Raw genomic sequence first — 71,540 nt, 5'->3', positions numbered from 1 at the left:
CCTAGGCTAATTAGTTCCTAGAAGAAAATAGAGAATGATGAAGAAGGACGAAGAAAGTTAGAGAGAAACATTCTTCTTGAGAGCAACAAGAGAAAGTAAGAAAAAGAAAAGAGAAATAGGAAGAAAATTAAAGGGAAATCAAATTCATTCGTTTGGACTTGAGAATTGAACACTTGGTGGTTTCGAAAACCTTAAATAAGGTGTTTAAGCTAAACTAAGATCGCTAAGCTAATATTACATTGAAAATTCTCCTTCTTAGAGTGTAAAAATGGTTAGTTTGAGCTAAACTGGCCACTTAAGCTAATGAAACCATTAGTGGCCTATGCTAATTAGTTCCTAGAATAAAATAGAGAAGGATGTAGAAGGACGAAGAAAGTAAGAGAGAAACTTTCTTCTTCAGAGCTAAAAAAGACAGTTATAGGAAATAAAAGAGAATTAGGAATAAAATCGAAGGGAATTCAAATTCATGCTTGTGGACTTAAGAATTCAACACTTTTTTGGGTGAATAAGAATTCAACACTTAGGTGATTAAGAATCCTTGAATCTGGTTCATAAGTTAAACTCAAATCGTTAAGCTACAATTACACAGAAAATTCTCTTTCCTAGAGGCTGTTCAAGGTTAGTTTGAGTTAAACTTCCCACTTAAGCTAATGAATCAGTTGGTGACCTAAGTTAATTAGTTCCTTGTACAAAATAGAGAAGGATGGAGAATGACGGAGAAGGTTAGAGAGAAACATTCTTCATGAGAGCCAGAAGAGAAAGTTAGATAAAAGAAAGAGAAATTGGAAGAAAATCAAAAGGAATTCAAATTCATCCTTTTGCACTTGAGAATTAAACACTTAGGCGGCTTAGAAAACCTTAAATAAGGTGCTTAAGTTAAAACTAATATCTTTAACCCTAATTAATCCAAAAATTCGCGTTCTTAGAGGCTAAAAGAATGTTATTTTGAGTCAAACAGGGCCACTTAAGCTTACAACGGAAACAATTAGTTGTCTAAGTTAATTAGGGCCTAAAACGAAATGGAGGATGGAGAAGGATGGAAAAAGTTAGATAGAAACTTTCTTCTTGAGAGCTAGAAGAGAAAGTTACAAAAAAATATAAAATAAATAAATAAAGAGTAGAAAATCAAATGGAATTGAAATTCATCGTTATGGACTTGAGAGTTCAACACTTAGGTGAGTGAGAAACCTTGAATGAGGTGCTTAAGTTAAACTAATATCGTTAAGCTACAATTACTCAGAAAATTCTCTTTCTTACAAGCTATTCAAGGTTAGTTTGAGTTAAACTTCCCAACTAAGCTAATGTATCAGTTGGTGACCTAATCTAGTTAGTTCCTAGAACAACATAGAGAAGTACGGACATGGACGAAGAAGGTTAGATACTAACATTCTTCTTGGGAGCTAGAATAGAAAGGTAGAGAAAAGAAAGAGAAATAGGAAGAAAATCAAAGGGAATTCAAATTCATCCTTTTGGACTTGAGAATTGAACACTTTGGTGATTTAGAAAACCTTAAATGATGTGGTTATATTAAATAGAGAAAGATGTAGAAGGACAGAGAAAGCAAGAGAGAAACGTTCTTCTTGAGATCTTGAAGAGAAAGTTAGAGAAAAAAAGGAGAAATAGGAAGGAAATCAAAGGGAATTCAAATTCATCCTTTTGTGCCTGAGAATTGAATACTTAAGTAATTTAAAAAACCTTAAATGAGGTGCTTATGTTAAACTAATAGCGTTAAGCTACAGTTTCTAAGAAAATTATTTTTCCTAAACGCTGAGCAAGGGTAGTTTGAGTTAAACTTCCCACTTAAGCTAATTAATCATTTAGTGGCCTAAGCTAATTACTTCATAGAACAAAATAGTGAAGGATGGACAAGGACAGAGAAGGTTATTGTGAAACATTCTTCATGAGAGCTAGAAAAGAAAGTTCGAGAAAAGAAAGAGAAATATGATGAAAATCAATTGGAATTCAAATTCATCATTTTTGACTTGAGAATTGAACGCTTTGGTGATTTGGAACACATTAAACAATGTGCTTAAGTTAAACTAATATCATTAAGCTCCAGTTAATCCGAAAATTCTCGTTCTCAGAGGAAAAGCAAGGTTGTTTTGAGTTAAACTTGGCCACCTAAGCTAATGAAACAATTAGTGGCCTAAGCTAATTAGTTCCTAGAACAAAATAGGGAAGGATGGAGAAGTATGGAGAAACTTAGAGAGAAACATTCTTCTTAAGGCAAGAAGAGAAACTTGGGGAAAGGAAAGAGATATAGGAAAAAAATCAAAGGGAATTGATGTTCATCCTTTTGGAATTTAGAATTGAACCCTTGGGTGTTTAAGAAGACCTTAAATAAGGTGGTTAGGTTAAACTAATATCATTAAGCTACGATTACTCATAAAATTCTCGTTCCTAGTGCCTATGCAAGGCTAGCTTGAGTTGAACTTTGCCACTTAAGCTAATGAAACAATTAGTGGCCTAGGCTAATTAGTTCCTAGAAGAAAATAGAGAATGATGAAGAAGGACGAAGAAAGTTAGAGAGAAACATTCTTCTTGAGAGCAATAAGAGAAAGTAAGAGAAACAAAAGAAAAATTGGAAGAAAATTAAAGGGAAATCAAATTCATTCGTTTAGACTTGAGAATTGAACACTTGGTGGTTTCGAAAACCTTAAATAAGGTGTTTAAGCTAAACTAAGATCGTTAAGCTTATATTACATTGAAAATTCTCCTTCTTAGAGTGCAAAGATGGTTAGTTTGAGCTAAACTTGGCCACTTAAGCTAATGAAACCATTAGTGGCCTATGCTAATTAGTTCCTAGAATAAAATAGAGAAGGATGTAGAAGGACGAAGAAAGTAAGAGAGAAACTTTCTTCTTCGGAGCTAAAAAAGACAGTTATAGGAAATAAAAGAGAATTAGGAATAAAATCGAAGGGATTTCAAATTCATGCTTGTGGACTTAAGAATTCAACACTTTTTTGGGTGAATAAGAATTCAACACTTAGGTGATTAAGAAACCTTAAATCTGGTTCATCACTTAAACTCAAATCGTTAAGCTACAATTACACAGAAAATTTTCTTTCCTAGAGGCTCTTCAAGGTTAGTTTGAGTTAAACTTCCCACTTACGCTAATGAATCAGTTGGTGACCTAAGTTAATTAGTTCCTTGTACAAAATAGAGAAGGATGGAGAATGACGGAGAAGGTTAGAGGGAAACATTCTTCATGAGAGCTAGAAGAGAAAGTTTGATAAAAGAAAGAGAAATTGGAAGAAAATCAAAAGGAATTCAAATTCATCCTTTTGCACTTGAGAATTGAACACTTAGGCGGCTTAGAAAACCTTAAATAAGGTGCTTAAGTTAAAACTAATATCTTTAAGCCCCAATTAATCCAGAAATTCTCGTTCTTAGAGGCTAAAGAAGGTTAGTTTGAGTTAAACAGGGCCACTTAAGCTTACTACAGAAACAATTAGTTGTCTAAGTTAATTAGTGCCTAAAACAAAATGGAGGATGGAGAAGGATGGAAAAAGTTAGATAGAAACTTTCTTCTTGAGAGCTAAAAGAGAAAGTTACAAAAAAATATAAAATAAATAAATAAAGAGTAGAAAATCAAATGGAATTCAAATTCATCCTTATGGACTTGAGAGTTCAACACTTAGGTGAGTGAGAAACCGTGAATGAGGCGCTTAAGTCAAACTAATGTCATTAAGCTACAATTACTCAGAAAATTCTATTTCCTATAAGCTATTCAAGGTTAGTTTGAGTTAAACTTGCCAACTAAGCTAATGAATCAGTTAGTGACCTAATCTAGTTAGTTCCTAGAACAAAATAGAGGGTGACTAACAGTGCTGAGGTCCATAACTCTTTTGTGGATTACTTCACTAATTTGTTCGGTAAGCCGTTTGTTGACAATTATCATGGGTCTGAGAGGATTAATGGTCTTATCACCAAGAGAGTGTCTGAAACTCAGTATCATAGTCTTCCTAGGGATGTTACTGAAAAAGAGATCATTGATGCTCTTAGGTCTCTAAAAACCAACAAAGCCCCCGGCCCTGATGGTTATTCTGCGGGTTTTTTTTTCTGAAAGCTTGGGACATTGTGGGGAGAGAGGTTGTTAAAGCTATCAAATCATTTTTCTCATCGGGAGAGCTTCTTCGGGAAATAAATAGCACCTCCATTGCTCTTATCCCGAAGATCCCCAATGCTGAAAAAGTGGGGGATTTTAGACCCATTTCTTGCTGTAATACTTTGTACAAGTGTATTTCTAAGATCATTGCTGATAGGATCAAATCTGTTCTGAATGATCTTATTGACCCTGTGCAATCAGCTTTTGTCCCCGGTAGGAGAATTGCTGACAATATTTTCCTTTCACAGGAACTTATGAGGGGGTATCATAAATTCTCTCATTCTCCCAGGTGTGCCATGAAAGTGGACATTATGAAAGCATATGATAATGTAAGATGGGAGTTTGTTCTTGATGTCCTTAATGCTATGGGTTTCACCTAGCCCTGCTAAGAGTCATATTTTCTTTTTGGGCTGTGATAATGAGTTGAGAGATGAGATTCTTGGGGTTTGTCAATTCAGTGAAGGCAAGTTGCCTATGAGATACTTGGGGGTTCCATTAGTCTCCACGAAACTTAAACTCAATTGATCCAATCTGTTTTTTTCTCGATGCAAGTGTATTGGACCTCTTTGTTCATTCTCCCAAAGAAGGTCATTCGGTCTATCGAGAGTCTTTTTAGGGCTTTTTTTTGGTTGGGTTGTGACTTGAAAACTCATGGGGCTAAGGTTTCTTGGGATAGAATTTGCTCTCCCAGGAAGGAAGGGGGTCTGGGGTTTATGTCTCTTTCTGTATGGAATAAAACTGCTATTGCTAAGCATGCTTAGTTCCTTCTTTCTAGGGGTGAGCAGTCTATGTGGTGTAGCTGGGTAAAGTCTTATCTCCTCAAAGGTAGGAGTTTTTGGAGAGTTAGGGTGCCAAATGACCCCTCTTGGGTCTGGAGGAAAGTTCTCTCCCTCAGGCCTATAATTTACCCCTTAATCAAATATAAGGTGGGAGATGGATCTGGAGTTTTCTTATGGTTTGATAATTGGCACCCTATGGGTTCTGTTTAGGATAAGTTTGGGATTCGTATTGTGTACGACACCGCCTTAAGCATAGATGCTAAGGTTAGTCAGATTGTGGAGGGTAATGCTTGGAGATGGCCATTTCCTTCATCTTGGGAGATTATGGACCTCATTAACAAAACTCCTTCAAATTTCCTCCCTACTGGTGGCCATGATAATGTTAGTTGGTGTCCTGCTCATGATGGGAAATTCACCATTCAATCCACTTGGAATGCGTTAAGGACTCACTTTGATCATGTGAATTGGTCTCATTTAATTTGGGGCCCCCACAATATCCCTAAAGTGAGTTTTGTGGTTTGGATGGCGATTCTTGGCCGTCTGAACACTGGGGATAGGTTGCACCTTTTTGGTGTGACGCAATCTGCTGTGTGTGCCTTTTGTCAGTACCATAATGAAGACCGTAACCACCTTTTCTTTGAATGTCCATTCTCGGAAAGGGTGTGATCTTGTATTAAAGGTAAAATCAATGTTGATTGGCCATCCCTCCTTTGGGATGATTTGGTCCAGCTCATTGCTAAATCTGTGAAAGGGAAATCCCTGGGGGCTATTATTTCCAAGCTTGCATTTACTTGTACTGTGTACCAGTTATGGGTTGCTAGGAATAATATAGTGTTTAGTAAAGATATGGTCCCTGAAGAGGTTGTTATTAAGTGTATTATGGATATGGTTAGATTCAGGGTAATGCATATTACCAATTTAAAGACTAACCATAATGACAGATGGTATCTTAGCTCATGGAAATTGCCTATACTATGCTGAAGCGTGCTGCTGCTGATGTGAGGATTGAGGGTTCACAAAATGTGGGTTGAGTGAAGGTTAGAAACTACATTGTGGGGTTTCTTAACGTTTGTTATTCATATAGGTGCTTGGAGTCCTGGAATACCGATGGATGAGTGTATGCCAATCAATCTGAGGGTTGAGTTTCGTGTGAGGAATAAACACTCCACAACCCCCAACTTACTAGCCACATTGAGAGGAACTGACATGCTTTTATATATTCTCTGTATATTTTCTTTTGCAGTTGTACGGAGCTGGTTTTTTCCGAGTGATGTGAGCATAGATACTTGTGGGTTGAGTGTAGTGAGCAATTATATGTGTGATGTTAACTGTTTCAGGTTTCTGAGTTTTGCAAAGTATTCTGTTGCTGACTATTTAATTCTGTTTGGTCTTTGCTGGATTACAGGGTCAACTATAATGTGTAGAATCTGTTCGGGTTACATGTGTTGGTTTGTTCTTCAATTCGGATTAACTCGAAGCTCGAAGCTGGATCTAACTGTGTTGATGGCTGCTATATGCGCCTCGTGTGTGAAGTCTGACTTTCTATTATGTTTGTATTCCTTAGAGTGTGTTGGTATTTTTGCCTACCCGTGTGGGATGTACACAGGTGTCCATGATCTTCTTGTTTTGCATCTAACCTTTGCTATTTGATATCGGGTGTGTTCATGCTCCTTATTACAGTTTCATGCAGCACATGAACACACTTTGGTTATTTCCTATTATGTATGGTTTATTTAGGTTAGGGTTTATTTTATTTATTTTGTCCAGATAGTTATGGTTTGTTCGTTAGTTTTTCTGGGTAATTCTGAAATGGCTTAGTTTTTTTGTTTTTTCTTTGGTTCTTGCATAGTGCTTTGGTTAGGGCCTGGGGTATGTCCCTTGTCGTGGTGTAAGTTTTTTGTCTTTTATTTTATGACTTATCCACCCAAAAAAAGAACAAAATAGAGAAGTACGGACATGGACGAAGAAGGTTAGATAGAAACATTCTTCATGAGAGCTAGAAGAGAAAGTTAGAGAAAAGAAAGAGAAATAGGAAGAAAATCAAAGGGAATTCAAATTCATCCTTTTGGACTTGAGAATTGAACACTTTGGTGATTTAGAAAACCTTAAATGATGTGGTTGTATTAAATAGAGAAAGATGTAGAAGGACAGAGAAAGCTAGAGAGAAACGTTCTTCTTGAGATCTTGAAGAGAAAGTTAGAGAAAAGAAGGAGAAATAGGAAGGAAATCAAAGGGAATTCAAATTCATCCTTTTGTGCCTGAGATTTGAACACTTAAGTAATTTAGAAAACCTTAAATGAGGTGCTTATGTTAAACTAATAGCGTTAAGCTACAGTTACTGAGAAAATTATTTTTCCTAAACGCTGAGCAAGGGTACTTTGAGTTAAACTTCCCACTTAAGCTAATGAATCTTTAGTGGCCTAAGCTAATTACTTCATAGAACAAAATAGAGAAGGATGGACACGGACAGAGAAGGTTATCGTGAAACATTCTTCATGAGAGCTAGAAAAGAAAGTTCGAGAAAAGAAAGAGAAATAAGATGAAAATCAAAGGGAATTCAAATTCATCATTTTTGACTTGAGAATTGAACACTTTGGTGATTTAGAACACCTTAAACAATGTGCTTAAGTTAAACTAATATCATTAAGCTGCAATTAATCTGAAAATTCTCGTTCTTAGAGGAAAAGCAAGGTTGTTTTGAGTTAAACTTGGCCACCTAAGCTAATGAAACAATTAGTGGCCAAAGCTAATTAGTTCCTAGAACAAAATAGGGAAGGATGGAGAAGTATGGAGAAAGTTAGAGAGAATGTAACGCCCTCAAAATAATGCACAATACCCATCATTTAGACATGCAGAAATATAATAAAATCAACGCCTTTCCATTTATCAGAGTAGTTCTTACAACAGTATTACATGTTAACGACAAAAGCAAATGCCCTACGGGCTTACAGCTTTGCAAGTTAACACTTGGTTACACAAAGAAGAGTACTAACTCTATACAAAATAAGCCCTTGGCTTGATATACATGTAATACAAACAAAAATAATCAAAAGAGTCTTCAACTCCCATAACCATCCAAGCTATGTCCTTGGAGGTGGCATGCTACCTGTACCTGAAAATAATGTCCCATATAAGGTGAGCCACAGCCCAGTAGAAATATGCTAAACACAGTATGAGCAATAACTAAGACATTAGCAATTGGTAAATATTCAATTTCCATAAATCAATTCATAATCCATTTCCATTTCATGACCACTATGTTCATGTTTCATTCCAGTTTCCATTTCTTATCAATTTCACAATTTACATCAACGGCTCAGAACTTGGCCAACCACTTATATGAGACAGCGACTCATATTAAACATTTCCCATTTTACAATAGATAAACATACTAGTTGTATCAACATCTCAACAGATAAGCATACAAGCTGTATCCACATTTCAACAGATATGCATATTAGCTATATCAACACTTCCAAAGATAAGCATATGAGCTGTATCAACACTTCCAAAGATAAGAATATGAGCTATATCAACACATTATCTGACAAGCATATAAGCTGTATCAATGGAGTCCATCCCCTATCTCCTCCCAAACAACATCCGGTTTAGAGGTGCATCCCCTATCTTCCCCTAAACCATGGAGTACATCCCCTATCTCCTCCCACACATACAACGTATCTACACAAAGGTCATATACACAATCAATCAATACATAACGTTAATGTATTCTATCAACCGTCATACTCTATGACATATCCAATTGATTAGTTTTAGTTTGCCTAATCATCATGCATTGTCTACAGCAATCAAAACTACCCTCCACCGGTAGTCCAAGCAATTATTTCTAAACAGATAATAAAAGCTTCAACAGGTAAAATATCAATGTTTTCAAAAGTGGACGATTAACAAATCCAACTCCACCATTCTACCATATAATGGGCCAATTTCATTATTTCCAACTCAATTCCATATAACCACGATTTTCCCAAATTAATTATACCAATTAACTTATACAACAAATTAGGGTTTTCTACCCCTCTTTCCAATAATGACCTAGTGGTTCAAATATCAACAACCAACATCAATACCATTATTTTGAAACCCAAATTACACATTTTAGAATCAAAATAACAAAACCCTCTTTTATCATTTTGAAACCCTAAGTCCCAAAATTTTCCAAATTCAACACTTTATCAAATTAACCAAAAATCTATGTCAAAGACCATAAGAGTGAGTATCCCTACCTCAAAAACCGGAGCTCAAGGAAAGAAAGTGAAGAAACTCAACGTGCTCCAAAACTCAATATTCTCGGATCAAAATGTAGCCCTCGACGATCAACCCAACTTTTACAAAGGCCGAAGGATAGAGAGACACTCTAGCTAGATCAAACCCTAGAGAGAAGAGAGTTTCTAGAGAGAGGAGCTCTCAAAATATCTTTTTAGAAAGTAAGAGAGAGAGAGAGAGAGAATGTAAAAAGTGATTTTAAAATGCCCAGCTGCCAACTGATATACGACATTCCCGCTCAAGCGAAAAACACAACGCTCAAGCGTCACGAACAAAAAACCAGGTACGCTCGAGCACAAGAAGGCCCGCTCGAGCGCCAAGACACAAGAATAAAGTATATCCGCTCTAGCGCGAAAACCAGTCCGCTCGAGCGTAGATTTCCCCCTCCCAGAACTTACACCAAAAGGTACTACCCGCTCGAGCACCAGAGTACCCACTCGAGCGCCACCGCTCGAGCGCAAGGAAACCCGCTCAAGCGTGAAAAACATACTTGCAGAAGTTCTGCAGAGCACCAAAATACTGGGAGCGTGCAATCTCCGCTCGAGCGCAAGAAGACCCGCTCGAGAGGACCTCCTAAAAACTGGGCAACAAGGAATTGAAACCAAAGCCTAACCAACTTGTAACAACTCTGCCCAATACATCCTAAAACCCGAACAAATGGAATTAAAGGATGACAACAAGATGGATACAACTACCAACTTCACGGAACCGAGTCCGGAATACAACAGAACAGTAAAGCGATAATCGGGATCATTATAGAGAAACATTCTTCTTGAGAGCAAGAAGAGAAACTTGGGGAAAGGAAAGAGATATAAGAAAAAAATCAAAGGGAATTGATGTTCATCCTTTTGGAATTTAGAACTGAACACTTGGGTGTTTAAGAAAACCTTAAATAAGGTGCCTAGGTTAAACTAATATCATTAAACTACGATTACTCATAAAATTCTCGTTCCTAGTGGCTATGCAAGGCTAGCTTGAGTTAAACTTTGCCACTTAAGCTAATGAAACAATTAGTGGCCTAGGCTAATTAGTTCCTAGAACTAATATCTTTAAGCCCCAATTAATCCAGAAATTCTCGTTCTTAGAGGCTTAAGAAGGTTAGCATGAGTTAAACAGGGCCACTTAAGCTTACTACAGAAACAATTAGTTGTCTAAGTTAATTAGTGCCTAAAACAAAATGGAGGATGGAGAAGGATGGAAAAAGTTAGATAGAAACTTTCTTCTTGAGAGCTAGAAGAGAAAGTTACAAAAAAATATAAAATAAATAAATAAATAAATAAATAAAGAGTAGAAAATCAAATGGAATTCAAATTCATCCTTATGGACTTGAGAGTTCAGCACTTAGGTGAGTGAGAAACCGTGAATGAGGTGCTTAAGTTAAACTAATATCGTTAAGCTACAATTACTCAGAAAATTCTCTTTCCTAGAATCTATTCAAGGTTAGTTTGAGTTAAACTTCCCAACTAACTAATGAATCAGTTGCTGACCTAATCTCGTTAGTTCCTAGAACAAAATAGAGAAGTATGGACATAGACGAAGAAGGTTAGATAGAAACATTCTTCATGAGAGCTAGAAGAGAAAGTTAGAGAAAAGAAAGAGAAATAGGAAGAAAATCAAAGGGAATTCAAATTCATCCTTTTGGACTTCAGAATTGAACACTTTGGTGATTTAGAAAACCTTAAATGATGTGGTTATATTAAATAGAGAAAGATGTAGAAGGACAGTATAGCGATTCCGGTTTTACCTTTCTGTGTTTATTGTTTTCCTGACTTTGGTTCTGTGATGTTGGTGGTTGTATACCTTGTTGTCATCCTTTAATTCCGCTTGATTGAGTTTTAGGATGTATTGGGTAGAGTTGTTACAGGTTGGTTAGGCTTTGGTTTCAATTCCTTGTTGCCCAGCTTTTAGGAGGTCCACTCGAGCGGGTCTTCTTGCGGTCGAGCGGAGATTGCACACTCCTTGTATTTTGGTGCTCTGCAAAACTTCTGCAAGCATGTTTTTCATGCTCGAGCGGGTACTCTGGCGCTCGAGCGGGTAGTACTGTCTTAGTGAAAGTTCTGGTAGAGGGAAATTTGCGCTCGAGCGGACTGGTTTTCTCGCTCGAGCGGATGTACTTTATTCTTGTGTCTTGGTGCTCGAGCGGGCCTTCTTGCGCTCGAGCGGATCTAGTTTTTGTTCTTGACGCTCGAGCGTTGTGTTTTCCACTCGAGCGGGAATGTCGTATATCAGTTGGCTGTGGGGCATTTTTAAATCACTTTTTCTCATTTCTTCTCTCTCTTACTTTTCCGAAAAAGCCATTAGAGAGCACCTCACTCTAAAACTCAAACTTCTCTCTAAGTATTGATCTAGTAGGAGTTGTTTCCTCACCTTTGGCCTTTGTAAAAGTTGGGTTGATCGTCGAGGGCTACATTTTGATCCGAGAAACTTGTGATTTGGAGCAACTTCGTTTTCGTCATCTTCTTCGTTGGGTGTCATCTTTTGAGGTACGGATTCCTACTTACTACTATGGGTTTTGACCTAGATATTTGGGTATTTTGTTAAATGGTTGATTTTGGGAAGTTAGGGTTTGAAAATGTTAAAAGGGGGTTTGGTTATTTTGATTCAAAAATATGTATTTTGGGTTTCAAAGTAATGATATTGTTGTTGGTTGTTGATATATAGGCCATTGGGTCAATATTGGGAAATGGGGTAGAAAACCCTAATTTGTTGTATAAATTAATTGGTATAATTAATTTGGGAAAATTGTGGACTTATGGAATTGAGTTGGAAATAATGAAATTGGCTCATTACGTTGTGAAATGGTGGAGTTGGATTTATAAATCGCTCACTTTTTTTTTTTTTTGGGTAAGTAAGTCATAAAATAAAGACAATGAAAGTATACAAGTTTACAAGGGGCATACCCCAGGCACGCCCAACAACAAAGAAGAAAAAAAAGCGAAACCAACTTGAACTACCACTACACCCCTAAAAAGGGTACACCAAAACAACAAAAAACACAAAAAAACAAAAAACCCAACTCTGCCCATATATCCTGTTTGCCCCCAAGTAACCGCTACCATCAGAGATAATAGATGGAAACTTGAGGTGAATATATGGGCAAAGATACAAAGATACCACAAAGCTTAAAAACACAACAGATACAAACACATTGCAACAAAACAACAACCCTCAAGCCGAATCTAACATGATAACCGACCCCACATGCCCCAGTCTCTGCTGCAGATAAACACATGGAATCTAATAAGCATCCCACTCCTCACAGCCGTGACATCCAAGCCACTTAACCAAAGCCGTGACGGAGGAAAAAGTCTACCCCATGAGGAATCGCAACAAAGTTACATGAAGCTAGCACGATCAGAAACCATAAGCCACGTACTTGGGAGTTGTAGTGAAAAACAATAGCCCCACAGCAACAAACCAAAATATAGCCAACAAAATCATGAGAGTAATCATCCCATCTCCCAGTCCCTTCCTTGGTAGATCGCAAGCCTTAAACCCCATGGCAGTGTGCCCTCCACTCCATGTCAGGCGTGGCAATACGATCAATTAGGATGGGTCACATGAAGACAAGAAGCGACTAGAAAATCAGTAGCTATCCTCCCGCTCATCTCCCAGTCTCGAACTCGGCTAGTAAATGAACCACTATTCCCCATAGCAGTGACTCCTCAATCACTCTTGGTGGAGATGGTTCAAAACCACCCTCATATCGAGTCACATGAGGATCACATGATCAAATCTCAAAAAATAATCAACTATAAATGATCCGTTGCAGAGAGACTAAACAACGAGAATTTTCCAAAACGAACCCAAAATTTATAGCGGGCCCACGCAAAAATATACATATATGAAGTTCAAGAACCCACCGTGGACCCAAAAAATAATACCCGTGGGTCAGGCCCACTAACTTACGCCCAAATTTGAATTTCACCCCTTACCTCTCCACGTGATGCACTTGCAGCTGGATAGCCCACATGGAACAAATTTAATGAATTTAAAATTTTATCCAACCCACTCCCCGTGTGATAACACGGCAGCAGTAGTAGACAAAATGGAAAAACATCAATCACATCTAGAATTGCACTGCCCAACAAGGGTAGGAATACCCAGGCCCTTCACGCGCCAATAGTGCGTGAAACATACATCATCTTCACAAACACAAGCCCACAGTCAAACGGCACCGGACCAATCTAGACCACGAAACTTAACTTACCAACGCCGGAGAAACGCATCCCGTGAATAAAGATACGTGCTCCACCAGTCTATTTAATCAACATGCAAGACAGTGCATGTGGCCCACGCACCTCCCACAAACCAGTCACGACTACCATGAATGCTGGGGAAGGAGAGCTTGAAAACACCCACCTCCACAATAAACTAGATGGCCGCAGCAATCCACAAGACTAGGCAGAAACGACACCCGTGGATGACACAGCTACGATCACGATGCTAGTCCCAAAACCTCAGCGATGAACTACATCCACCTTAACACAGACGCAACGACGCCGGAAAGCACCCCAGATCCGGGTAACACAAAACCAGTTATCACCGGTGATATAAATACCACCTCTGACAAACTAGTAAACCACCAAGTCATCTGAACAAAAGACAACCGGAAAACAGGGGCAGTGACCACTACCCTTCAAACCGTCCTGGAACAACAACCACAAAGGTGATGCCAGACCAACTCCCGCGCAACACCCAAACAAACCGTCGTCACGTAGACTCTCTGACAGCATCGGAAATAAAGCACACCATGAACTGAGTGCACGAGACCAAATCCGGAGTAGACTAAACCAGCAAACGCGCCGGAAGCGTGTATGCACCAGAAGCCTATGACGACCCAACCACCTTATCAACACTGAAACTCCACATCCTTGGGCCCAAGTTAGAACTCCATCCGAGAAAAGTGGAGCTTTTGATTACAATCTGAACAATAGTCTCAAGTCAACAACACAGGATCCCAACAGACTCGGTTTCCCCCATACATCACTCACTAAACACTCACACACTCGTACTCAAAGATGAGCTAACAGATTCACCATTGTTACACCCGAGGGGAGCTTTCTCTCTCTAGATTCTAGAGAGAGGAGCTCTACTTTCTTCCCCTTGTTCTCAAACTTTTGGAATCGCTCACTTTTGGAAACATAGATATTATATCTGTTGGAGCTTTTATTATCTGTTTAGAAATAATTGCTTGGGCTACCGGTGGAGGGTAGTTTTGATTGTTGTAGACAATGCATGATGATTAGGCAAACTAAAACTAATCAATTGGATATGTCATAGAGTATGACGGTTGATAGAATAGATTAACGTTCTGTATTGATTGATTGTGTATATGACCTATGTGTATATACGTTGTGTGTGGGGGAGGAGATAGGGGATGTACTCCATGGTTTAGGAGAAGATAGGGGATGGACCTCTAAACTGGATGTTGTTTGGGAGGAGATAGGGGATGGACTCCACTGATATAGCTCATATGCTTGTCAGATATTGTGGCGATACAGCTCATATGCTTATCTATGGAAGTGTTGATATAGCTCATATGCTTATCTGTTGAAGTGTGGATACAACTTGTATGCTTATCTGTTGAGATGTTGATATAGCTAGTAGGCTTATCTATTGTGTAATGAGAAACGTTTAATATGAGTCACCGTCTCATGAAAATTGTTGGCCAGGTTCTGAGTCGTTGTTGTAAATGGGAAACTGGATAGGAATGGAAAATGAAATGAAATATGGACATAGTGGTCATGTAATGGAAATGGGTTATGAATTGAGTTATGGGAATTAAACATTTATCATTTGCTAATGTCTTAGTTATTGCTCATACTGTGTTTAGCATATCTCTACTAGGCGTTGGCTCACCCTATATGGGACATTATTTTAAGATACAGGTAGTATGCCGCCTCCAAGGACATAGCTTGGATGATGATGAGAGTTGAAGACTTTTTTTTGTTTATTTTGTCTGTATTACATGTATATCAAGCCAAGGGCTTATTTTGTATAGAGTTAGTACTCTTCTTTTGTGTAACCAGGTGTTGACTTGGAAAGCTGTAAGCCCATAGGGCACTTGCTTTTGTTGTTAACATGTAATACTGTTGTAAGAACTACTCTGATGAATAGAAATGATTGGTTTCTTTTATATCAATGCATGTCTATAGTGATGGGTTTTATGTATTATTTTGAGGGTGTTACAGATAGAGAAAGCTAGAGAGAAACTTTCTTCTTGAGATCTTTGAGTTAAACTTCCCACTTAAGCTAATGAATCAGTTGGTGACCTAAGTTAATTAGTTCCTTGTAAAAAATAGAGAAGGATGGAGAATGACGGAGAAGGTTAGAGAGAAACATTCTTCATGAGAGCTAGAAGAGAAAGTTAGATACAAGAAAGACAAATTGGAAGAAAATCAAAAGGAATTCAAATTCATCCTTTTGCACTTGAGAATTGAACACTTAGGTGACTTAGAAAACCTTAAATAAGGTGCTTAGGTTAAAACTCATATCTTTAAGCCCCAATTAATCCAGAAATTCTCGTTCTTAGAGGCTAAAGAAGGTTAGCTTGAGTTAAACAGGGCCACTTAAGCTTACTACAGAAACAATTAGTTGTCTAAGTTAATTAGTGGCTAAAACAAAATAGAGGATGGAGAAGGATGGAAAAAGTTAGATAGAAACTTTCTTCTTGAGAGCTAGAAGAGAAAGTTTTGAAAAAATATAAAATTAATAAATAAATAAAAAAAAGAGTAGAAAATCAAATGGAATTCAAATTCATCCTTATGGACTTGAGAGTTCAACACTTGGGTGAGTGAGAAACTGTAAATGAGGTGCTTAAGTTAAACTAGTATTGTTAAGCTACAATTACTCAGAAAATTCTCTTTCCTAGAAGCTATTCAAGGTTAGTTTGAGTTAAACTTCCCAACTAAGCTAATGAATTAGTTGGTGACCTAATCTGGTTAGTTCCTTGAACAAAATAGAGAAGTACGGACATGGACGAAGAAGGTTAGATAGAAACATTCTTCCTGAGAGCTAGAAGAGAAAGTTAGAGAAAAGAAAGAGAAATAGGAAGAAAATCAAAGGGAATTCAAATTCATTCTTTTGGACTTGAGAATTGAACACTTTGGTGATTTAGAAAACCTTATATGATGTGGTTATATTAAATAGAGAAAGATGTAGAGGGACAGAGAAAGTAAGAGAGAAACTTTCTTCTTGAGATCTTTTTTTTTTTTTTGGGTGAATAAGAAATAAATAAAACAAGAAAATTTACATGATTACAAGGGGCAAACCCCAGAACCTAACACAGCTAAACAAGATACCAAAAAAAAAAAACAAAACAAAAGCCCAACAACCTGTTCACCATCCATATGTTCTAGCAGTAGGGAAAGTGAACAGGACATATAAACAACTGTAGCAGCCTAGATGAATTAGGAAAAAAATAAATCGAAACATTGATCTAGGAGGCTACGCCCATGACAAAAGAAGCCCCAGCTACTATTGCACCTACTAAGATAGATGAACCTGGATTCTGTATCCACAGGTGCAGGAGCCAAACAAATAAACCCAAAGAAAAGTATATAATTCCCTACACAACCCGTGGGGATAGGAGATAAGACCCAAAGAAAAACCAACCAGTACCACCGAGGGGCCAGCTGGGTTGGTAAGGAGGTTTGCTCCCTTCCATACGGACCTGGTTTCGAATCCCCTAGCTGCTCAAGTGGGAGTCCGCTGGTTAAGGTGGCGCGGCTAGCTCCCCCCAGTTTGGCTTGTAGAGTCGGCTCCACAGGGGCCGGCTTTGGGGGTGTTCTGGGCATCAAAAAAAAAAAAAAAAAAAAAAAAAAAAAACCAACCAGTTAACATCTGTGCAAACCGAAACATGGTTGCTCGAAAACCTATTAAATACCCAAAGATGCACAAAAGTCCTCCTACACAGCCCGTAGGGATAGGCGAAATACACAATAAAACTATGTAAATAATACAAAGAAAAACAACTGATTTTCTTTCTCATGTAGCACAACAAGGCGCTTGAAGTAGCCATCACCACGGTACAAACACACCCTACTAACTGCCTCCTGAACCTGTGCAGCAAGCAGGCATCACCCCTCCACACCATAAAACAAATACACTGGCAGCAGTCTCCTGTAACTGCACTGTAGAAAACACCACACCTCCGCACCATCAAGTAAGCCTGTTGAAAATCATAAAGGAGAAGAAATAACAAACACACTGTATAGGACCTCCCCACACTCGGCCCACAGCACAGCATGTCCCTCCACTCCATATATAGCCTCACATCACTTGGCCCACAACTCACATGATTCCTCAAAAGAACCAGAAAGACAGTATACTTGAAAGCTCCAAAAACCTGCACAAACCATATATAAAATATAATAAAAATTAGAGCAAAACATGTATACTGTCTCTCATCACTCAACCCACAATGTCTAGATATACTTTGCTTGCTCACAACACTCAACCCTCCATTCGGCCACTTCAATTTGGGAGATGATTTAGGATTCATCATAACCTGCAAAAGAACACCCAATTAGTAAACCCCACAAGAGATGCTCACCATCACTCGACCCTCAATGAAGGTAATCTCACACCACTCATTCTCCTGCCATTTGCAATAGCATGGTGTTGCTGCATGATTTTGTAAGGTAGATTCCATTCCTCCAAAAACCAATTATCACTTGTAGAAATTTTAACATTTTCCATTGAAAGAAGCCTACCCCTAACCATTCGGATAATAGAGTTAGTAACAACCCCTTCAGGCTTAAGGGCCTTACTGAAGATTCTACTATTCCTCTCCATCCAAATGTGGTTGACAGTGCAAAGAAGTGACAATTTCAGAATCACCACTTTCAAGGAAGTACCACTGGTGGATCTAACAGCAAAATCAACAGTTTCCAACCAAGGCAAAGAAGGCCAATTAGAATTGCACTTGGCAAGAATACCACCCCAAATCCTAGAAGAAAAAATACACCCTAAAAAAAGATGGGAATGATTCTCCTCAGGATCTTGACAGAAAGGGCAGCAAGGAGTAGGAACAAGACCAAATGCTTGAAGTCTATCACCAGTATTAAGTCTCTCATTTGTGGCCAACCAAGCAATAAAGCTAACCCTAGGGATTGAAGGGGGACCCCAGATAAGTTTGGACCAAGAGACTTTAGGGCCCTTATCCGTCCAACAATCCCAAGCCGACTGGATAGAAAAGTTACCATCAGCAGTCAAAATCCACACTGGAGTATCAGAAGAGCCAGGGGAAGGTAGAAGAGATAAAAGGGGTGGAAGAGATCCACTCCTTTATCTCCCAAGAGTTAGAAACAGGCCACTTCCAAGAACTATTAGAGACTATAGAGCTAACCTTGGTGCTGTCAGGAAGATTAGTATCATATAGAATTCTAGGCCCAAACCTATGCCACAGCGAACCAAGAGGGTGCCAATTGTCATACCAAAGGAACACATTTTCCCCATTACCAATTTTGAATTTGATGTGAGGATAGATTAAATGCCTGAGTGACAGGATTTTCCTCCAAACCCATGAGGGATCACTAGGAATCTTAACGGACCAAAAGCTCCTACCTTTGAGCAAGTAAGACTTAATCCATTGGCACCACATAGAACAATCCCCACCAGAAAACAAGGACCAAACATGTTTGGCTATAGCAACCTTGTTCCAGATTGCCAAGTCCTTAAAGCCAAGGCCACCCTCATTTTTATGTCTGCAAATATATTTCCAAGCAATCTTAGCACTATGTTTTTTCAACTCAACCCCAGACCAAAGAAAAGATCTAAGGATACTCTCAATGTCACCAATGATTTTCTTAGGGAGGATAAAAAGAGAGGACCAATACACTTGCATTGAAAACAGGATAGATTGGATGAGTTGGGCTCTACCAGCATAAGAAAGCAGTTTATTGGTCCAACTTTTAATCCTCATGGTAATTCTCTCAACCAGAATATGGCAATCAGACACTTTAAGCTTGGTAGTGATTAGAGGCACACCAAGGTATTTCACTGGGAGGGAGCCCTCAGTAAAATTGGCAATCTGGAGAATATCCTCTTTAAGCTCTCTACTACACCCCGAGAAAAAAATATTACTCTTACTAGGATTAGGGGTGAGGCCTGACAGATCCCTAAACTCCTCCAATCCCTGCATGATAAGAGTAACAGTACCAGGATCCCCTTTGCTGAAGATCATCAAATCATCAGCAAAACAAAGGTTGACAATTTTAGTTTTCTCACACCTCCAGTGGAATTTGAACAAAGGGCTCCTAGATTTCTCAGCCAAAATCCTAGCAAGAATTTCCATAGCCAACACAAAGAGATATGGGGACATAGGGTCCCCTTGTCTTAATCCCCTAGCCCCTTTAAAATACCCCTGAAGGCTCCCATTAATACAAATTGAGAAAGAAGGGCTCGTGATACAAGCCTTTATCCAGGTAATCATACAAGGAGGGAAAACCATAGCTTTATGAATATCAATGATAAAGTCCCATCTCACAGTATCATAAGCCTTCATAATATCCACTTTCATGGCACACTTAGGAGAATGAGAACTCTTATGGTAACCTCTCATAATCTCTTGGGACAGGAAAATGTTGTCCGAGATCCTTCTACCTTGGACAAAAGCAGATTGCACAGGATCAATCAGATCAGGAAAAGCCAATTTAAGTCTGTTAGCTATGATCTTAGCAATGCATTTGTAGATGGTATTACAACAAGAGATGGGTCTATAGTCACCAACATGAGTAGGATTAGGAACTTTAGGAATAAGAGCTATGATGGTACTATTGACCTCAGAAAGAAGTTTACCAGAGTCAAAGAATGACTTCATGGCTAAGGTGACATCCTTACCAACAATATCCCAAGAGCTTTTAAAGAAACCAGCGGAATACCCATCCGGACCAAGGGCTTTACTGGCCTTTAAAGACCAAAAAACCTCCTTGATTTTAGTTTCAAAAACAGGCTTGGACATCGAAACAGATTGAGAGCGAGAGAGTTTTTTATGCACCAAAGATTGAATCCTCTCAAAACCCTTACACTGATCCACGGAGGGGGTACCAAATAAATTGGTATAAAAATTGATAAAAGAGGTGTGGACATCAGTACTATTGGTAGACCTAGTACCATCACCCATGTCAACACTCAAGATTTTCTCTCTATTGATATTACTCTTCACAGACCTAAAAAAGAATTTGCTATTCCTATCCCCAAGGCCAAGCCACTACACTCTGGATTTTTGAAGAGCAAGGCTCTCTTCTAATTTACTAAGCTCAATGTACTTGTTCAAATCCTCTCTCTCCTGAGATTGCAAACCACTGTTCATAGGATCTTTGTCAAGTTTATATTGAATAAGATCCAAATTAGCCTTAGCAATTTGGACACGAGTAGAAATGTCACCAAAATCCTTTTTATTCAAAAGCTTAAGGCTAACTTTAAGCTTCCTAAGTTTTTGACAGACCCTGAACATAGGAACACCCTGAATGTACTGCCCCCAAGTGTTAGAAACAATACTCAGAAAATCTGGATGTTTAGACTAGAAATCAAAGTATTTGAATGGTTTCTTGAAAGAGCACTTGGTGGCACTGATATTGACCACATCAGGGGAGTGATCAGAAATACCAAAAGGGAGAAACTGGGTAGTAGCCTCAGGAAATTTGTCCAACCAAGCCTCATTAACTAGGACTCTATCAATTTTAGTAGTTATATAAGCCCCCTCACTCCTATTGTTAGCCCAGGTGAATTGGCAGCCACCATAAGATAAATCAGCCAACTCAGAAGCATTCACATAAGTATTAAATTCCTCATTTTCATTAGTCCAATTAGGAGTCCCCCGATTTTTTCCTGCTGGTATCTAATAGCATTAAAATCACCCAGAAAAACACAAGGAACTTTGGATTTAAAACGGGAGATATCAAGCATAGATTAAAAAAAAAACCTTTCTCAATGTGTGCTTATTTTCAGTATAAACAAAAGTTGCATAAAATATTTCATTGGAAGCCAATTCAACAATTTTACACAAAATATGCTGAGTAGACATAGAAAGCATTTGAACATCACAAAAAACATTGTTCCAGCACACCCAGACTCTACCAGTTTCAGTTAGTTGTGAATTAGAGAGCATAGACCATTGATCAAAACATTTACCACAGATACTACTCTCATTTGACTGTTTTATTTTGGTTTCCAAAACCCCCATGACATGAATATTTTCTTTAAGCACAAACTTTTTAACTTCTTTTTGTTTAGAAGGATCATTCAATCCTCTAACATTCCATGAAGCAATTTTTACATTCATAGGGACACAAAGAGATAGTGACAAAACCCACAACCAACTGAAATTGTGTTACCTCTTTTTCTTCCTTTAGCTGCTACTACCTTTGCCAGAGGGCTTGTTCTTCACCTGCTAGGATGGAGTAGCAGAGCTACAGAGCAACTTTTCAGCCTTAGTTTCTTTAACCACATTGTCCAGCATTTCAGCAGCATTTGGGACCACCAGCTTTGCAATCTCGAACACCCTCTTTTGGAACCTACCCACATCACTACTTTCAGAGCTCTGCTCTTCCCCGGATGAGCTCTTGTCAGCAGAAGTCTCATGAGTGTCAAAGGATTGATCAGGTGAGTCCACCACAGTAGTAGCAGGTTCAGAAACTGGAGCTGGGACTGGAATTTCAACTACTACAGAAACTGGAACTGGGATAGGATGTTCCACTACTTCTGGGATAGTTTCCAACTCAGGTTCACCCACCTTCCTCTTCCCCTTAGCTTGAACAGTGGTCCAATCTTCTTCCTGAACATGGACATTTTCCTCAGATGTCTTCTGCAGGGAAATTAGCTTGGCCACCTGTTGAGACACACACTTTTGAGTGCTATGTCCAAATATTTGACAATGTTGACACCTTGATGGCAGCCCCTGATAGTCGACTCGGATTAGAACAGCATCATCATCATGCCTAATTTGGAAAAAAGTGGGTAGTTTTGAGGTGGCCACAATTTCCACACAGACTCTAGCAAACGCCACCCTACTACCCCGAGCCGTAAGCTGGTCCATGAAAAGGGGATGTCCAATTGCACTGGCAATCCTACTCAAACCATCAAGATCCCAATATTCCAAAGGGATGTTAAAAAACTTCACCCAGACAGGAATTTTTGTTGATTTATCTTTAGATAACTTTATCATCCTTTTCCATTGTTTCAGAATAAGGAGATAGCCACCTATATACCACGGGCCTCCTTCAAGGACTTCTTTGCAACTATCAGGGGTATCAAAAATAAAGAACATGAACCCATCCCCATTAGTGAGAACCTCCTTGAGGCCCTGAGTTTTCCACATCCCAAAAGCACTATTACGCAAATAGTTGTATGCCACTCCTTTATCAACAAAGTAACCCACAAGGCAAAAGTCCCATTTCTCTTGCGGGTCAGTCCTCGGAGGCATATTTACGACAACACTATCCTCAAAAGTAGTAGGAGGGATATACCTGAGTTTGATGTTTGAATAGGTTGATGCAACAGTAATATTTGCCCATAAGCGATGTTCTTGGCCCACCTGCTCGTTAGATCTCCTACCACCTGCATCATTGTGACCTCCTCTTCCCCCACGATAACTTCCACCCCCCTTGACGCCTCCTCCTTGGGAGGATGAAGAATCCCTAATCGGCATTTGTATGTCAGAAACAAAAGCCATTTCTGGATCTGCAAATCTGACGATATTCTTGTGTTCCCCTCTATTACGCGCTAAAACTACACTATCTGGTAGATTTAGTAAGCTATTATACTCTTCCTCCACAATATCAGACCAACTCGTGCTGATAGCATTATCAATCGGCGTCGAAGGCTCGCAACTCGTATCTGGAAACATCGGATCTTTCAGTTTCTCCGAGTTTGGCACAAGAGCCTTGCCCACATCGTTGTTTGGAACGATTGATGACTCTAAACCAACACCCTCTGCTACCGAATCAACCTCAAGTCCCAGGCGATCTGCCTCAGTAACGGCAACCTGCGATTGAATCTCCACATCGGAAGAATCCGCTATCTAAATCCCCACACTTCGATTAACCTCCATATGGGAGGGGTTAACCATCGGACTTCCTCCACTGCTAATCGCGGCTGAAAGACCCTCGCCACTAGGTTTTGTAACTTCTGCTTCAGAAGCCATCGAACTCTCACACAAAATTGCAAAACTATTTTTGGTGAACCCTATGTCTCCTACGACGAGATCTAATGACTTTACTTCTTCACTCTTAGCATTCACCTCCGCAATACGCTCATTAATGGTAGCATTAACTCCAGACATCGGCAATCAATGAGATATTGAACCCTAGAAAACAGAAGTTTACTGGAGAGATGTCAGAGCTTCTCTAACTAACCCATTCCAAAGCTCAAAGGGAAATCAAAGGGAATTCAAATTCATCCTTTTGTGCCTGAGATTTGAACACTTAAGTAATTTAGAAAACCTTAAATGAGGTGCTTATGTTAAACTAATATCGTTAAGCTACAGTTACTGAGAAAATTATTTTTCCTAAACGCTGAGCAAGGGTAGTTTGAGTTAAACTTCCCACAAGGACAGAGAAGGTTATCGTGAAACATTCTTCATGAGAGCTAGAAAAGAAAGTTCGAGAAAAGAAAGAGAAATAGGATGAAAATCGAAGGGAATTCAAATTCATCATTTTTGACTTGGGAATTGAACGCTTTGGTGATTTAGAACACCTTAAACAATGTGCTTAAGTTAAACTAATATCATTAAGCTCCAGTTAATCCGAAAATTCTCGTTCTTAGAGGAAAAGCAAGGTTGTTTTGAGTTAAAATTGGCCACCTAAGCTAATGAAACAATTAGTGGCCTAAGCTAATTAGTTCCTAGAACAAAATAGGGAAGGATGGAGAAGTATGGAGAAAGTTAGAGAGAAACATTCTTCTTGAGAGCAAGAAGAGAAACTTGGGGAAAGGAAAGAGATATAGGGAAAAAATCAAAGGGAATTGAAGTTCATCCTTTTGGAATTTAGAATTGAACACTTGGGTGTTTAAGAAGACCTTAAACAAGGTGCTTAGGTTAAACTAATATCATTAAGCTACGATTACTCATAAAATTCTCGTTCCTAGTGGCTATGCAAGGCTAGCTTGAGTTAAACTTTGCCACTTAAGCTAATGAAACAATTAGTGGCCTAGGCTAATTAGTTCCTAGAAGAAAATAGAGAATGATGAAGAAGGACGAAGAAAGTTAGAGAGAAACATTCTTCTTGAGAGCAACAGGAGAAAGTTAGAGAAACAAAAGAGAAATAGGAAGAAAATTAAAGGGAAATCAAATGCATTCGTTTGGACTTGAGAATTGAACACTTGCTCGTTTTGAAAACCTTAAATAAGGTGTTTAAGCTAAACTAAGATCGTTAAGCTTATATTACATTGAAAATTCTCCTTCTTAGAGTGTAAAGATGGTTAGTTTATTCACCCAAAAAAAAAAGATGGTTAGTTTAAGCTAAACTTGGCCACTTAAGCTAAAGAAACCATTAGTGGCCTATGCTAATTAGTTCCTAGAATAAAATAGAGAAGGATGCAGAAGGACGAAGAAAGTAAAGAGAGAAACTTTCTTCTTCAGAGCTAAAAAAGACAGTTATAGAAATAAAAGAGAATTAGGAATAAAATCGAAGGGAATTCAAATTCATGCTTGTGGACTCAAGAATTCAACACTTTTTTGGGTGAATAAGAATTCAACACTTAAGTGATTAAGAAACCTTGAATCTGGTTCATAAGTTAAACTAAAATCATTAAGCTAAAATTACACAGAAAATTCTCTTTCCTAGATGTTGTTCAAGGTTCGTTTGAGTTAAACTTCCCACTTAAGCTAATGAATCAGTTGGTGACCTAAGTTAATTAGTTTCTTGTACAAGATAGAGAATGACGGAGAAGGTTAGAGAGAAACATTCTTCATGAGAGCTAGAAGAGAAAGTTAGATAAAAGAAAGAGAAATTGGAAGAAAATCAAAAGGAATTCAAATTCATCCTTTTGCACTTGAGAATTGAATACTTAGGTGACTTAGAAAACCTTAAATAAGGTGCTTAAGTTAAAACTAATATCTTTAAGCCCCAATTATATCCAGAAATTCTCGTTCTTAGAGGCTAAAGAAGGTTAGCTTGAGTTAAACAGGGCCACTTAAGCTTACTACAGAAACAATTAGTTGTCTAAGTTAATTAGTGCCTAAAACAAAATGGAGGATGGAGAAGGATGGAAAAAGTTAGATAAAAACTTTCTTCTTGAGAGCTAGAAGAGAAAGCTACAAAAAAATATAAAATGAAGACAATAAAATGTACAAGTTTACAAGGAGCATACCCCAGGTACACTCAACAACAAATAATAGACGAACAAAACACCACAAACTGTCACAAGCCAAAAACATGCCCCTAAAGGTTCGGGCATGACCTATGCAAAAACGGACATAAAAACTGATGTACATACTGTACGGGGCCTTAACGGAAGCATAAAATATTAATATAACATAATACAAACATACTCCATTGAGCTATTTCCGACATGCCAGGATCTCATGCATTACATATGTCGTTAAAAGCGGATAAAGTTTAAAACTATATCCTTGGATATCGTGTACAAACATACACATTTACAGTCCTAGCCCGATAATTGGGCATAACAAAAGAAATATGAAAGTTATGTACAACATCCGTAGATGGCTCTCAAAAGTAAACCCATATCTTAGCAGCTTCACAAAAACAAATGGCTTGGTATGGTGTCTGGACATGTAAAGGTTGATAAAAGGGACAGCGTCAAGCTAGGATTGACCCCCTGACTGATGACCTACAGAAACGGACATAATAGAGAGTAAGCCGGGCTCAATGAGTAGTAATACATGATGAACGACGTCTAACTTGAAATTTAAATACATCAATACATAAAAAGATGCAGCATGCACTTGGTTTATCTGATTCTGCGTTTAGTTCATCCTGGCCCTAGGCCTAATCCTGTGACATGAGCATGTGGCTATAAGCCCTTGAAACATGATGGCACGAAGCCCTTGAAACATGATGGCACGGAGCCCTTGAGCATGTGGCACGAGGCCCTTGAAATACACTTGAAAGTTGTGGCACGAGGCCCTTGAAATACACTTGAAATTTGTGGCACAAGGCCCTTGAAATACACTTGAAACTTGTGGCACAAGGCCCTTGAAAATGGCATCTAGCCCTTGTAATGCTTTTCTTTACATGCTTTTAACATTAACATATCCTAAACATGCATAAGTACATTACATGCTTGAGACATTAACATAATTGCCTTACATGCCTTAAAACATTGACATGATTGCACAACATTACATAGGTACTACTACTCACAGTGTTGAGGTGGCGTGTTGCTTCCTTCTGGAATGTGCCCTGCACACAATTAATACATTAGTTTCGTTTTTTTTTGTTAAAAACATTTCCGGAGTCTTACACCTTGCATGCATTTACAACCGCTTTAAAATCATCTGTAAAATATTCTAAAAATACCAGAGAGGCAAGCACTCAAAACTGAACAAACATTTAATTTTTCCTGAAAATGAGTCTCCCGCTCGAGCGCCACTTTGTGCGCTCGAGCGGACTGTAAAATGCACAAAACTGCTGAGAGGCGGTTTTTCCCGCTCGAGCGGGCTTTCCGCCCCTCGAGCGGACCGAGCAGATTCTGAAATTCTGAACTTCCATTCGAGTCCCAACCTGGTATTCACTCCATTTTTTTACATGCAACCCAAAGTTAGGTTAATGCAATATTCCCACCTAACATCACTATAACATGGATTCTACCTTGAGTATAATAAATTAACCAAGATTAGAAGCTTCAACAAGCCATCTCTCTCTCTAATTCCACTCTTGGATTCAAGTTTTTCATATCCTTGACACATAACACATGATATATGCATAATTCCATGAAGTGATGATAGAAAACTGTAGATTGAAGTATAATTTCATACCACACCCAATCTAGATGCATAAGCAACCAATTGAGAGAAACCCTCATTAATCAAGCATGAATTAGACATGAATCAAACATACACATCAATTACAACTCCAAGTGGCCATAATAAGAAGGACTTGAGCTTACCTTGAATTCAATCCTACACCTCTAACAATTTTGCCAAGCTTTCTTGTTGAATCCCTTCTCCCCCAATTTCTCTTCTTCACTTTCTCTTCTTTTCTCCCCCAAAATGGCATTTACGTTTTTTTTTTTGTTTTTGACCAAGGCTCATGAAGTCTTAGAAGTATATATATTCATAAATAAGGCATATAAGACAAAAATGAATCGTTTAATCATTCCAAAATTAAAATTTCGCAAACATGCTTAATATTACTTAAAAAGTATGCTGATCACAGATATATAATCAATTTCAGCTAATTAAGCTGTTAAGGCTTCCAATTTCTAATTCAAACGTGTTAATGGTGACAGATAGTTTCCTTGTGAGACAGATAGACATTCATAGACATGGATTTTACTTCCTTAGTCATAATTTTTCACAGAACTACACAGTAAGCATTTAAAAGTACCAATCGAGGACTAAGAATATAACAGAAATCATGTGAGATTGTCGGGTTATTACACTCTCCCCCCCTTAAATAAGTTTGGTCCTCCAAACTTGGGTTACCTTAGGGTTGGAACAGGTGTAGGTATTGATGTTGCATTTCTTCCTCTCTTTCCCATGTTGCGTCGATTCCGTAATGTTCTTGCCACTCAACTTTTACCATTGGAATCTCACGGTTTCGTAGTTGTTTTACTTGTCGGTCCAGAATGCGAATTGGTCTTTCCTCATAAATCAACTTGTCATTCAACTCAATTTGGTGGTAGTCAATAACATGTGACGGATCCGGAAGGTACCCACGAAGCATAGAGACATGAAACACGTTATGCACTTGACTCATATGTGGTGGAAGGGCAACTCGGTAAGCTACCGAACCCACTTTTTCCAGAATTTGAAAAGGACCGACATATCGGGTGTCAACTTACCTTTTTTTCCGAATCTTGGGTGCCCTTTCATCGGAGTGACTTTCACGAAAACATAGCTATCTACGTCAAATTCCAAATCTCTCCGTCGATTATCAGCATAACTTTTCTGCCTACTTTGAGCAGTTTTCAACCTTTCTTGAATAACGTGAACTTTTTCAGTGGTCAACTGAACAATTTCAGGCCCTAATAAGGATTTGTCTCCAACTTCAACCCAGCACACGGGAGAACGGCAAGGTCTTCCATACAAAGCTTCATAAGGTGCCATGTCTATGCTCGAATGGTATTATTATACGCAAATTCTATCAACGGTAGATGGGTTTCCCAACTTCCTTGAAAATCTAGTACACACATTCGGAGCATATCCTCAAGAGTCTGTATCGTCCTCTCGGATTGACCGTCGGTCTGAGGGTGGAAAGCCGTGCTGAACTTTAATTCTGTACCCATTGCTTCCTGTAAACTTTGCCAGAATCTAGAAACAAACTTAGGATCTCTGTCTGACACAATTGAGACCGGAACACCATGAAGCCTCACAATTTCATTTACATAAATTTCTGCTAATCTGTCTGCATTATACTGAGTTTTTACCGGCAGAAAGTGGGCGGACTTAGTTAATCGGTCCACAATGACCCAAATTGAATTCATACCTCGAGGAGTCCGTGGCAACCCCATAACAAAATCCATGGTTAAATGTTCCCATTTCCATTCTAGGATGGGAAGAGGTTGCAATAATCCGGCAGGTCTTTGATGCTCCGCTTTTACTTGTTGACATTGCAAACACTTAGAGACAAACTCCGCAATCTCCTTCTTCATACTTGGCCACCAGAAATTCTGCTTCAAATCTCGGTACATTTTAGTACTTCCTGGGTGCATTGAGAATCGTGAGGTATGTGCGTCTTCCATCAGTTTTTGTTTAAGACTCCTCACATTGGGAACACATAGTCGGTTTTGAAATTTGAGCACTGAACCTACTACACCGAATCCCGGTTTTGGTTTTGTTTCGAACTCATCATGTATCTTCCTCAAAGTTTCATCTTCCATTTGGTGCACTTTAATCTCTTCAAGTAAGGTTGGTTGTGCCACTATCGCTGCTCTTAGGGCTTTTTGACCATGTAACACAAGGTTCAATTCCACCTTATCCAATTCAATTGCCAAGTCCTTTTGTCCCGTAACCATACTTGCCATATCTTCCAAAATCCCCATATTTTTCCGACTGAGCGCATCTGCAACTGTGTTGGCTTTACCAGGATGGTAGTGAATCTACAGGTCATAATCTTTCAGAAGTTCCAACCACCGTCGTTGCCGCATATTTAATTCTTTCTGAGAAAAAAGGTACTTGAGACTTTTATGATCAGTGTATACCTCACAGGTGCTACCGTACAAATAATGTCTCCATATCTTTAAAGCAAAGACTACTGCTGCTAACTCCAGATCATGTGTGGGATAATTCTTCTCATGGAGTTTCAGCTGCCTAGATGCATAAGCGATGACTCTTCTGTTTTGCATAAGTACGAAACCAAGCCCTTTGTGCGAAGCATCACTGTAGATTACAAATCCTTCTGTACCGGATAGTAAGGCCAAAACTGGTGCTGTTGTCAACTTTGTCTTCAATTCCTGGAAAGCAAATTCTCGTTCCTCTGACCATTCGAATGCAACTCCCTTTCGTATTAGTTGTGTAAGTGGCACAGCAATTTTAGAAAAATCTTGAACAAATCTCTTGTAATAACCAGCTAGCCCCATAAAACTACACACCTCAGTCACATCAGTAGGAGTTGGCCAATTTACGATTGCCTCAATCTTGTGTGGATCAACAGAAACTCCTTCCTTCGTGATGATATGCCCCAGAAATGCCACCTCTAGTAGCCAGAATTCACATTTCTTCAGCTTTGCATACAATTTCTTTTCTCGAAGGGTTTGAAGGATCACACGAAGATGATTCTCGTGAGCATCTGCATTCTTCGAATAGATGAGAATATCGTCAATAAAGACCACCACAAATTCATCCAAATAAGGCTTGAAAACGCGGTTCATCAAATCCATGAAAGCTGCTGGCGCGTTAGTAACTCCGAATGGCATAACCAAAAATTCATAATGACCATACCGGGTTCGAAAAGCTGTCTTCTCAATATCATCAGCCTTGACCTTTAATTGATGGTACCCAGACCGTAGATCAATCTTGGAAAAGACTTGTGCCCCCTGCAGCTGGTCAAATAGGTCATCAATCCTTGGTAATGGATACTTATTCTTGATTGTGACATTATTAAGTTCCCTATAGTCAATACAAAGCCGAAGTGTTCCATCCTTCTTCTTTACAAACAGAACTGGTGCACCCCGCGGAGACACACTCGGACGGATGAACCCCTTGTCCAATAAATCTTGCAACTGCATTTTCAATTCCTTCATCTCAACTAGCGACATTCTATACGGAGTCTTTGAAATGGGTTGAGTTTCCGGTGCTACTTCAATGGTAAACTCAATTTCACGGTCTATCAACTGCCCTGGTAATTCTTCAGGAAAGACGTCCGGAAATTCACACACAATTGGGATCATGTCAACAGTTCCATTCACTACTTGCCCCTTCAAAACACTGCATAAATACCCCTGACACCCTTTTTGAATTAATTTACATGCCTTTGCTGTCGAGATCAAATAAGGTGGAGAAATTACGCCATGCCCCTGTAAGGTAGACTCTAATTGTCTCGAAGGGTGGAAACTGACTCGTTTAGTTAGACAATCTATAGTTGCACCATATTCACCCAACCAATCCATTCCCAGAATAATATCAAAATAAGTCATGTCGAGAGGTAACAGATTGGCATATACCCGGACATCCCCAAGCTCGAGTTCGCAACCACAATAAACAGAAGTACAAAGCACAGAATCTCCCATAGGTGAAGATACACATAACATATAAGACAGTGTTTCTTCGGTTTTATCTAAGTTTTGTGCAAATAATTTTGACACAAAGGAATGGGTAGAGCCAGAGTCAAATAAGATAGAAGTAGAATGACCGTGAACCATAAATGTACTTGACACCACTATTGCTGCATTCTGCACATCTCCTAGAACCAATGCAAACACTCTGACTTGTCTCGCTATGTCTTTATTGTTGTTAGGTTTGACCGGTGCCTTGGTGTTAGTAGTTGGTGTAGACCCTGCTGAGCTAGTAGCAGCCCTGTTACCATTTCGTTGATTCCTCTGAGGGCAATCCTTTATCAAATGACCCGTTTTGCCGCACTGATAACAGGCTCCAGACTTCCATTAGCATATCCCATGATGCCTCTTTCCACATTCCGAACAAACAGGAATCGTACCCTGATTAGGGGCAAAAGTATTCGAAGTCCCTGAGTTTTGTTTCTTGTTTGGTGGAGTAGCCGCTCCCTTTGACCATTGATTATTTTGCCTCTTTCCTTTCCATTCAGCAATCCGGTTCTGAGCAGCAAGGTTTCCCTCAGCTATAACAGCCCTCTTCAGCACATCTACGTAGGTAGGCAACTTTAACATATTGACTCGGTCCAAGATAGCACCCCATAAGCCCCCTTCAAATTTTCGTGCCTTCTTATAGTCCGTGTCCACCATATGCGGTGCAAACCGGGCTAACTCTGCAAATTGGGCCTCATATTCAGCAACAGTCTTATTCCCTTGTCTGAGAGTTTCGAATTCAGTCACCTTTTTGTCCCGCATGCTTTGGGGGAAATATTTATCATAAAACAGCCCCAGAAATCTGTCCCATGTTAACCCTGGATGGATTGTCCTCGTAAGCATCCACCACCTCCGTGCCTCGTCCTCAAGAGTAAAGGCAGCTAGTTGTACCTTTTGAGCTTCGGTGCAGGGAAAGACTTCAAATAACTTCTCTAGGCCTAATACCCAGGCCTCAGCTTTCATCGGTTCTATTCCTCCTTTGAAAGTTGGTGGTTTCATGTTTTTAAAGTCCTTAGTGAGAGTGATAGTTCGGTCTTCAGCGTGAAAATCTTGCACTACAGGTGGGGGTACTGGTGGTGGTGGCGGTTGTTGGTGAGGCTGTTGCTGTTGTTGCCGTAAAGTCTCTGCCATTTCCATAAGCATCCTTTCTATCCTATCTAGTCGGGCTGAGGTGGCATCTTCCACATCTTCTGTCCTTGTTCTCACCATGATCTACACAACAATTAATTAAATACTATTGACATAGTGCGACATGGTTAGCATTATCAGAGTGCACTAAATGTTGCCATTGAACTTGTCTTATATTTTTAGGATGTCATGCATGAGGCCTAAATCCTTTCTAGACACCCTACAGCTCAATGGATTCGTGTGTGAGATAGCAACTCGTGCTCTGATACCACTGTCACAACCCAAGAACCTACCCCTAAAGGTTCGGGCATGACCTATGCAAAAACGGACATAAAAACTGATGTACATACTGTACGGGGCCTTAACGGAAGCATAAAATATTAATATAACATAATACAAACATACTCCATTGAGCTATTTCCGATATGCCAGGATCTCATGCATTACATATGTCATTAAAAGCGGATAAAGTTTAAAACTATATCCTTGGATATCGTGTACAAACATACACATTTACAGTCCTAGCCCGATAATTGGGCATAACAAAAGGAATATGAAAGTTATGTACAACATCCGTAGATGGCTCTCAAAAGTAAACCCATATCTTAGCAGCTTCACAAAAACAAATGGCCTGGTATGGTGTCTGGACATGTAAAGGTTGATAAAAGGGACAGCGTCAAGTTAGGATTGACCCCCTGACTGATGACCTACAGAAACGGACATAATAGAGAGTGAGCCGGGCTCAATGAGTAGTAATACATGATGAACGACGTCTAACTTGAAATTTAAATACATTAATACATAAAAAGATGCAGCATGCACTTGGTTTATCTGATTCTGCGTTTAGTTCATCCTGGCCCTAGGCCTAATCCTGTGACATGAGCATGTGGCTATAAGCCCTTGAAACATGATGGCACGAAGCCCTTGAACATATGGCACGAGGCCCTTGCAATACACTTGAAATTTGTGGCACGAGGCCCTTGAAATACACTTGAAAGTTGTGGCACAAGGCCCTTGAAACACACTTGAAAGTTGTGGCACAAGGCCCTTGAAATACACTTGAAACTTGTGGCACAAGGCCCTTGAAAATGGCATCTAGCCCTTGTAATGCTTTTCTTTACATGCTTTTAACATTAACATATCCTAAACATGCATAAGTACATTACATGCTTGAGACATTAACATAATTGCCTTACATGCCTTAAAACATTGACATGATTGCACAACATTACATAGGTACTACTACTCATAGTGTTGAGGTGGCGTGTTGCTTCCTTCTGGAATGTGCCCTGCACACAATTAATACATTAGTTTCGTTTTTTTTTGTTAAAAACATTTCCGGAGTCTTACACCTTGCATGCATTTACAACCGCTTTAAAATCATCTGTAAAATATTCTAAAAATACCAGAGAGGCAAGCACTCAAAACTGAACAAACATTTAATTTTTCCTGAAAATGAGTCTCCCGCTCGAGCGCCACTTTGTGCGCTCGAGCGGACTGTAAAATGCACAAAACTGCTGAGAGGCGGTTTTTCCCGCTCGAGCGGGCTTTCCGCCCCTCGAGCGGACCGAGCAGATTCTGAAATTCTGAACTTCCATTCGAGTCCCAACCTGGTATTCACTCCATTTTTTTACATGCAACCCAAAGTTAGGTTAATGCAATATTCCCACCTAACATCACTATAACATGGATTCTACCTTGAGTATAATAAATTAACCAAGATTAGAAGCTTCAACAAGCCATCTCTCTCTCTAATTCCACTCTTGGATTCAAGTTTTTCATATCCTTGACACATAACACATGATATATGCATAATTCCATGAAGTGATGATAGAAAACTGTAGATTGAAGTATAATTTCATACCACACCCAATCTAGATGCATAAGCAACCAATTGAGAGAAACCCTCATTAATCAAGCATGAATTAGACATGAATCAAACATACACATCAATTACAACTCCAAGTGGCCATAATAAGAAGGACTTGAGCTTACCTTGAATTCAATCCTACACCTCTAACAATTTTGCCAAGCTTTCTTGTTGAATCCCTTCTCCCCCAATTTCTCTTCTTCACTTTCTCTTCTTTTCTCCCCCAAAATGGCATTTACGTTTTTTTTTTGTTTTTGACCAAGGCTCATGAAGTCTTAGAAGTATATATATTCATAAATAAGGCATATAAGACAAAAATGAATCGTTTAATCATTCCAAAATTAAAATTTCGCAAACATGCTTAATATTACTTAAAAAGTATGCTGATCACAGATATATAATCAATTTCAGCTAATTAAGCTGTTAAGGCTTCCAATTTCTAATTCAAACGTGTTAATGGTGACAGATAGTTTCCTTGTGAGACAGATAGACATTCATAGACATGGATTTTACTTCCTTAGTCATAATTTTTCACGGAACTACACAGTAAGCATTTAAAAGTACCAATCGAGGACTAAGAATATAACAGAAATCATGTGCGAGGGTCGGGTTATTACACAAACTACCACTAGACAACCTACAACATAAAGCCACACTCGCAGAAGCGAAAGAATAACAGAAAACAGAACCCCACTTTGCCCATATATCCTTTTTGTCCCCAAGTAACCCCTATCATCAGAGATAATAGATGGAAACTTGGGGTGGGATACATGGGCAAATAAACAAAAAACACCACAGATACATAAAACATAACAGAAAACACACAATACAAATGTAACAAACTAAACACGCAACAAGACCAATCGAAAAATGATAACTGCCCCTGCTTGCTCCCAGTCTCTACCTCGGATGAAAGCCAGGAATCCAATAAGCATCTCGCTTCTCATAGCCGTGGCATCCTAGCCACTCAACCAAAGCCATGACGAAGGAAAATATCTATCCCATGAAAGATCCTGGCTGAGTCACATGAAGCCTGCGTAGTCAAAAACCATAATCGTTAAGCTACAATTACACAGAAAATTCTCTTTCCTAGAGGCTGTTCAAGGCTCATTTGAGTTAAACTTCCCACTTAAGCTAATGAATCAGTTGGTGACCAAAGTTAATTAGTTCCTTGTACAAGATAGAGAAGGATGGAGAATGACGGAGAAGGTTAGAGAGAAACATTCTTCATGAGAGCTAGAAGAGAAAGTTAGATAAAAGAAAGAGAAATTGGAAGAAAATCAAAAGGAAGAATTGAACACTTAGGTGACTTAGAAAATCTTAAATAAGGTGCTTAAGTTAAAACTAATATCTTTAAGCACCAATTAATCCAGAAATTCTCGTTCTTAGCGGGTAAAGAAGGTTAGCTTGAGTTAAACAGAGCCACTTAAGCTTACTCCAGAAACAATTAGTTGTCTAAGTTAATTATTGCCTAAAACAAAATGGAGGATGGAGAAGGATGGAAAGAGTTAGACAGAAACTTTCTTCTTGAGAGCTAGAAGAGAAAGTTACAAAAAAATATAAAATAAATAAATAAATAAATAAAGAGTAGAAAATCAAATGGAATTCAAATTCATCCTTATGGACTTGAGAGTTCAACACTTAGGTGAGTGAGAAACCCTGAATGAGGTGCTTAAGTTAAACTAATATCGTTAAACTACAATTACTCAAAAAATTCTCTTTCCTAGAAGCTATTCAAGGTTAGTTTGAGTTAAACTTCCCAACTAAGCTAATGAATCAGTTGCTGACCTAATCTAGTTAGTACCTAGAACAAAATAGAGAAGTACGGACATGGACGAAGAAGGTTAGATAAAAACATTCTTCATGAGAGCTAGAATAGAAAGTTAGAGAATAGGAAGAAAATCAAAGGGAATTCAAATTCATCCTTTTGGACTTGAGAATTAAACACTTTGGTGATTTAGAAAACTTTAAATGATGTGGTTATATTAAATAGAGAAAGATGTAGAAGGACAGAGAAAGCTGGAGAGAAACTTTCTTCTTGAGATCTTAAAGAGAAAGTTAGAGAAAAGAAGGAGAAATAGGAAGGAAATCAAAGGGAATTCAAATTCATCCTTTTGTGCCTGAGATTTGAACACTTAAGTAATTTAGAAAACCTTAAATGAGGTGCTTATGTTAAACTAGTAACGTTAAGCTACAGTTACTGAGAAAATTATTTTTCCTAAACACTGAGCAAGGGTAGTTTGAGTTAAACTTCCTACTTAAGCTAATGAATCATTTAGTGGCCTAAGCTAATTACTTCATAGAACAAAATAGAGAAGGATGGACAAGGACAGAGAAGGTTATCATGAAACATTCTTCATGAGAGCTAGAAAAGAAAGAGAAATAGGATGAAAAACAAAGGGAATTCAAATTCATAATTTTTGACTTGAGAATTGAACGCTTTGGTGATTTAGAACACCTTAAACAATGTGCTTAAGTTAAACTAATATCATTAAGCTCCAGTTAATCCGAAAATTCTCGTTCTTAGAGGAAAAGCAAGGTTGTTTTGAGTTAAACTTGGCCACCTAAGCTAATGAAACAATTAGTGGCCTAAGCTAATTAGTTCCTAGAACAAAATAGGGAAGGATGGAGAAGTATGGAGAAAGTTAGAGAGAAACATTCTTCTTGAGTGCAAGAAGAGAAACTTGGGGAAATGAAAGAGATATAGGAAAAAAATCAAAGGGAATTGAAGTTCATCCTTTTGGAATTTAGAATTGAACACTTGGGTGTTTAAGAAAACCTTAAATAAGGTGCTTAGGTTAAACTAATATCATTAAGCTACGATTATTCATAAAATTCTCGTTCCTAGTGGCTATGTAAGGCTAGCTTGAGTTAAACTTTGCCACTTAAGCTAATGAAACAATTAGTGGCCAAGGCTAATTAGTTCCTAGAACAAAATAGAGAATGATGAAGAAAGACGAAGAAAGTTAGAGAGAAACATTCTTTTTGAGAGCAACAGGAGAAAGTTAGAGAAACAAAAGAGAAATAGGAAGAAAATTAAAGGGAAATCAAATTCATTCGTTTGGACTTGAGAATTGAACACTTGGTGGTTTCGAAAACCATAAATAAGGTGTTTAAGCTAAACTAAGATCGTTAAGCTTATATTACATTGAAAATTCTCCTTCTTAGAGTGTAAAGATGGTTAGTTTATTCATCCAAAAAAAAAAGATGGTTAGTTTGAGCTAAACTTGGCCACTTAAGCTAATGAAACCATTAGTGGCCTATGCTAATTAGTTCCTAGAATAAAATAGAGAAGGATGTAGAAGGACGAAGAAAGTAAGAGAGAAACTTTCTTCTTCAGAGCTAAAAAAGACAGTTATAGAAATAAAAGAGAATTAGGAATAAAATCGAAGGGAATTCAAGTTCATGCTTGTGCACTTAAGAATTCAACACTTTTTTGGGTGAATAAGAATTCAACAGTTAGGTGATTAAGAAACCTTGAATCTGGTTCATAAGTTAAACTAAAATCGTTAAACTACAATTACACAGAAAATTCTCTTTCCTAGAGGCTGTTCAAGGTTCGTTTGAGTTAAACTTCCCACTTAAGCTAATGAATCAGTTGGTGACCTAAGTTAATTAGTTCCTTGTACAAGATAGAGAAGGATGGAGAATGACGGAGAAGGTTAGAGAGAAACATTCTTCATGAGAGCTAGAAGAGAAAGTTAGATAAAAGAAAGAGAAATTGGAAGAAAATCAAAAGGAATTCAGATTCATCCTTTTGCACTTGAGAATTGAATACTTAGGTGACTTAGAAAACCTTAAATAAGGTGCTTAACTTAAAACTAATATCTTTAAGCCCCAATTAATCCAGAAATTCTCGTTCTTAGAGGCTAAAGAAGGTTAGCTTGAGTTAAACAGGGCCACTTAAGCTTACTACAAAAACAATTAGTTGTCTAAGTTAATTAGTGCCTAAAACAAAATGGAGGATGGAGAAGGATGGAAAAACTTAGATAAAAACTTTCTTCTTGAGAGCTAGAAGAGAAAGTTACAAAAAAATATAAAATGAAGACAGTAAAATGTACAAGTTTACAAGGAGCATACCCCAGGTACACCCAACAACAAATAATCGATGAACAAAACACCACAAACTACCACTAGACAACCTACAACATAAAGCCACACTCGCAGAAGTGAAAGAACAACAGAAAACAGAACCCCACTTTGCCGATATATCCTTTTTGTCCCCAAGTAACCCCTATCATCAGAGATAATAGATGGAAACTTGGGGTGGGATATATGGGCAAATAAACAAAAAACACACAATACAAATGTAACAAACTAAACACGCAACAAGACCAATCGAAAAATGATAACTGCCCCTGCTTGCTCCCAGTCTCTACCTTGGATGAAAGCATGGAATCCAATAAGCATCTCGCTTCTCATAGCCGTGACATCCTAGCCACTCAGCCAAAGCCACGACGAAGGAAAATATCTATCCCATGAAAGATCCTGGCTGAGTCACATGAAGCCTGCGTAGTCAAAAACCATAATCATTAAGCTACAATTACACAGAAAATTCTCTTTCCTAGAGGTTGTTCAAGGCTCGTTTGAGTTAAACTTCCCACTTAAGCTAATGAATTAGTTGGTGACCAAAGTTAATTAGTTCCTTGTACAAGATAGAGAAGGATGGAGAATGACGGAGAAGGTTAGAGAGAAACATTCTTCATGAGAGCTAGAAGAGAAAGTTAGATTAAAGAAAGAGAAATTAGAAGAAAATCAAAAGGAATTCAAATTCATCCTTTTGCACTTGAGAATTGAATACTTAGGTGACTTAGAAAACCTTAAATAAGGTGCTTAAGTTAAAACTAATATCTTTAAGCCCCAATTAATCCAAAAATTCTCGTTCTTAGAGGCTAAAGAAGGTTAGCTTGAGTTAAACAGGGCCACTTAAGCTTACTACAGAAACAATTAGTTGTCTAAGTTAATTAGTGCCTAAAACAAAATGGAGGATGGAGAAGGATGGAAAAAGTTAGATAGAAACTTTCTTGTTGAGAGCTAGAAGAGAAAGTTACAAAAAAATATAAAATAAATAACTAAATAAAAAAAGAGTAGAAAATCAAATGGAATTCAAATTCACCCTTATAGACTTGAGAGTTTAACACTTAGGTGAGTGAGAAACCGTGAATGAGGTGCTCAAGTTAAACTAATATCGTTAAACTACAATTACTCAAAAAATTCTCTTTCCTAGAAGCTATTCAAGGTTAGTTTGAGTTAAACTTCCCAACTAAGCAAATGAATCAGTTGCTGACCTAATCTAGTTAGTTCCTAGAACAAAATAGAGAATTACGGACATGGACGAAGAAGGTTAGATAGAAACATTCTTCATGAGAGCTAGAAGAGAAACTTAGAGAAAAGAAAGAGAGATAGGAAGAAAATCAAAGGGAATTCAAATTCATCCTTTTGGACTTGAGAATTGAAAACTTTGGAGATTTAGAAAACCTTAAATGATGTGGTCATGTTAAATAGAGAAAGATGTAGAAGGACAGAGAAAGCTAGAGAGAAACTTTCTTCTTGAGATCTTGAAGAGAAAGTTAGAGAAAAGAAGGAGAAATAGGAAGGAAATCAAAGGGAATTCAAATTCATCCTTTTGTGCCTGAGATTTGAACACTTAAGTAATTTAGAAAACCTTAAATGAGGTGCTTATGTTAAACTAATATCGTTAAGCTACAGTTACTGAGAAAATTATTTTTCCTAAACGCTGAGCAAGGGTAGTTTGAGTTAAACTTCCCACTTAAGCTAATGAATCATTTAGTGGCCTAAGCTAATTACTTCATAGAACAAAATAGAGAAGGATGGACAAGGACAGAGAAGGTTATCGTGAAACATTCTTCATGAGAGCTAGAAAAGAAAGTTCGGGAAAAGGAAGAGAAATAGGATGACAATCAATGGGAATTCAAATTCATCATTTTTGACTTGAGAATTGAACACTTTGGTGATTTAGAACACCTTAAACAATGTGCTTAAGTTAAACTAATATCATTAAGCTCCAGTTAATCCGAAAATTCTCGTTCTTAGAGGAAAAGCAAGGTTGTTTTGAGTTAAACTTGGCCACCTAAGCTAATGAAACTATTAGTGGCCAAAGCTAATCAGTTCCTAGAACAAAATAGGGAAGGATGGAGAAGTATGGAGAAAGTTAGAGAGAAACATTCTTCTTGAGTGCAAGAAGAGAAACTTGGGGAAAGGAAAGAGATATAGGAAAAAAATCAAAGGGAATTGAAGTTCATCCTTTTGGAATTTAGAATTGAACACTTGGGTGTTTAAGAAAACCTTAAATAAGGTGCTTAGGTTAAACTAATATAATTAAGCTAAGATTACTCATAAAATTCTCGTTCCAAGTGGCTATGCAAGGCTAGCTTGAGTTAAACTTTGCCACTTAAGCTAATGAAACAATTAGTGGCCTAGGCTAATTAGTTCCTAGAACAAAATAGAGAATGATGAAGAAGGACGAAGAAAGTTAGAGAGAAACATTCTTCTTGAGAGCAACAGGAGAAAGTTAGAGAAACAAAAGAGAAATAGGAAGAAAATTAAAGGGAAATCAAATTCATTCGTTTGGACTTGAGAATTGAACACTTGCTTGTTTTGAAAACCTTAAATAAGGTGTTTAAGCTAAACTAAGATCGTTAAGCTTATATTACATTGAAAATTCTCCTTCTTAGAGTGTAAAGATGGTTAGTTTATTCACCCAAAAAAAAAAAGATGGTTAGTTTGAGCTAAACTTGGCGACTTAAGCTAATGAAACCATTAGTGGCCTATGCTAATTAGTTCTTAGAATAAAATAGAGAAGGATGTAGAAGGACGAAGAAAGTAAGAGAGAAACTTTCTTCTTCAGAGCTAAAGAAGACAGTTACAGCTTTGCTTGGTTGTTTCTTGTTTCTTTGTCGTTGTTGGTAGTTTGTGGTAGGGCCTGGGGTATGCCTCTTGTATTCGTGTAAATTTTCCTTGTTTTATTTTATTTCTTATTCACCCAAAAAAAAAGAAAGAAGAAGATAGTTACAGAAATAAAAGAGAATTAGGAATAAAATCTAAGGGAATTCAAATTCATGCTTGTGGACTTAAGAATTCAACACTTAGGTGATTAAGAAACCTTGAATCTGGTTCATAAGTTAAACTAAAATCGTTAAGCTACAATTACACAGAAAATTCTCTTTCCTAGAGGCTGTTCAAGGTTAGTTTGAGTTAAACTTCCCCCTTAAGCTAATGAATTAGTTGGTGACCTAAGTTAATTAGTTCCTTGTACAAAATAGTGAAGGATGGAGAATGACGGAGAAGGTTAGAGATAAACATTCTTCATGAGAGCTAGAAAAGAAAGTTAGATAAAAGAAAGAGAAATTGGAAGAAAATCAAAAGGAATTCAAATTCATCCTTTTGCACTTGAGAATTGAACACTTAGGTGACTTAGAAAACCTCAAATAAGGTGCTTATGTTAAAACTAATATCTTTAAGCCCCAATTAATCCAGAAATTCTCGTTCTTAGAGGCTAAACAAGGTTAGCTTGAGTTAAACAGGGCCACTTAAGCTTACTACAGAAACATTTAGTTGTCTAAGTAAATTAGTGCCTAAAACAAAATGGAGGATGGAGAAGGATGGAAAAAGTTAGATAGAAACTTTCTTGTTGAGAGCTAGAAGAGAAAGTTACAAAAAAATATAAAATAAATAAATAAATAAAAAAAGAGTAGAAAATCAAATGGAATTCAAATTCATCCTTATGGACTTGAGAGTTCAACACTTAGGTGAGTGAGAAATCGTGAATGAGGTGCTTAAGTTAAACTAATATCATTAAGCTACAATCACTCAGAAAATTCTCTTTCCTAGAAGCTATTCAAGGTTAGTTTGAGTTAGACTTCCCAACTAAGCTAATGAATCAGTTGCTGACCTAATCTAGTTAGTTCCTAGAACAAAATAGAGAAGTACGGACATGGACGAAGAAGGTTAGATAGAAACATTCTTCATGAGAGCTAGAAGAGAAAGTTAGAGAAAAGAAAGAGAAATAGGAAGGAAATCAAAAGGAATTCAAATTCATCCTTTTGGACTTGAGAATTGAACACTTTGGTGATTTAGAAAACCTTAAATGATGTGGTTATATTAAATAGAGAAAGATGTTGAAGGACAGAGAAAGCTAAAGAGAAACTTTCTTCTTGTGATCTTGAAGAGAAAGTTAGAGAAAAGAAGGAGAAATAGGAAGGAAATCAAAGGGAATTCAAATTCATTCTTTTGTGCCTGATATTTGAACACTTATGTAAGTTAGAAAACCTTAAATGAGGTGCTTATGTTAAACTAATATCGTTAAGCTACAGTTACTGAGAAAATTATTTTTCCTAAACGCTGAGCAAGGGTAATTTGAGTTAAACTTCCCACTTAAGCTAATGAATCATTTAGTGGCCTAAGCTAATTACTTCATAGAACAAAATAGAGAAGGATGGACAAGGACGGAGAAGGTTATCGTGAAACATTCTTCATGAGAGCTAGAAAAGAAAGTTCGAGAAAAGAAATCGAAATAGCAAACGAGATTAATTGAGCTTTGGAATGGGTTAGTGAGAGAAGCTCTGACATCTCTCTAGAAAACTTATGTTTTCTGGGGTTCAATATCTCGTTGATTGCCGATGTCTGGAGTTAATGCTACCATTAATGAGCGTATTGAGAAGGTGAATGCTAAGGGTGAGGAAGTAAAGTCATTAGATCTCGTCGTTGGAGACTTAGGGTTCACCAAAAATAGTTTTGCGATTTTGTGTGAGAGTTCGATGGCTTCTGAAGCAGAAGTTACAAAACCTAGTGGCGAGGGTCTTTCAGCCGCGATTAGCAGTGGAGGAAGTCCGATGGTTAACCCCTCCCGTATGGAGGTTAATCGAAGTGTGGGGATTCAGATAGCGGATGCTTCCGGTGTGGAGATTCAATCGCAAGTTGCCGTTATTGAGGCAGATCGCCTGGGACTTGAGGTTGATTCGGTAGCAGAGGGTGTTGGTTTAGAGTCATCAATCGTTCCAAAGAACGATGTGGGCAAGGCTCTTGTGCCAAACTCGGAGAAACTGAAAGATCCGATATTTCCAAATACGAGTTGCGAGCCTTCGACGCCGATTGATAATGCTATCAGCACGAGTTGGTCTGATATCGTGGAGGAAGAGTAGAATAGCTTCCTAAATCTACCAGATAGTGTAGTTTTACCGCGTAATAGAGGGGAACACAAGAATATCGTCGAATTTGCAGATCCAGAAATGGCTTTTGTTTTCGACATACAAATGCCGATTAGGGATTCTTTATCCTCCCAAAGAGGAGGCGTCAGGGGGGGTGGAAGTTATCGTGGAGGGAGAGGAGGTCGCAGTGATGCAGGTGGTAGGAGATCTAACGAGCAGGTGGGCCAAGAACGTCGCTCATGGGCAAATATTACTGTTGCATCAACCCGTTCAAACATCAAACTCAGGTATATCCCTCCTACTACTTTTGAGGATATTGTTGTCGTAAATATGCCTCCGAGGACTGACCCACTAGAGAAATGGGACTCTTGCCTTGTGGGTTACTTTGTTGATAAGGGAGTGGGATGTAACTATTTGCGTAACAGTGCTTTTGGGATGTGGAAAACTCAGGGCCTCAAGGAGGTTCTCACTAATGGGGATGGGTTCATGTTCTTTATTTTTGATACCCCTGATAGTTGCAGAGAAGTCCTTGAAGGAGGCCCATGATATATAGGTGGCTATCTCCTTATTCTGAAACAATGGAAAAGGATGATGAAGCTATCTACAGATAAATCAACAAAAATTCCTGTCTGGGTGAAGTTTTTTAACATCCCTTTGGAATATTGGGATCCTGATGGTTTGAGTAAGATTGCCAGTGCAATTGGACATCCCTTTTTCATGGACCAGCTTATGGCTCGGGGTAGTAGGGTGGCGTTTGCTAGAGTCTGTGTGAAAATTAAGGCCACCTCAAAACTGCCCACTTAGTTCCAACTTAGGCATGATGATGATGTTGTTCTAATCAGAGTCGAATATCAGGGGCTGCCATCAAGGTGTCAACATTGTCAAATATTTGGACATAGCACTCAAAAGTGTGTGTCTCAACAGGTGGCCAAGCTGATTTCCCTGCAGAAGACATCTGAGGAAAATGTCCATGTTCAGGAAGAAGATTGGACCACTGTTCAAGCTAAGGGGAAGAGGAAGGTGGGTGAACCTGAGTTGGAAACTATCCCAGAAGTAGTGGAACATCCTATCCCAGTTCCAGTTTCTGTAGTAGTTGAAATTCCAGTCCTAGCTCCAGTTTCTGAACCTGCTAGTACTGTGGTGGACTCACCTGATCAATCCTTTGACACTCATGAGACTTCTGCTGACAAGAGCTCATCCAGGGAAGAGCAGAGCTCTGAAAGTAGTGATGTGGGTAGGTTCCAAAAGAGGGTGTTCGAGATTGAAAAGCTGGTGGTTCCAAATGCTGCTGAAATGCTAGACAATGTGGTTAAAGAAACTAAGGCTGAAAAGTTGCTCTCTAGCTCTGCTACTCCATCCCAGCAGGTGATGAACAAGCCCTCTGGCAAAGGTAGTAGCAGCCAGAGGCAGAAAAAGAGGTAACACAGTTTCAGTTGGTTGTGGGTTTTGTCACTATCTCTTTTTATGTCCCTATGAATGTAAAAATTGCTTCATGGAATGTTAGAGGATTGAATGATCCTTCTAAACAAAAAGAAGTTAAAAAGTTTGTGCTTAAAGAAAATATTCATGTCGTGGGGGTTTTGGAAACCAAAATAAAACAGTCAAATGAGAGTAGTATCTGTGGTAAATGTTTTGATCAATGGCCTATGCTCTCTAATTCACAACCAACTGAAACTGGTAGAGTCTGGGTGTGCTGGAACAATGTTTTTTGTGATGTTCAAATGCTTTCTATGTCTACTCAGCATATTTTGTGTAAAATTGTTGAATTGGCTTCCAATGAAATATTTTATGCAACTTTTGTTTATACTGAAAATAAGCACACATTGAGAAAGGTTTTTTTTGAATCTATGCTTGATATCTCCCATGTTAAATCCAAAGTTCCTTGTGTTTTTCTGGGTGATTTTAATGCTATTAGATACTAGCAGGAAAAAATTGGGGGGACTCCTAATTGGACTAATGAAAATGAGGAATTTAATACTTATGTGAATGCTTCTGAGTTGGCCGATTTATCTTATGGTGGCTGCCAATTCACCTGGGCTAACAATAGGAGTGAGGGGGCATATATAACTACTAAAATTGATAGAGTCCTGGTTAATGAGGCTTGGCTGGACAAATTTCCTAAGGCTACTGCCCAATTTCTCCCTTCTGGTATTTCTGATCACTCCCCTGCTGTGGTTAATATCAGTGCCACCAAGTGCTCTTTCAAGAAACCATTCAAATACTTTGATTTCTGGTCTCAACATCCAGATTTTCTAAGTATTGTTTCTAACACTTGGGGGCAGTACATTCAGGGTGTTCCTATGTTCAGGGTCTGTCAAAAACTTAGGAAGCTTAAAGTTAGCCTTAAGCTTTTGAATAAGAAGGATTTTAGTGACATTTCTACTCGTCTACTCGTGTCCAAATTGCACTCTGGATCTTATTCAATATAAACTTGACAAAGATCCTGTGAACAGTGGTTTGCAATCTCAGGAGAGAGAGGATTTGAACAAGTACATTAAGCTTAGTAAATTAGAAGAGAGCCTTGCTCTTCAAAAATCCAGAGTGCAGTGGCTTGGCCTTGGGGATAGGAATAGCAAATTCTTTTTTAGGTCTGTGAAGAGTAATATCAATAGAGGGAAAATCTTTAGTGTTGACATGGGTGATGGTACTAGGTCTACCAATAGTACTGATGTCCACACCTCTTTTATCAATTTTTATACCAATTTATTTGGTACCCCCTCCATGGATCAATATAAGGGTTTTGAGAGGATTCAATCTTTGGTGCATAAAAAAGTCTCTCTCTCTCAATCTGTTTCGATGTCCAAGCCTGTTTCTGAACTGAAATCAAGGAGGTTTTTTGGTCTTTAAAGGCCAATAAAGCCCCTGGTCCGGATGGGTATTTGTAGACACCCCATTTTTGACCGTCCTCAAGACTTGGACGTCATCATTTGAACACTCGATGATCACCCTGTTCGTGTTCGTCTTGAGTTCTCGGAGGTTTTGGCTACGCGCCTTGCCTCAAGACCTCTCGACTTGTTTGTTTTGTGTTTGGTTTTACATCAAACACTTATTGTTTTGCTTCTGAGGGTGGGAAATAGCGTGTAGGCCATCCCCACACCTCACCAGCCATGGCTTGAGGCCACCGGCCTTGTTTCCTTGCCACCGGCCATTGGTGATGGCCGGTCGGCACTATTGATGGTCGGTCGGCATTGTGTTTGGTCGGCCGGCCACTGTTTTTGATCAATCGGCCACTTTTCCTGGCCAAGACCTTTTCTTGAGGGTGCTTGACCCTTTTGATCCTTGTTTTAGCTTCTCCAAGAAGCTTGAACCTTTTGACCCTTTTTAGCTTCTCCAAGAAGCTTGAACCTTTTCACCCTTTTTAGCTTCTCCAAGAAGCTTGACCCTTTTTTAGCTTCTTCAAGAAGCTTGAACCTTTTTAGCTTCTCCAAGAAGCTTCACCTTTTTAGCTTCTCCAAGAAGCTTGACCCTTTTTTAGCTTCTTAAAGAAGCTTGAACCCCTTGACCCCTTTGCCTAAGAAGCTTGGCCCTTTTGCTCCAAGCTTCTAAGAGAAGCTTGGCCTTTTTGCTCAAAGCTTCTAAGAGAGGGCCTTGACCCCCTTGACCCCCTTGATTTCTCTATAAAAAGAGGGCCTCTCCTCCCCTTTAGAGGGTTGAAAAAATCTGATATATAAGATATATATATATCACTCTCTCTCTATATCTCCCTCTCTCTCTACATTTGGGTGGGTTAGAGGATCCAAAAGGGTCTTGTTCTTGACCTATTGCACACCACTTCATAGCCACACACTTCCATCATCACTTGGAGGTTCTTGGAGCCTGTTTTCAGAGGTTGAGGGTTGCATTTTTGGGTCTAAAGGCTGCTGGTTCTTGCTGGTCTTCAAAGGTAACCCCTTTTCCCTCTTTATTCTCCGTTTTTGCACACCCTTTTAGCCTGTCTTGCTTGCGGATTTGGGCTTTGTGTATAATATAAAAAAGTTCTTTTTTTTCTGTTTAAGATACTTCATTAAGGTCACTTTTGTGTTTGGGGTCGTTTACCCCCTTTTAGGCCTTGTTTGGCCCCATTTTGTGCTATTTTTGGTGAGCTTCGGGACCACCTTGTTTGGGCCTCCTCACCACAGAAATCTTGAGGGATTTTAGTGGTGAGGATGGTGGTTTAAGATCCCAAGAAGGAGAGGGCCATCCCCTCTCCTTGTTGTCTTCAAAAAGTGCCATTTTAGCCTCATGTATGAGCACCATTTTTAAGTTCATGTTGGCCATGTCTTAAGTGTTATTTGTGCTTATTTTGCCATGATATAGCACTGTTTTTACTTGGTTTAGACACACCATGCTTGCTTTGCATACTTGTCTTGTAATGCCATGAAATTGCCTTACCATGTATCTAGCATTTAGACCACTATGCTTACTTGTTTTGGCTTAGCTTTGTGAAGCTTTTATGCATGCTTTAGTGTGCTTGAGGTTTGTTTTGGGTCATTCGGGTCATCCATGCTTTGCTTTGTATAGCTACCATGTAACCCCCCTTGGCTTGCCTTGAGTTTTAGACCATTATTGCATGCTTAGCTTGAAATGTTTACTTGGTTTTGCACCTTCTATAACATGATTTCAGAGCTTTATATGCATGCCATGTATCCATGTTTATCCTCTTTTAAGTGCGCTTCGAAGTTGCTCTTTGGTGGCTAAGTGTTGGACCTTGTGTGCATGCATGCTTGTATGTGTTTTGGCCCTCATTTCCATGACATTTGGCTGCTGTTTTGGACCTAGTAGAGAGCTATACAAATTAGTTTAAGACCATCCCTTTGGCATGTTGTTGCATGCAATACATGTTTGTATGTTTAGGTACTTAGCCTATTTACATGTTGCATGTTTAAGTGTCATCGCATTTGGCATGCTTCTTGTATTGAGTTGCTTTGCATATTTACATGTGTTATGCCTTTCATGTTATTGCATGTGTGTCATTACATGTGTTATGCCTTGTTGTTTGCATGATCATGTTGCACACTTAGCTCACATGCCTAGGTTGCATTACATTGGCATGCATGCTTTGCCTCTTGAATTGAGTATGATAGAGGTTGAGCTCATTGTTTGTTTATGTGCATTTCATTCTACATTGAAAATGCATACTTGATCTCTTGGGCCATCACGCATTGAAATGCGCGATTGGTGGTCCGAGAATCGAGCACCGTATCCCTTTGAGTCATACATATGATAAGGGATGTGGTGGTGCAAACATTTGCTTGAAATGCATTGCCATGCCTTGTTTTGCCTTCTGCTGCTGTCAAAACAGGTTCTGCAGGAAGCTTTGGCCGGCCGGCCATCTATACTGCCGACCGGCTATCCGTTGTTGGCCGATGGCTTTACAAATGGTCGATGACCATCCCGACATGGGCGGTGGTGTTCTGTCTTAGCCGGTGGTGTTCCACAGTGTCCATAGAGTGCTCCCTGGGACTTGTGCAATTTTCAGAGGAGCAGAGCAGGGAAAACAGAGGCAAACTTGTGCATGGCGTTGGATTTCCGAGCAAACCCGAGCACGCGCGCATTGGATCCTCTTCCCGAGGCCTTTACTGCTTTCCATAGTTTAGTTAATTTGTTAATCAATTAAGTGGTCTGTAATAATTAATGTGTATATTCTTTTGGTCCCTCAGAGCGAGGGCAAATTTGTAATAAGTGTGGGTGCATGTGTGCATGTCTTCCAACCCCCACTTCTTTCTCCCTTTTACTTACATGCTTTTGATGGTTAGTATTAGGCCATATTTAAATTAGAATACCTTATGCTATGCATGCGTGCATCTATACATTTGTCTTGCATGCACCGGGCTCGGCGCATCATACTAACTGCATTATATTTCAATTCCAAGTTGAATATGTGCTAGTTGTAGCATCTCACATGTCATTGTAGATTAGCCGAGCCTATCTTAGTTGCATTTTGCATGTGTTGCATTAGCCATCTTAACATGAACTAGGATCATGCATATGATTACTAACTAGTTTCTGTTTTGGCTTGGAGTACTCGATGAGCATTTATGTTTTAGCATCCTTGCATGCGTGTGAGTGTTGCCATGACAGCATGCTTACCATGAGGCTACTTGCTTATGTGAAATAACTGCTTGAATGCCTGTGGGTGGAGGTTGAATTACCTAAATTGGAATAATGCACTAAAACTGTGAGTTTTAAGCCCACTAGATAGTGGCAAAACCATCTTTTCTAAAGCCCACTTGAGGGTGGCAAAATCTGCATTTTAGTCTACTTGCGTGTAGCAAACTATTTTCAAAACAAACATGAAAGGTTTTGTTCCAATTTAAGCGATTTGGTCTATACTTGTTTGTTGTGCGCATAACATAGTAATTCTAGGCTAATAACCGAAATAAGAACGCATAATGTTTACAAAACTCGATATCACGGTTAGTAGAGGCCGATCTTCGGATCGGGCTAGAGGGGGTGCTCATAGCTGACCTTCCCCAATCGTACCCAAGCTCCCGAGCCGAGGCTACTTTGGTGATGACGGACACGTGGCCATTGGCACCGAGTCAGGGTTTCCTAAATCCCCCCATAAAAATATTTAGGTGGCGACTCTGTAGCAAAGCAGTCCATGTTTGGCACTTCTTTTCTAAAAATCTATTTCTCAAAACAATTTGCCGGATTTGGACTCTTTGGTTCAGATTAAGAACCGTGACAATTTGAGAGTCCTGAACTGTAGTGAGCCCAAATATGAACAGAACGGGACTCACCCTCCCGGGGTGTTCGGGGACGTCTACAGTTTCTGGCGACTCTGCTGGGGATTTTTGAGAGCTTGACTCGAATTCATGATATCCTGTTTTGATTTCATTTATGTGTCTCTTTGCATTGCATGTGCATTGGTGCGCCTAGGACACCGTGTTTGCCATCTACCATTCCTGAACGGTTTGCTGGAAGCTTGACTTTGTCAAAGCATGCCATAAGGCTGACCGGTTGTGGGCTCTGACAGTATGGGAACGCAAACCCCGGTTTTACTGGGGCACCCTTTTCGACCATTCGTCCTAGTGCATATCGAAATCCATAGTGACTATTCCAAACTAGGACAGGTTGCTTACCCGATGTTAGGTTGTTTGAAAACCGCTGCGTGCGTCGTGAAACCCTAGCTCCTGACAAAATAGGACAGGGAAACCCTACCCCAACATAGGGGTGTTTTGGCTCTCACTTGCTTGTTATGTGCTTTTAGAGTGCGTCTCTACAGGGAATGCATGTATTAGTTTGCAAGTTTGAGTATCAGGCCTATGGGCATCAGGATCAATATTTGGGGAATTAGTTTTACCTGAGGGTATCAATTTACAGGCAGAATTTTGGGACAGAATTCAGTAGAGGGCACTGTCATCATAGTATGCTCATATCTGTTTTGGTGAAATCAGGTTGAGGTGCTGCCTGTTTTCTCTTTTGCTAGGTAGTCCTGGAACCATAACTTCAAAAGGCTCCGATATCCCCCGAGGTTCATCGAACATGTGCTAATAGACTTTGTCAGGTCAGAGATTCAGTTGAAGAGCAATCAGTGCTCCTTTGCCAGAGGCAGGGTAAAAAGGCCAGTCAGGCACAGATCATCAGTTCAACAGTCTTCGGATTAGCAGTCATTATCCATCTCACCTGTGTGCGGTTGGGTTGAGATATCTGTTTTTACCACAGAGACAGATATACCGATAGATCAGTTAGATCAGGGCAGTATGTCGGGTCTGGAAGAGATGGTGCGCCAACTCCAGGATAGTATGAAAGCCATGCAGCAAGACGCTGTCCGTCAAGCAGAATTCGCCAAGCAACAGGTTGTGGTCATAACCCAACAGGCAGAGACAATTGCCAGGTTAGAGCAGCAAACTGGAGTATCTACTCCACACCAGGCTCCTCCCCCACCAAGAGTTCCAACACTCGGGGAGACAACCAATGTCCAGGAAGATACGGACATTCCGACAGGGCCAGCTCCGCCCCCGGTTCTACCCCAGCTACCTAAAACACCCACCAACCTACCAGACCCCCCCTTTGATATCGAGACAGACCCCACAGCATTGAAAATGAGCAAGCTTGAGAAATTGTTCAAGAAGTCTCAAGGGGCCCACTCCATTCCTGACATTGATGATGGGTATACAGACTCGGCTGTGACGCTGCCGGACAGATTCAAGATGCCACATATTGACCGTTTCGATGGGTCCGGGGATCCCATGGTGCACTTGCGGCTGTTTTCAGACATACCAAGGCTGATGGGCCTCACCAGATTACAGAAGCTATCATTGTTTGGCCAGACCCTGTCTGGGATAGCCGCAATCTGGTATGCAAAATTGGAGAACTCTGTGAAACAGAATTGGGAAGAGATGGCTGAGGCCTTCAGTGATCAATACTCCTACAACGCACAGATTGAGGTCACAACTCGCGATCTTGAAGTCACCCGCCAAGAGCCAAATGAGAGCTTCTCGGAAATCGTGGCCCGCTAGAGGGCCAAGGCCTCAATGATGACCATTAGGCCAACGGATAAGGATCAAATACGGATGGTTGTGCGCAACCTCCAGCCCAAACTAATGCAGAAAATGATCGTGCTCCCCTTCCCGACCTTTTCAGATTTGCATGAGATGGGAGTACAGATCGAGGACGCTATGAAACAGGGCCTTATTGACCGAGAAAAGGAATAGCCTAGGAGGGCGTTTTCCCGCAATTCAAGTGCGACCACTAGCGGTGATGCAGCTGCAAGATCTTCTGAAGTGGGCATGGTCACTACGACCACACCAAGAGTAGCCATCCCCTTTGTTGGTACATCCACTTCAAACCCCCGAACTTCAGACTATCTACCCCGAGGCAAGAGGGCTTTCACCCCACTCTATATGCCTTTGTCTAAAGCCCTAGGGGTCCTACTCAGGAAAAGATATCTGAAACTGTTGGAACAACGGCCTCTACCCGATCCTCTCCCTTCAAAGCATGACCTGACTAAGTACTGTGCTTTTCATCAACAGACCGGTCATAACACCGACAGTTACGTCCGTCTCCGTCACGAGATACAAAATTTGATTGACAAGAGGGTCATCCCCGCACTAGGTCCTGCAAAGTCTATCGGCACTTGATCAGTGAACTTGTGGGGGATAATGTGATGTGATCGAGGGATGAACCACCTGCGGGCGGCGTTCAGTTTATTCCAAGATGTGGCGTTTGGCACGCATTGTTTTGAGTATTTACGAATGTTAGTTTGTACTTTCTGACTTGGGTATTGGGTCAGTCTTGTCATTTTGTATTGAGTCAGTCTTTTCATGCTGAGTCAGCCGGGTTTGTCTTGTTGTATTGAGTCAGTCCTGTTTTGTTAGAGTCGGGTGATTTCGGGGGTGTTATCTCAGACATCACTTGCTTGTTTTGTGTTTGTTTTTTTTTTTTGCTTTCTTTTGAGTCTGTTTCTGCATTGGAGCCAGTTACGCCAACAGATCTGAATAAATAAACAGTAATTCTCACACTCTTGTGTTTGCTTCTACCGTGTGCCAGTGGTGCCGGAAATTCTAAATGAGATGACACTATTTGACTAGAAGCTATGTCTTTTCTGTGCCTTGAATTCATTGCATCGACCTAAGTTTTCCAAAAATTTTTTCGAAACATTGTGATAAAAATGAAGAGGAAGGAATTCCTCGGGTTTTGCAAAATTTGATCAATTGAGAGAAAGAGAGGCATGCTAAGCCCTTAATGATTGAGATCATGCTTGTTAGTGTGAGTACTGGGAAGGATCCTGGCTTGATCCAGATTGGTCCTACATTGTCTTCAACGCGAGCGATTTGTCATTTTCTTAAAAGATTTCAAAAAAAATGTTTTGCGCGGTCCTGCGAAGACTTGTGTGGAATCGCTCTTGAGATTGTGCAGCCTAGGATCGCTCTCAGCCTCAAGACTCGACCCCTAATTTTCAAACCTTGGACTTAAATTTAGAAAGTTCAAAGGTCAACTACAATGTGAGGCCTGTGTGGCCAGATTCGAAGCTGCCCGTGAATCAACGGCAAGAAAAGTCAGATCTAGAAGATCAAATGTCATCAAAAGAAGCTTGCAAAGCTAGATTAGAAGCACCCCTGGAACTAGGGCAAAGAATTTCAAATGTGCTCGAAGAGCCGAAGATGGATCATTCAACAAATCCAAGAAGGTCGGCAAGAATGCCAAATCCCAGAAGGAGGAAAGAAGAAAGTATTGCTGAAGAAAAACTGAGTTCCGATCCATAACACCAGGGGCAAATTCAGCCCCCCATTGGATGGACTCCTGCATTGTCAGCGAACAATAGCCATTCTCCTGGATTCAGATGACTTCGGGATCTCAAAACCATTTGACGTGGACAAAGCTACACTTTTACTCTTGAGAGGCTCACTGGGCCGAAAACCCGGAAGGGCGACCCAGGCAAAAGTCAGAGCAAGAAAAAGAATGAAGAAAAGAACAAAAAAAACAAACAACAAACAAAAAAAAATGAAAATAAAGAAAATGAAAAGAAAAGATGAAAAAGAAAAAAGAAGAAAAGAAATGAAAAGAACTGAAAAGAAAAGAACAACAAAGCTCACAAGGTTGAAAGCCCAGAAAGGGCGGCCTTGGCAAAAGTTAGAGCGCAAAAGGAGAGGTTAATACCCGAGTGTACCTTAACCCTGAACTACGTGAGGCTTGATTCCCATCTTTGGGATACGTAGGCAACTTCATTCTGAAGTCCAGCCGTAAAACACTCCAATTCGATTATGTCCATGCAATGGTTTTGATCATCTTTGCCTTCTCTGTATCCGAGAGTTCGGTTGTCATCGTCACTCTGAGGACTGATTACAATGCGCTGCGCTGCGATGCTATCCAAACAAGGGGCAACTTTCCGTTGCCATACAGTGTGCCGTGGTGCCTTTCAAACAAGGGGCAACTTTCTGTTGCCGTGCAGCTGTTTTCAAGCAATGGGCAATTTTCCTTCGGATCGAAAGTTGCGCATCTCAAGAGTAGGTTCCGTGCTCGTTGAGCATTGACCATTTGCAAAAAAATAGTTTTAGAGAATTTTTACTGAGGTTGACTATTCTCTCGAAAATTATTCCATTTTTCCAAAAAACTGGACCATTTCTTGGACCTGAAAAAGGAAAATTTTCAGTACTCATAGCCTGACTTGCATGATTTTCAAATCAAAAATCGAACAAGTATGTTAATCTAACTTTCATATCGGTCAAAATTGTTTTAGCAGAAAGCAAAAACAAAAAATGGTCAAAATGATGAAATAGGGGCATAGTTGAGTCAGGTGTTCTGTCTTTCTTCCGTTGTCAACATACTTGCCAGAAAGGGCACTCTACTTGCCGAAAGGGGCACCATATTCGCCAGAAATGGACACCACTAAAGCTGACCACAAAAGAGCTGAAAGTTCTCTCATCCTCCAAGCAACGAGGTATCAAGCCAAGTGCGAAGCACGAACCGGAATGGGACAAGATATCCCATTCCCTCATCTGGGCAGATCTGATCACGTCCAAACTCCCCAGAAGAGCATTGTCAACCGATGTCAGCTGCAGATTTGCTACACACCCAATTGTAGCGCAACCCCTCTGTGGGAGAAACTCACTGTTGTGAACAAGATTGAGAATCTGGTAGAATACCAAGGGCAAGAGCCCACAATTTCCAGCTTATCCATCAACCACCCAGGGGAGGGATGAAAAAAATGAGAGATTGAAGAATAGAGAAATGTGAGCTGAGAGAAAAAGTGAGAAAATGGCTTTTTCAGAAAAACAGAGATTGAGTGGTAGAGTGATGTGAGAATCACAAATGAGAAAAGGGTGGCAAACACTACCCGGAGAAACTGGCTCCTTGCGAACTGAGAAGGTCTCTTGTCTTTGTAACACGTCTGTGTGTCGTGTCTTTTGTTTTGTTTACCTCAACTTTTGTTTTGAGTCTTTTTTGAGCGTTACTCGATGTGTTTAGGTCGTGTACCTTTTGTTGAGTCATAGTATGCTGTGTTCAGTTGTAGGCTCAATACCCGGTTGAGAACCCTTTTCTCATTTTCAAAAAATCATTTTGTGCTCAGAGTGCTGTGCCATTCTGCACATTTATGCAAAACAAGATTCTTTCTTTCATAAACCACAAGGTTCAACCCAAGTCATGGGAGAACAGTAGAACAAGGACCTATCTGAAGCCATATAGGTTCCAGACTACAAAGCAAAAGAAAAGAGGGAAAATTTGGAGCATCTTAGTCTGTTTCAACTCCGACAAATTCCGAGACTGCACTCCAGGTGCACCTTCTCAGGCCTCACCATTTCTCTGGAGTATGAGTGTATCTCGACCCCAAGTGTAAGCCTGCTTCAAGTCAGAATGGCAGTCCAAGCAGCAACCGAGGGTTTTATATGCAGATGTTATCTCTCGCCAATATAAACAGGGTATCCCCTTTTGAGCTGAGCGTATTGCCAAGTCCTCCGAAAGGTAAATTGGAGGCACCAGAGTACATGTTTGATGCCCTTCCATTGCATAGAATGTGCACTTTTATATACACTTCTGTTACATGTGTGCCGCGCATCATTATGATTCATGCATAGAATATGCTTGCTTTCAATATTGCATAGAATATGCTCCTGTTTGTTGCATAGAAAATGCCCCCACACTTGCATAGAAAATGCATTTTATCGCACTTCTCTTGTGCACCTCACTCGCACGGCCTTGTGCACCCTGTATTGCATTATCATGAACACTCTTTACTTGCATTGTTATGCACCCATTTCGCTTGCATTGTTATGCACTCTCTCTTATTCGGAAACACGGGGATACATCCTTATGTTTCCCCTTCTCATTCTGAAACACCGGGATACGTCCCTATGTTTCTTCCCCTTGTTCGGAAACACCGGGATACGTCCCTATGTTTCTTCTCCTTGTTCTGAAACACCAGGATACGTCCCTATGTTTCTTCTCCTTGTTTTGAAACACTGGGATACGTCCCTATGTTTCTCCTTCAATTCGAAACACCGGGATACGCCCCCATGTTTCTCATTGCCTGCGGAACACCGGGATACGTCCCTACGTTTCTCTCTCTTCGAAACACCGAGATACGTCCCTATGTTTCTCCTTCTTTCCGAAACACCAGGATACGTCCCTATGTTTCTCATTCCTTGCGAAACACTGGGCTACGTCCCTACATTTCTCTCCATTCGAAACACCAGGATACGTCCCTATGTTTCTCATTCCTTGCGAAACACTGGGATACGTCCCTACGTTTCTCTCTCTCCGAAACACCGGGGTACGTCCCTATGTTTCTCATTCTTTCCGAAACACCGGGATACGTCCCTATGCTTCTATACCTTTCCGAAACACCGGGATACGTCCCTACGTTTCTCTCCATTCGAAACACCGGGATACGTCCCTATGTTTCTCCTTCATTCCGAAACACTGGGATACGTCCCTATGTTTCTCTCTTCTTTCCGAAACACCGGGATACGTCCCTATGTTTCTCTCTTCTTTCCGAAACACTGGGATACATCCTTATGTTTCTCTCTTCTTTCCGAAACACCGGGATACGTCCCTATATTTCTCCTTCCTATTCGGAAACACCGGGATACGTCCCTATGTTTCTCATTCCTTCCGAAACTCTGGGATACGTCCCTATGTTTCTCTCTTCTTTCCGAGACACCGGGATACGTCCCTATGTTTCTCTATTCCTTCCGAAACTCCGGGATACGTCCCTATGTTTCTCTCTTCTTTCCGAGACACCGGGATACGTCCCTATGTTTCTCTCTTCTTTCCGAGACACCGGGATACGTCCCTATGTTTCTCTCTTCTTTCCGAAACATCGGGATACGTCCCTATGTTTCTCCTTCTTTTTCCGAAACACCGGGATACGTCCCTATGTTTCTTCTTCTTTTCCGGAACACCCGGATACGTCCCTATGTTTCTCTCTCTTCGGTTAAAAGCGTTTGGAATACGTTCCAATGCTCACACCATTCCGTAACACCGGGATATGTCCCTATGTTTCTCCCTCTTTGGTTAAGAGCATTTGGAATATGTTCTGGTGCTTGAACCACTTTGGAACACTGGGATATGTCCCTATGCTTTTCTTTCTTTTCGAAACTCCGGGATACGTCCCTATGTTTCTCTTTCCTTCCGAAACTCCGGGATACGTCCCTATGTTTCTCATTCCTTCCGAAACTCTGGGATACGTCCCTATGTTTCTCTTTCCTTCCGAAACACCGGGATACGCCCCTATGTTTCTTTCACTTTTTCGAAACACTGGGATACATACCTATGTTTCTTCCGCTCTTCCGGAACATAGGGATGCGTCCCTATGTTCCTCTCTCTTTGGTTAAGAGCATTTAGAATACGTTCCAATGCTTATACCTTTCCGAAACACTGGGATAGGTCCCTATGTTTCTTTGCATGATCATGAGTTATGCTCGACTTTGTGCATTGCCTTGCATTTTGCCCCTGCCCTCGGGTGCATACCTTTATTTGTAGCTTGTATGCTTTTGTCTGAGTCTTCGGCCTTGTCAGAAATGGGTCGTCTCTGGGCTTTGACACTAACTCTCGTCATTTTTATGACTTTCGAGTTCTGTCAAAGAGGGGCAACTGTAGACACCCCATTTTTGACCGTCCTCAAGACTTGGACGTCATCGTTTGAACACTCGATGATCATCCCTGTTCGTGTTCGTCTTGAGTTCTCGGAGGTTTCGGCTATGCGCCTTGCCTCAAGACCTCTCGACTTGTTTGTTTTGTGTTTGGTTTTACATCAAACACTTATTGTTTTGCTTCTGAGGGTGGGAAATAGCTTGTAGGCCACCCCCACACCTCACCGGCCATGGCTTGAGGCCACCAGCCTTGTTTCCTTGCCACCGGCCATTGGTGATGGCCGATCGGCACTATTGATGGCCGGTCGGCATTGTGTTTGGTCGGCCGGCCACTGTTTTTGATCAATCGGCCACTTTTCCTGGCCGAGACCTTTTCTTGAGGGAGCTTGACCCTTTTGATCCTTTTTTTAGCTTCTCCAAGAAGCTTGAACCTTTTGAACCTTTTTAGCTTCTCCAAGAAGCTTGACCCTTTTTTTAGCTTCTCCAAGAAGCTTGAACCTTTTGACCCTATTTAGCTTCTCCAAGAAGCTTGACCCTTTTTTAGCTTCTCCAAGAAGCTTGAACCTTTTTAGCTTCTCTAAGAAGCTTCACCTTTTTAGCTTCTCCAAGAAGCTTGACCCTTTTTTAGCTTCTTGAAGAAGCTTGAACCCCTTGACCCCTTTCCCTAGCTTCTGCAAGAAGCTTGGCCCTTTTGCTCCAAGCTTCTAAGAGAAGCTTGGCCTTTTTGCTCAAAGCTTCTAAGAGAAGCTTTGCCCCCTTGGTTTCTCTATAAAAAGAGGGCCTCTCCTCCCCTTTAGAGGGTTGAAAAAATCTGATATATAAGATATATATATCACTCTCTCTCTATATCTCCCTCTCTCTCTACATTTGGGTGGGTTAGAGGGTCCAAAAGGGTCTTGTTCTTGACCTATTGCACACCACTTCATAGCCACACACTTCCATCATCACTTGGAGGTTCTTGGAGCTTGTTTTCAGAGGTTGAGGGTTGCATTTTTGGGTCTAAAGGCTGCTGGTTCTTGCTGGTCTTCAAAGGTAACCCCTTTTCCCTCTTTATTCCCCGTTTTTGCACACCCTTTTAGCCTGTCTTGCTTGCGGATTTGGGCTTTGTGTATAACATAAAAAAATTTTGTTTTTTTCTGTTTAAGATACTTAATTAAGGTCACTTTTGTGTTTGGGTTCGTTTACCCCCTCCTAGGCCTTGTTTGGCCCCATTTTGTGCTACTTTTGGTGAGCTTCGGGACCACCTTGTTTGGGCCTCCTCACCACTGAAATCTTGAGGGATTTTAGTGGTGAGGATGGTGGTTTAAGATCCCAAGAAGGAGAGGGCCATCCCCTCTCCTTGTTGTCTTCAAAAAGTGCCATTTTAGCCTCATGTGTGAGCACCATTTTTAAGTTCATGTTGGCCATGTCTTAAGTGTTATTTGTGCTTATTTTTCCATGATATAGCACTGTTTTTACTTGGTTTAGACACACCATGCTTGCTTTGCATACTTGTCTTGTAATGCCATGAAATTCCCTTAACATGTATCAAGCATTTAGACCACTATGCTTACTTGTTTTGGCTTAGCTTTGTGAAGCTTTTATGCATGTTTTAGTGTGCTTGAGGTCTGTTTTGGGTCATTCGGGTCATCCATGCTTTGCTTTGTATAGCTACCATGTAAACCCCCTTGGCTTGCCTTGAGTTTTAGACCATTGTTGCATGCTTAGCTTGAAATGTTTACTTGGTTTTGCACCTTCTATAACATGATTTCAGAGCTTTCTATGCATGCCATGTATCCATGTTTATCCTCTTTTAAGTGCGCTTCGAAGTTGCTCTTTGGTGCCTAAGTGTTGGACCTTGTGTGCATGCATGCTTGTATGTGTTTTGGCCCTCATTTCCATGACATTTGGCCGCTGTTTTGGACCTAGTAGAGAGCTGTCCAAATTAGTTTAAGACCATCCCTTTGGCATGTTGTTGCATGCTATACATGTTTGTATGTTTAGGTACTTAGCCTATTTACGTGTTGCATGTTTAAGTGTCATCGCATTTGGCATGCTTCTTGTATTGAGTTGCTTTGCATATCTACATGTGTTATGCCTTTCATGTTATTGCATGTGTGTCATTAACATTGATGTTATATGCCTTGCATGCTTACTTGTTTAGTTCATGTGCCTATTGCACATGGTTTTGTTGTTTGCATGATCATGTTGCACACTTAGCTCACATGCCTAGGTTGCATTACATTGGCATGCATGCTTTGCCTCTTGAATTGAGTATGATAGAGGTTGAGCTCATTGTTTGTTTATGTGCATTTCATTCTACATTGAAAATGCATACTTGATCTCTTGGGCCATCACGCATTGAAATGCGCGATTGGTGGTCCGAGAATCGAGCACTGTACCCCTGTGAGTCATAAATATGATAAGGGATGTGGTGGTGCATACATTTGCTTGAAATGCATTGCCATGCCTTGTTTTGCCTTCTGCTGCTGTCAAAACAGGTTCTGCAGGAAGCTTTGGCCGGCCGGCCATCTATACTGCCGACCGGCTATCCGTTGTTGGCCGATGGCTTTACAAATGGTCGATGACCATCCCGACATGGGCGGTGGTGTTCTGTCTTAGCCGGTGGTGTTCCACAGTGTCCATAGAGTGCTCCCTGGGACTTGTGCAATTTTCAGAGGAGCAGAGCAGGGAAAACAGAGGCAAACTTGTGCATGGCGTTGGATTTTCGAGCAAACTCGAGCACGCGCGCATTGGATCCGCTTCCCGAGGCCTTTACTGCTTTCCATAGTTTAGTTAATTTGTTAATTAATTAAGTGGTCTGTAATAATTAATGTGTATATTCTTTTGGTCCCTCCAAGCGAGGGCGAATTTGTAATAAGTGTGGGTGCGTGTGTGCATGTCTTCCAACCCCCACTTCTTTCTCCCTTTTACTTACATGCTTTTGATGGTTAGTATTAGGGCATATTTAAATTAGCATACCTTATGCTATGCATGCGTGCATCCATACATTTGTCTTGCATGCACCGGGCTCGGCGCATCATACTAACTGCATTGTATTTCAATTCCAAGTTGAATACGTGCTAGTTGTAGCATCTCACATGTCATTGTAGATTAGCCGAGCCTATCTTAGTTGCATTTTGCATGTGTTGCATTAGCCATCTTAACATGAACTAGGATCATGCATATGATTACTAACTAGTTTCTGTTTTGGCTTGGAGTACTCGATGAGCATTTATGTTTTAGCATCCTTGCATGCGTGTGAGTGTTGCCATGACAGCATGCTTACCATGAGGCTACTTGCTGATGTGATATAACTACTTGAATGCTTGTGGGTCGAGGTTGAATTACCTAAATTGGAATAATGCACTAAAACCGTGAGTTTTAAGCCCACTAGATAGTGGCAAAACCATCTTTTCTAAAGCCCACTTGAGGGTGGCAAAATCTGCATTTTAGCCTACTTGCGTGTGGCAAACTATTTTCAAAACAAACATGAAATGTTTTGTTCCAATTTAGGCGATTTGGTCTATACTTGTTTGTTGTGCGCATAACATAGTAATTCTAGGCTAATAACCGGAATAAGAACGCATAATGTTTTCAAAACTCGATATCACGGTTAGTAGAGGCCGATCTTCGAATCGGGCGAGAGGGGGTGCTCATAGCTGACCTTCCCCAATCGTACCCAAGCTCCCGAGCCGAGGCTACTTTGGTGATGACGGACATGTGGCCTTTGGCACCGAGTCAGGGTTTCCTAAATCCCCTCATAAAAATATTTAGGTGGCGACTCTGTATCTAGCAAAGCAGTCCATGTTTGGCACTTCTTTTCTAAAAATCTGTTTCTCAAAACAATTTGCCGGATTTGGACTCTTTGGTTCAGATTAAGAACCGTGACAATTTGAGAGTCCTGAACTGTAGTGAGCCTGAATATGAACAGAACGGGACTCACCCTCCCGGGGCGTTCGGGGACGTCTACAGTATTCCGCTGGTTTCTTTAAAAGCTCTTGGGATATTGTTGGTAAGGATGTCACCTTAGCCATTAAGTCATTCTTTGACTCGGGTAAACTTCTTTCTGAGGTCAATAGTACCATCATAGCTCTTATTCCTAAAGTTCCTAATCCTACTCATGTTGGTGACTATAGACCCATCTCTTGTTATAATACCATCTACAAATGCATTGCTATGATCATAGCTAATAGACTTAAATTGGCTCTTCCTGATCTGATTGATTCTGTGCAGTCTGCTTTTGTCCAAGGTAGAAGGATCTTGGACAACATTTTCCTGTCCCAAGAGATTATGAGAGGTTACCATAGGAGTTCTCATTCTCCTAAGTGTGCCATGAAAGTGGATATTATGAAGGCCTATGATACTGTGAGATGGGACTTTATCATTGATATGCTTAAAACTATGGCTTTCCCTCCTTGTATGATTACCTGGATAAAGGCTTGTATCACGAGCCCTTCTTTCTCAATTTGTATTAATGGGAGCCTTCAGGAGTATTTTAAAGGGGCTAGGGGATTAAGACAAGGGGACCCTATGCCCCCGTATCTCTTTGTGTTGGCTATGGAAATTCTTGCTAGGATTTTGGCTGAGAAATCTAGGAGCCCTTTGTTCAAATTCCACTGGAGGTGTGAGAAAACTAAAATTGTCAACCTTTGTTTTGCTGATGATTTGATGATCTTCAGCAAAGGGGATCCTGGTGCTGTTACTCTTATCATGCAGGGATTTGAGGAGTTTAGGGATCTATCGGGCCTTACCCCTAATCCTAGTAAGAGTAATATTTTTTTCTCGGGGTGTAGTAGAGAGCTTAAAGAGGATATTCTCCAGATTGCCAATTTTACTGAGGGCTCCCTCCCAGTGAAATACCTTGGTGTGCCTCTAATCCGAAAATTCTCGTTCTTAGAGGAAAAGCAAGGTTGTTTTGAGTTAAAATTGGCCACCTAAGCTAATGAAACAATTAGTGGCCTAAGCTAATTAGTTCCTAGAAGAAAATAGGGAAGGATGGAGAAGTATGGAGAAAGTTAGAGAGAAACATTCTTCTTGAGAGCAAGAAGAGAAACTTGGGGAAAGGAAAGAGATATAGGGAAAAAATCAAAGGGAATTGAAGTTCATCCTTTTGGAATTTAGAATTGAACACTTGGGTGTTTAAGAAAACCTTAAACAAGGTGCTTAGGTTAAACTAATATCATTAAGCTACGATTACTCATAAAATTCTTGTTCCTAGTGGCTATGCAAGGCTAGCTTGAGTTAAACTTTGCCACTTAAGCTAATGAAACAATTAGTGGCCAAGGCTAATTAGTTCCTAGAACAAAATAGAGAATGATGAAGAAGGACGAAGAAAGTTAGAGAGAAACATTCTTCTTGAGAGCAACAGGAGAAAGTTAGAGAAACAAAAGAGAAATAGGAAGAAAATTAAAGGGAAATCAAATGCATTCGTTTGGACTTGAGAATTGAACACTTGCTGGTTTTGAAAACCTTAAATAAGGTGTTTAAGCTAAACTAAGATCGTTAAGCTTATATTAAATTGAAAATTCTCCTTCTTAGAGTGTAAAGATGGTTAGTTTATTCACCCAAAAAAAAAAAGATGGTTAGTTTAAGCTAAACTTGGCCACTTAAGCTAAAGAAACCATTAGTGGCCTATGCTAATTAGTTCCTAGAATAAAATAGAGAAGGATGTAGAAGGACGAAGAAAGTAAAGAGAGAAACTTTCTTCTTCAGAGCTAAAAAAGACAGTTATAGAAATAAAAGAGAATTAGAAATAAAATCGAAGGGAATTCAAATTCATGCTTGTGGACTCAAGAATTCAACACTTTTTTGGGTGAATAAGAATTCAACACTTAAGTGATTAAGAAACCTTGAATCTGGTTCATAAGTTAAACTAAAATCATTAAGCTAAAATTACACAGAAAATTCTCTTTCCTAGATGTTGTTCAAGGTTCGTTTGAGTTAAACTTCCCACTTAAGCTAATGAATCAGTTGGTGACCTAAGTTAATTAGTTTCTTGTACAAGATAGAGAAGGAGGGAGAATGACGGAGAAGGTTAGAGAGAAACATTCTTCATGAGAGCTAGAAGAGAAAGTTAGATAAAAGAAAGAGAAATTGGAAGAAAATCAAAAGGAATTCAAATTCATCCTTTTGCACTTGAGAATTGAATACTTAGGTGACTTAGAAAACCTTAAATAAGGTGCTTAAGTTAAAACTAATATCTTTAAGCCCCAATTATATCCAGAAATTCTCGTTCTTAGAGGCTAAAGAAGGTTAGCTTGAGTTAAACAGGGCCACTTAAGCTTACTACAGAAACAATTAGTTGTCTAAGTTAATTAGTGCCTAAAACAAAATGGAGGATGGAGAAGGATGGAAAAAGTTAGATAAAAACTTTCTTCTTGAGAGCTAGAAGAGAAAGTTACAAAAAAATATAAAATGAAGACAATAAAATGTACAAGTTTACAAGGAGCATACCCCAGGTACACTCAACAACAAATAATAGACGAACAAAACACCACAAACTGTCACAAGCCAAAAACCTGCCCCTAAAGGTTCGGGCATGACCTATGCAAAAACGGACATAAAAACTGATGTACATACTGTACGGGGCCTTAACGGAAGCATAAACTATTAATATAACATAATACAAACATACTCCATTGAGCTATTTCCGACATGCCAGGATCTCATGCATTACATATGTCGTTAAAAGCGGATAAAGTTTAAAACTATATCCTTGGATATCGTGTACAAACATACACATTTACAGTCCTAGCCCGATAATTGGGCATAACAAAAGGAATATGAAAGTTATGTACAACATCCGTAGATGGCTCTCAAAAGTAAACCCATATCTTAGCAGCTTCACAAAAACAAATGGCCTGGTATGGTGTCTGGACATGTAAAGGTTGATAAAAGGGACAGCGTCAAGCTAGGATTGACCCCCTGAGTGATGACCTACAGAAACGGACATAATAGAGAGTGAGCCGGGCTCAATGAGTAGTAATACATGATGAACGACGTCTAACTTGAAATTTAAATACATCAATACATAAAAAGATGCAGCATGCACTTGGTTTATCTGATTCTGCGTTTAGTTCATCCTGGCCCTAGGCCTAATCCTGTGACATGAGCATGTGGCTATAAGCCCTTGAAACATGATGGCACGAAGCCCTTGAACATATGGCACGAGGCCCTTGCAATACACTTGAAATTTGTGGCACGAGGCCCTTGAAATACACTTGAAAGTTGTGGCACAAGGCCCTTGAAACACACTTGAAAGTTGTGGCACAAGGCCCTTGAAATACACTTGAAACTTGTGGCACAAGGCCCTTGAAAATGGCATCTAGCCCTTGTAATGCTTTTCTTTACATGCTTTTAACATTAACATATCCTAAACATGCATAAGTACATTACATGCTTGAGACATTAACATAATTGCCTTACATGCCTTAAAACATTGGCATGATTGCACAACATTACATAGGTACTACTACTCACAGTGTTGAGGTGGCGTGTTGCTTCCTTCTGGAATGTGCCCTGCACACAATTAATACATTAGTTTCGTTTTTTTTTGGTAAAAACATTTCCGGAGTCTTACACCTTGCATGCATTTACAACCGCTTTAAAATCATCTGTAAAATATTCTAAAAATACCAGAGAGGCAAGCACTCAAAACTGAACAAACATTTAATTTTTCCTGAAAATGAGTCTCCCGCTCGAGCGCCACTTTGTGCGCTCGAGCGGACTGTAAAATGCACAAAACTGCTGAGAGGTGGTTTTTCCCGCTCGAGCGGGCTTTCCGCCCCTCGAGCGGACCGAGCAGATTCTGAAATTCTGAACTTGCATTCGAGTCCCAACCTGGTATTCACTCCATTTTTTTACATCCAACCCAAAGTTAGGTTAATGCAATATTCCCACCTAACATCACTATAACATGGATTCTACCTTGAGTATAATAAATTAACCAAGATTAGAAGCTTCAACAAGCCATCTCTCTCTCTAATTCCACTCTTGGATTCAAGTTTTTCATATCCTTGACACATAACACATGATATATGCATAATTCCATGAAGTGATGATAGAAAACTGTAGATTGAAGTATAATTTCATACCACACCCAATCTAGATGCATAAGCAACCAATTGAGAGAAACCCTCATTAATCAAGCATGAATTAGACATGAATCAAACATACACATCAATTACAACTCCAAGTGGCCATAATAAGGACTTGAGCTTACCTTGAATTCAATCCTACACCTCTAACAATTTTGCCAAGCTTTCTTGTTGAATCCCTTCTCCCCCAATTTCTCTTCTTCACTTTCTCTTCTTTTCTCCCCCAAAATGGCATTTACGTTTTTTTTTTGTTTTTGACCAAGGCTCATGAAGTCTTAGAAGTATATATATTCATAAATAAGGCATATAAGACAAAAATGAATCGTTTAATCATTCCAAAATTAAAATTTCGCAAACATGCTTAATATTACTTAAAAAGTATGCTGATCACAGATATATAATCAATTTCAGCTAATTAAGCTGTTAAGGCTTCCAATTTCTAATTCAAACGTATTAATGGTGACAGATAGTTTCCTTGTGAGACAGATAGACATTCATAGACATGGATTTTACTTCCTTAGTCATAATTTTTCACAGAACTACACAGTAAGCATTTAAAAGTACCAATCGAGGACTAAGAATATAACAGAAATCATGTGAGATTGTCGGGTTATTACACTCTCCCCCCCTTAAATAAGTTTGGTCCTCCAAACTTGGGTTACCTTAGGGTTGGAACAGGTGTAGGTATTGATGTTGCATTTCTTCCTCTCTTTCCCATGTTGCGTCGATTCCGTAATGTTCTTGCCACTCAACTTTTACCATTGGAATCTCACGGTTTCGTAGTTGTTTTACTTGTCGGTCCAGAATGCGAATTGGTCTTTCCTCATAAATCAACTTGTCATTCAACTCAATTTGGTGGTAGTCAATAACATGTGACGGATCCGGAAGGTACCCACGAAGCATAGAGACATGAAACACGTTATGCACTTGACTCATATGTGGTGGAAGGGCAACTCGGTAAGCTACCGAACCCACTTTTTCCAGAATTTGAAAAGGACCGACATATCGGGTGTCAACTTACCTTTTTTTCCGAATCTTGGGTGCCCTTTCATCGGAGTGACTTTCACGAAAACATAGCTATCTACGTCAAATTCCAAATCTCTCCGTCGATTATCAGCATAACTTTTCTGCCTACTTTGAGCAGTTTTCAACCTTTCTTGAATAACGTGAACTTTTTCAGTGGTCAACTGAACAATTTCAGGCCCTAATAAGGATTTGTCTCCAACTTCAACCCAGCACACGGGAGAACGGCAAGGTCTTCCATACAAAGCTTCATAAGGTGCCATGTCTATGCTCGAATGGTATTATTATACGCAAATTCTATCAACGGTAGATGGGTTTCCCAACTTCCTTGAAAATCTAGTACACACATTCGGAGCATATCCTCAAGAGTTTGTATCGTCCTCTCGGATTGACCGTCGGTCTGAGGGTGGAAAGCCGTGCTGAACTTTAATTCTGTACCCATTGCTTCCTGTAAACTTTGCCAGAATCTAGAAACAAACTTAGGATCTCTGTCTGACACAATTGAGACCGGAACACCATGAAGCCTCACAATTTCATTTACATAAATTTCTGCTAATCTGTCTGCATTATACTGAGTTTTTACCGGCAGAAAGTGGGCGGACTTAGTTAATCGGTCCACAATGACCCAAATTGAATTCATACCTCGAGGAGTCCGTGGCAACCCCATAACAAAATCCATGGTTAAATGTTCCCATTTCCATTCTAGGATGGGAAGAGGTTGCAATAATCCGGCAGGTCTTTGATGCTCCGCTTTTACTTGTTGACATTGCAAACACTTAGAGACAAACTCCGCAATCTCCTTCTTCATACTTGGCCACCAGAAATTCTGCTTCAAATCTCGGTACATTTTAGTACTTCCTGGGTGCATTGAGAATCGTGAGGTATGTGCGTCTTCCATCAGTTTTTGTTTAAGACTCCTCACATTGGGAACACATAGTCGGTTTTGAAATTTGAGCACTAAACCTACTACACCGAATCCCGGTTTTGGTTTTGTTTCGAACTCATCATGTATCTTCCTCAAAGTTTCATCTTCCATTTGGTGCACTTTAATCTCTTCAAGTAAGGTTGGTTGTGCCACTATCGCTGCTCTTAGGGCTTTTTGACCATGTAACACAAGGTTCAATTCCACCTTATCCAATTCAATTGCCAAGTCCTTTTGTCCCGTAACCATACTTGCCATATCTTCCAAAATCCCCATATTTTTCCGACTGAGCGCATCTGCAACTGTGTTGGCTTTACCAGGATGGTAGTGAATCTACAGGTCATAATCTTTCAGAAGTTCCAACCACCGTCGTTGCCGCATATTTAATTCTTTCTGAGAAAAAAGGTACTTGAGACTTTTATGATCAGTGTATACCTCACAGGTGCTACCGTACAAATAATGTCTCCATATCTTTAAAGCAAAGACTACTGCTGCTAACTCCAGATCATGTGTGGGATAATTCTTCTCATGGAGTTTCAGCTGCCTAGATGCATAAGCGATGACTCTTCTGTTTTGCATAAGTACGAAACCAAGCCCTTTGTGCGAAGCATCACTGTAGATTACAAATCCTTCTGTACCGGATAGTAAGGCCAAAACTGGTGCTGTTGTCAACTTTGTCTTCAATTCCTGGAAAGCAAATTCTCGTTCCTCTGACCATTCGAATGCAACTCCCTTTCGTATTAGTTGTGTAAGTGGCACAGCAATTTTAGAAAAATCTTGAACAAATCTCTTGTAATAACCAGCTAGCCCCATAAAACTACACACCTCAGTCACATCAGTAGGAGTTGGCCAATTTACGATTGCCTCAATCTTGTGTGGATCAACAGAAACTCCTTCCTTCGTGATGATATGCCCCAGAAATGCCACCTCTAGTAGCCAGAATTCACATTTCTTCAGCTTTGCATACAATTTCTTTTCTCGAAGGGTTTGAAGGATCACACGAAGATGATTCTCGTGAGCATCTGCATTCTTCGAATAGATGAGAATATCGTCAATAAAGACCACCACAAATTCATCCAAATAAGGCTTGAAAACGCGGTTCATCAAATCCATGAAAGCTGCTGGCGCGTTAGTAACTCCGAATGGCATAACCAAAAATTCATAATGACCATACCGGGTTCGAAAAGCTGTCTTCTCAATATCATCAGCCTTGACCTTTAATTGATGGTACCCAGACCGTAGATCAATCTTGGAAAAGACTTGTGCCCCCTGCAGCTGGTCAAATAGGTCATCAATCCTTGGTAATGGATACTTATTCTTGATTGTGACATTATTAAGTTCCCTATAGTCAATACAAAGCCGAAGTGTTCCATCCTTCTTCTTTACAAACAGAACTGGTGCACCCCGCGGAGACACACTCGGACGGATGAACCCCTTGTCCAATAAATCTTGCAACTGCATTTTCAATTCCTTCATCTCAACTAGCGACATTCTATACGGAGTCTTTGAAATGGGTTGAGTTTCCGGTGCTACTTCAATGGTAAACTCAATTTCACGGTCTATCAACTGCCCTGGTAATTCTTCAGGAAAGACGTCCGGAAATTCACACACAATTGGGATCATGTCAACAGTTCCATTCACTACTTGCCCCTCCAAAACACTGCATAAATACCCCTGACACCCTTTTTGAATTAATTTACATGCCTTTGCTGTCGAGATCAAATAAGGTGGAGAAATTACGCCATGCCCCTGTAAGGTAGACTCTAATTGTCCCGAAGGGTGGAAACTGACTCGTTTAGTTAGACAATCTATAGTTGCACCATATTCACCCAACCAATCCATTCCCAGAATAATATCAAAATAAGTCATGTCGAGAGGTAACAGATTGGCATATACCCGGACATCCCCAAGCTCGAGTTCGCAACCACAATAAACAGAAGTACAAAGCACAGAATCTCCCATAGGTGAAGATACACATAACATATAAGACAGTGTTTCTTCGGTTTTATCTAAGTTTTGTGCAAATAATTTTGACACAAAGGAATGGGTAGAGCCAGAGTCAAATAAGATAGAAGTAGAATGACCGTGAACCATAAATGTACCTGACACCACTGTTGCTGCATTCTGCACATCTCCTGGAACCAATGCAAACACTCTGACTTGTCTCGCTATGTCTTTATTGTTGTTAGGTTTGACCGGTGCCTTGGTGTTAGTAGTTGGTGTAGACCCTGCTGAGCTAGTAGCAGCCCTGTTACCATTTCGTTGATTCCTCTGAGGGCAATCCTTTATCAAATGACCCGTTTTGCCGCACTGATAACAGGCTCCAGACTTCCATTAGCATATCCCATGATGCCTCTTTCCACATTCCGAACAAACAGGAATCGTACCCTGATTAGGGGCAAAAGTATTCGAAGTCCCTGAGTTTTGTTTCTTGTTTGGTGGAGTAGCCGCTCCCTTTGACCATTGATTATTTTGCCTCTTTCCTTTCCATTCAGCAATCCGGTTCTGAGCAGCAAGGTTTCCCTCAGCTATAACAGCCCTCTTCAGCACATCTACGTAGGTAGGCAACTTTAACATATTGACTCGGTCCAAGATAGCACCCCATAAGCCCCCTTCAAATTTTCGTGCCTTCTTATAGTCCGTGTCCACCATATGCGGTGCAAACCGGGCTAACTCTGCAAATTGGGCCTCATATTCAGCAACAGTCTTATTCCCTTGTCTGAGAGTTTCGAATTCAGTCACCTTTTTGTCCCGCATGCTTCGGGGGAAATATTTATCATAAAACAGCCCCAGAAATCTGTCCCATGTTAACCCTGGATGGATTGTCCTCGTAAGCATCCACCACCTCCGTGCCTCGTCCTCAAGAGTAAAGGCAGCTAGTTGTACCTTTTGAGCTTCGGTGCAGGGAAAGACTTCAAATAACTTCTCTATGCCTAATACCCAGGCCTCAGCTTTCATCGGTTCTATTCCTCCTTTGAAAGTTGGTGGTTTCATGTTTTTAAAGTCCTTAGTGAGAGTGATAGTTCGGTCTTCAGCGTGAAAATCTTGCACTACAGGTGGGGGTACTGGTGGTGGTGGCGGTTGTTGGTGAGGCTGTTGCTGTTGTTGCCGTAAAGTCTCTGCCATTTCCATAAGCATCCTTTCTATCCTATCTAGTCGGGCTGAGGTGGCATCTTCCACATCTTCTGTCCTTGTTCTCACCATGATCTACACAACAATTAATTAAATACTATTGACATAGTGCGACATGGTTAGCATTATCAGAGTGCACTAAATGTTGCCATTGAACTTGTCTTATATTTTTAGGATGTCATGCATGAGGCCTAAATCCTTTCTAGACACCCTACAGCTCAATGGATCCGTGTGTGAGATAGCAACTCGTGCTCTGATACCACTGTCACAACCCAAGAACCTACCCCTAAAGGTTCGGGCATGACCTATGCAAAAACGGACATAAAAACTGATGTACATACTGTACGGGGCCTTAACGGAAGCATAAAATATTAATATAACATAATACAAACATACTCCATTGAGCTATTTCCGATATGCCAGGATCTCATGCATTACATATGTCATTAAAAGCGGATAAAGTTTAAAACTATATCCTTGGATATCGTGTACAAACATACACATTTACAGTCCTAGCCCGATAATTGGGCATAACAAAAGGAATATGAAAGTTATGTACAACATCCGTAGATGGCTCTCAAAAGTAAACCCATATCTTAGCAGCTTCACAAAAACAAATGGCCTGGTATGGTGTCTGGA

The 71,540-nt window shown here is 39.9% G+C and overlaps 4 protein-coding genes across 4 annotated transcripts; 1 reads left to right on the top strand and 3 right to left on the bottom strand.

Moving 5' to 3' along the window:
* Positions 1-28,413: 28,413 nt before the first annotated feature.
* On the bottom strand, positions 28,414-32,274 carry LOC145816114 (uncharacterized). Its single transcript, XM_082912360.1, has 6 exons — positions 31,447-32,274; positions 30,457-31,380; positions 30,038-30,285; positions 29,506-29,887; positions 29,004-29,403; positions 28,414-28,850 (listed from the first exon to the last, which is right to left on the bottom strand). Exons 1-6 carry the CDS (start codon positions 32,272-32,274, stop codon positions 28,414-28,416), a joined length of 3,219 nt encoding a protein of 1,072 aa, XP_082768486.1.
* An 11,544-nt stretch (positions 32,275-43,818) lies between these two features.
* LOC145816113 (uncharacterized) lies at positions 43,819-66,382 on the top strand. The gene is made up of 7 exons (XM_082912359.1): positions 43,819-43,992; positions 44,155-44,648; positions 44,735-45,062; positions 45,156-45,539; positions 45,700-45,990; positions 61,746-62,592; positions 66,291-66,382. Exons 1-7 carry the CDS (start codon positions 43,819-43,821, stop codon positions 66,380-66,382), a joined length of 2,610 nt encoding a protein of 869 aa, XP_082768485.1.
* Positions 66,383-66,487: 105 nt separating this feature from the next.
* Positions 66,488-67,110, bottom strand: LOC145816112 (uncharacterized). The gene is made up of 2 exons (XM_082912358.1): positions 66,846-67,110; positions 66,488-66,798 (listed from the first exon to the last, which is right to left on the bottom strand). Exons 1-2 carry the CDS (start codon positions 67,108-67,110, stop codon positions 66,488-66,490), a joined length of 576 nt encoding a protein of 191 aa, XP_082768484.1.
* Positions 67,111-67,112: 2 nt separating this feature from the next.
* Positions 67,113-70,973, bottom strand: LOC145816111 (uncharacterized). Its single transcript, XM_082912357.1, has 6 exons — positions 70,146-70,973; positions 69,156-70,079; positions 68,737-68,984; positions 68,205-68,586; positions 67,811-68,102; positions 67,113-67,549 (listed from the first exon to the last, which is right to left on the bottom strand). The coding sequence occupies exons 1-6, from the start codon at positions 70,971-70,973 to the stop codon at positions 67,113-67,115; spliced, it is 3,111 nt and encodes a 1,036-aa protein (XP_082768483.1).
* Between the last annotated feature and the right edge of the window lie 567 nt (positions 70,974-71,540).

The sequence above is a fragment of the Camellia sinensis genome, unplaced genomic scaffold (genome assembly GCF_055761805.1).
Source record: "Camellia sinensis isolate YWXY unplaced genomic scaffold, ASM5576180v1 Unanchor3, whole genome shotgun sequence".
Taxonomy (NCBI): domain Eukaryota; kingdom Viridiplantae; phylum Streptophyta; class Magnoliopsida; order Ericales; family Theaceae; genus Camellia; species Camellia sinensis.
Note: the sequence above shows the minus strand (reverse complement) of the source record. Positions and strands in the feature narration are given on the sequence as shown.

Excerpts from the sequence above, each read along its gene's own strand:
- LOC145816114 (XM_082912360.1), bottom strand. The coding sequence starts at position 32,274 with ATGGTGAGAACAAGGACAGAAGATGTGGAAGATGCCACCTCAGCCCGA. Across the intron at positions 30,286-30,456 it reads GGGGTGCACCAGTTCTGTTT|GTCAAGGCTGATGATATTGA; the intron begins GTAAAGAAGAAG and ends CATCAATTAAAG. Across the intron at positions 29,888-30,037 it reads ACCCTTCGAGAAAAGAAATT|TTTTATGGGGCTAGCTGGTT; the intron begins GTATGCAAAGCT and ends TGAGGTGTGTAG.
- LOC145816113 (XM_082912359.1), top strand. The coding sequence starts at position 43,819 with ATGATGAAGCTATCTACAGATAAATCAACAAAAATTCCTGTCTGGGTG. Across the intron at positions 43,993-44,154 it reads GTAGGGTGGCGTTTGCTAGA|GTGGCCAAGCTGATTTCCCT; the intron begins GTCTGTGTGAAA and ends GTGTCTCAACAG. Across the intron at positions 45,991-61,745 it reads TTGAGAGGATTCAATCTTTG|GATGTCACCTTAGCCATTAA; the intron begins GTGCATAAAAAA and ends ATTGTTGGTAAG.
- LOC145816112 (XM_082912358.1), bottom strand. The coding sequence starts at position 67,110 with ATGGCACCTTATGAAGCTTTGTATGGAAGACCTTGCCGTTCTCCCGTG. Across the intron at positions 66,799-66,845 it reads CCCAAGATTCGGAAAAAAAG|TGGGTTCGGTAGCTTACCGA; the intron begins GTAAGTTGACAC and ends TTCTGGAAAAAG.
- LOC145816111 (XM_082912357.1), bottom strand. The coding sequence starts at position 70,973 with ATGGTGAGAACAAGGACAGAAGATGTGGAAGATGCCACCTCAGCCCGA. Across the intron at positions 70,080-70,145 it reads CTAATCAGGGTACGATTCCT|TGCGGCAAAACGGGTCATTT; the intron begins GTTTGTTCGGAA and ends GCCTGTTATCAG. Across the intron at positions 68,103-68,204 it reads TGTACGGTAGCACCTGTGAG|ATTCACTACCATCCTGGTAA; the intron begins GTATACACTGAT and ends TATGACCTGTAG.